The sequence below is a fragment of the Rattus norvegicus genome, chromosome 5 (genome assembly GCF_021556685.1).
Source record: "Rattus norvegicus strain SHRSP/BbbUtx chromosome 5, alternate assembly SHRSP_T2T, whole genome shotgun sequence".
Taxonomy (NCBI): Eukaryota; Metazoa; Chordata; class Mammalia; order Rodentia; family Muridae; genus Rattus; species Rattus norvegicus.
Window position 1 is genome coordinate 170,222,287 of NC_141538.1, and position 72,089 is coordinate 170,294,375.

At 49.0% G+C, this 72,089-nt stretch overlaps 3 long non-coding RNA genes across 3 annotated transcripts; 2 read left to right on the forward strand and 1 right to left on the reverse strand.

Moving 5' to 3' along the window:
- Positions 1 to 13,292: 13,292 nt before the first annotated feature.
- LOC148006188 (uncharacterized) lies at positions 13,293 to 17,079 on the reverse strand. The gene is made up of 4 exons (XR_015620557.1): positions 16,678 to 17,079; positions 15,724 to 15,854; positions 14,688 to 14,869; positions 13,293 to 14,596 (listed from the first exon to the last, which is right to left on the reverse strand). It is a non-coding gene; the product is annotated as an uncharacterized LOC148006188 (long non-coding RNA).
- A 24,012-nt stretch (positions 17,080 to 41,091) lies between these two features.
- Positions 41,092 to 42,390, forward strand: LOC120102801 (uncharacterized). The gene is made up of 2 exons (XR_015621475.1): positions 41,092 to 41,247; positions 42,010 to 42,390. It is a non-coding gene; the product is annotated as an uncharacterized LOC120102801 (long non-coding RNA).
- Positions 42,391 to 42,489: 99 nt separating this feature from the next.
- Positions 42,490 to 46,880, forward strand: LOC148006189 (uncharacterized). The gene is made up of 4 exons (XR_015621476.1): positions 42,490 to 42,773; positions 44,123 to 44,448; positions 44,893 to 45,042; positions 45,286 to 46,880. It is a non-coding gene; the product is annotated as an uncharacterized LOC148006189 (long non-coding RNA).
- The last annotated feature ends 25,209 nt before the right edge of the window (positions 46,881 to 72,089 follow it).

The window sequence follows — 72,089 nt, forward strand, 5'->3', positions numbered from 1 at the left end:
AGGGGGGCATTTCCGTATGAACACTGACCCTGCCCTGACTCAGGTACCGGAGGAATATCATCGATTAACACGGGTATTCTGTATCTCCGGGCAGACAGCTGCTGCAAAGAGATATCCGCTGCTAACATAAGGTATTCCGTGTACATGTGCTGATAGCTGGTAGGGAGGGGGATGTCTATAGACCATAAGATGGGGGATAGATTAGACTTCTCTCCATGGCCCCGCCCAAGATTGGCCAAACTAGAACTAAGTCTATATTCTTTTATGACTCTATCTCCTAGTTTAATGGATCTATATGCCCAAGAGCTAGAATGTCTGATGAGAGTGATGGCAGGTGCTGGTAAACTGTTTCTGCTACCGGCTGTGGGATAGAGATAAGCTCTCCTCGCCATCTTGGTGTGTTGGGGGCTGGTTCTTTCTAAGGCCTATCCTTGACTTGAGCATGGAGACATCTCTCTGTTACCCTGGAGTGGTCACCCTTTAGAGTCTCTCCTTCTGAGGACAGTTCCATTGGATTGGGGTCAGGCTCACTGTTCCATTGTATACTAACCACCTCCTGAAGGCTTTACCTGTGAAGAAAGGCCACACTGCAGACCTGCGACTCGGGATTCCATGTCCTGAGGACTAGACCCTTTCTGGGGTAGAACCACCATTGCAAGTCTAAACATGACCCTGGCTTCTAGAGTCAGGCCTCATTCCTCCTGACAAGTCTTAGCCATTGTCCAAGACTGTCAATGTCCCAGGAGCTGCAGGCGTTGAAACAGGAAGCCAGCCGCAGGTGCACTGACAGACCAGCTCAGGGTCAAGAGGATGGATGTCACTATGGCTTCAGTCCTCCACACCTGTCTCAGAAGAGGACAGAAAGTCCCTGCTTGGGACATCCAGCCTCCACAAGGTTGAACCAAACGCTTCCTGCATAACCTCTCAGAGGAAGAGACAGATCTGAGAGGAACATGACTGGAGCCTCCTGGGAAGGAACTGGGTAGAGGACTCCACTCAAGGCTAACATGGAGGGAGCTACACACGTACAGGGCTGTCTTCCTTTGTGCCCTCCTACTCAGCTGTGAATAAGGGTCCCATCTCCCTCCTTTACCGCCTCTGGCCAGCCAAGGCAGGGAGGGCATCTGGCCATGCCTAATTACCTCTCTTGAGCCCAGAAGGTGGCTCGTAGCCCCCAGCTCCATTCTGATGCAGACAGAGCAAACTAGGAAGCATCCATTGCATCGGGGAGAAAACTCGGGAGGTCAGGACACTGCAGTTAATGCTTTAGTGGGACAAGTACAGTATGGTGTGTTTGCCAAAGACCTTTTTTCCCCTCAATCCTGGAAGCATCCCTCTGGAACGCAGATTCACCCCATGAACTGGCTTTAGTACCACAGAGCGTCTAAACCTCTGCCAAAAATGGTCGGCATCGCCAACTCCTCCCCAAGGCGTCACTGAGCCGTTACCCCCAGCAACTAGTCTAACGCCATGCACGCCAGTTCCGTTTTCTACCTGAGTGCACTCAGGGCTTAAGACATTTCATCTGAAAGCAACCGTGCATCGTGTGGTCTACATCCGCCTGCCCTAAGAGCATGGTGTTTCCCCAAAGGTTGCTCCCTTGTGGTGCAACTCAAGCTGTCGTTTATCTTGACATTTTGGTTATGAGCTTCACTTTTAATGGCTGAGCTAGCTCTCCATCCATGCTTCATTCATTTTAAGGGAAAATAGTAGCCAGGGCATAGCTACTGCCATCCCTCCCTGATGGACAGTTGGTGGCTCCCTCCTTGATGGACAGCTGGTGGCTCCCTCGTAATGGACAGTTGGTGGCTCCCTCTGTGAGGGACAGCTGGTGGCTCCCTCCGTAATGGACAGTTGGTGGCTCCCTTCTTGATGGACAGCTGGTGGCTCCCTCGTAATGGACAGTTGGTGGCTCCCTCTGTGAGGGACAGTTGGTGGCTCCCTCTGTGATGGACAGTTGGCGGCTCCCTCCGTGATGGACAGTTGGTGGCTCCCTCCTTGATGGACAGCTGGTGGCTCCCTCGTAATGGACAGTTGGTGGCTCCCTCTGTGATGGACAGTTGGTGGCTCCCTCAGTGATGGACAGGTTGTGGTTCCTTCTATGATGGACAGCTGGTGGTTTCCTCCTTGATGGACAGTTGGTGGTGGTTCCCTCTGTGATGGACAGTTGGTGGCTCCCTCCCTCCTTGATGGACAGTTGTTGGCTCCCTCTGTGATGGACAGTTGTTGGCTCCCTCTGTGATGGACAGCTGGTGGCTCCCTCTGTGATGGACAGCTGGTGGTTCCCTCTGTGATGGACAGTTGGTGGCTCCCTCTGTGATGGACAGCTGGTGGCTCCCTCCGTGATGGACAGTTGGTGGTTACTTCTGTGATGGAAAGTTGGTGGCTCCCTCCGTGATGGACAGTTGGTGGCTCCCTCTGTGATGGACAGTTGGTGGTTCCCTCTGTGATGGACAGTTGGTGGCTCCCTCCGTGATGGACAGTTGGTGGCTCCCTCCGTGATGGACAGTTGGTGGCTCCTTCCGTGATGGACAGTTGGTGGCTCCTTCCGTGATGGACAGTTGGTGGCTCCCTCTGTGATGGACAGTTGGTGGCTCCCTCCATGATGGACAGTTGGTGGTTACTTCTGTGATGGACAGTTGGTGGCTCCCTCTGTGATGGACAGTTGGTGGCTCCCTCCATGATGGACAGTTGGTGGTTACTTCTGTGATGGACAGTTGGTGGCTCCCTCTGTGATGGACAGTTGGTGGTTCCCTCTGTGATGGACAGTTTGTGGTTCTCTCTATGATGGACAGTTGGTGGCTCCCTCTGTGATGGACAGTTGGTGGCTCCCTCTGTGATGGACAGTTGGTGGCTCCCTCTGTGATGGACAGTTGGTGGCTCCCTCTGTGATGGACAGTTGGTGGCTCCCTCTGTGATGGACAGTTGGTGGCTCCCTCCTTGATGGACAGCTGGTGGCTCCCTCCTTGATCCAAGTGTGACATCATTGCTCTGGAACACCAGACTTGTGCACAAGTTGCCATGCTCCTGGTGTTTGCTTGCTGTCAGTTTAACATGAACCTGACACAAGTGAGAACCATGTGACAGTCACGTGTTGAGTGACTAGGGATTCCCCTAACTGAGGAACTGTTCTGATTGTTTTAGCTGATGGGGATGCCCACCCTGAATGTGGGTGGCATTGTCTGGCAGCCCAGATTAAAGGGGGCATGGTATGGGGCTGAGAGGATGACTCCGTGGTCAAATGTAAAAAATATTTAATCTTTTTTTCTTTCCCTTTCTCTACTCCCAGAATGATGAGTCTGATACTAATTATCTATTAATAATTGCCTAGGACACAAGCTTTGACTCATTCCCTGACTTGCTTGTAACTTATTTAACCCATTTACACTGTTCTCTACCACGTGATCAGTTACCTGTCCAGTCCTGGCAGTGTCTCCGTCAGGACTCCCTCAGTGTCTTGCTCAAATGTGATCTGTGTCTCTCCCTGCAGCCCCCTTTTGTTCTGTTTCCCAAAATCCTCTCTCTTCCTGCCAGAGTCCCACACCCTACATCCTTCCTCAGTTCATTGGCTACCGGCTATTTTATTGACAGGTGTTGCTTATAAGAAATTCTCTCTATGCTTAAGAGCTCCCTTAACTGGGAGCTCTTCCAGAGGATCCAGGTTAGGTTCCCAGCATCCCACAGCAGGTCACAACCACCTATAACTCCATTTCCAGGAAATCACAAGCCCTATTCTGACCTCTGCAGGGACTGGGGTCACATGTGCTACACTTGCACACAGGCAAGCAAATCTCTCATACACATACAACAAATGAACCTTTACCAATTATCTTTGAGTGGCATGATGGGAAGGTAATTCCCCCTCTGCTCTCTAGCCTTCCCTCTCATAACAGAGTCAATTCATCTTCCTCTTTCTCCTCCTCCTCCTCCCCCTCCTCCTCCTTCTGCTGCTCCTGCGTCCTTCCCCTTCCCCATGTCAGAACCACTGTTACCACACTTCCACCATGGACTGAGGACCAGTGGTTCTCCAGGAACCTTCCAGGGTGTGGGGCAGAATTGGGGCTGCTGAGGCATCCAGGCTTGTGGACTGAAATTGTGCCAGATTTCTGGCCTCCGCAGTGAGAGATGGCTACTGCAGAACCACTCCTGTGACTGAGGCTCCCAACCTGGAAGAGCAAAAATAAGCACAGTGTTTTTAGCCTCTAAGGTGTGAGACAGCTGTTATTACTATTTAACATATGCTGATTAAATATTACACGTGTACACATGCACATGTACACACACATACACACATGTACACATGCACTGTACACACATGTACACACATGTGCACACACACAAACACATATATACATGCACGTGTACACACACATACACATATACACACATCTATACACACACTACACACATACACACACATATACATACACACACATACACATACCATGCACATACACATACGTACACATGCATGTGTACACACATATATGTACACACACGCACACGCACATATACACACATACACACACTATACACGCATACATACACTATACATGCATACACACATACACATACACGTACATACATGTACACACATGTACACACACGTACACACACATACACACACGTACACGTACACACACATACACATACCACACACGTACACATGCATGTGTACACACACATATGTACACACATGTACACGCACATATACACACATACACACACGCTATGCATGCATACACACATATACATACACGTACATGCATGTACACACATACACACAAACATACACATACACACAAATGTACATACTACACACGTGTACACACACATACACACACACACACACACACACACACACTCATCCATTGCTTCAGTTCCTCTAGAGAATCATGACTAATACAGACACCCTCCACCCCCTAAAAAGCTGTGTTTAAGATCAAGCACCAGGATAGCCCACATCGCTAGTGGTTCCACTTCAGGAGCTGAGGGAGAGAAACGTGTGCAAGCTCCACACGGCCTTCATCTGTGAGTGAATGACTCCAAGTCTCCAACCTTAGCCCAAACAGGAGAGAGCTGGACTCCCAGGCATCTCTTCATTGTTCCCGGTGGGGTCAGAGGGAGGGGGGTTGGACCAGGACTCATCTGAGGCACAGTGACAAAAGGTGACAAGATGAAAGAGAGGTCACCACACTCATCCTTTATGGTCCTGGCTTAGGAAGACTGGCCGGTTCCCGACATCTGCCTCTTCATCCACTAGCTTGCTTCATCCGTCTGAAATCAGCAAGTCCCCTCCATCACTCCCCCTCCTCAGCCCAGGCTGTCAGACTCGGGACACAGTGATGCACTCAACTCATGGGTCTACAAAGCACATGTATGTGTGTGTACATGTGTATGCATGTATGTAAGTTGGAGTGCACCCCTCTGGCCCTTCCTAGTGTTAATTTCTTTCCCTCAGTAACTCCCCTATTGCCCAGGAGACCAGTATAGGAGGTGAAGTTGGATTGGGGCCGGACAAATTCCTTCTCCACAATCCATTGGCTCCCTAATCCCTTCAGTAAACAGTTCTTTGCCAGACCTGGTTGCAGTAAATAAGGACACAAAGTGTTCGGCCACAGGACGAGCTGATTGAGTCACACAGACTGACTCTGGGCCGTGCGAGGGCACACAGAGTGCACAGCGAACAGAACGGCCACCACAGGAGGCAAGTCTGTTAGGTACAAGAGCATGGGGGACCTGGTTCTGCGGGCAATGGGCTTGGCTCACTCAGTGATTGCTGGGTTGTGTGGAGAAGGCTAACCCACTGAAGGACTAGGTGGGTGTAGAGGTTGGGTTGATGAAGGACAGCAGGAAGCCATTGGGTCAGGGATTTGCTTTGGAGACTCCTGGTGAGGCCTTTGAGCGCTTAGGCTGAATCTTCAGCCACTCCAGAGCATCCTGTGCTGCTCTGGAACTGAGAGCCCCCTGCCTCACACAGCAGGTGGGTGACCATGATGCAGGTGAAGCAGAGAGAGAGAGAGGAAGAGAGAGAGAGAGAGAGAGAGAGAGAGAGAGAGGTGTTTGTTCCTCCTTAAAGCCACCAGTCTACCCAGCCACCACCTGTGTACTCGATCCTTGTCTGAACTTCTGAATGTCCTGCTCTGATGGCTTTTTGACTTGTCAGACAGACTGCCCCGGAAAGCCCCTTGGTGACTCCCCCCCTCTCGGGAATGTCTGTCTCCTAAAATCTTCTCATACCCTTTAATCAGCCTGCCTCCAGTCCCACATCAGAATATCCACAGCTGCAGGATGGACCCACCCCGTTGTCCCCTCTCACAGAAGGCTTTAATAACTACTGGGCTGTGGATGTGGGCAGGTGGCCCCTGAGTCACACTACGGGGCATTGGCCAGAGAGGCAGGATGGGCTGTAGACAGGGGAACTCCCTCATACTTCAGCCAAGGTGCTGTCTCCAAGCAGTTTGGTCCTTTCAATACTGAATCAGGAAAAGGACAATGAGGTCCCTCATGAGAGACCTTACCAAGACAGATGACACTGAAAGGGGATATGGGGTGTCTCTGGGAGCCCCATCCTTAAGTATGACTAGCTCCAGCTTTTCCAACTTCCCAGCATGCCCCAGGATGGTATTGTTAAGGCAAGGGTGAGGGCCCTCTCCATGGAGGAGCAGAGACCTCCCCATCACCCCGTCCTATTAAATGCTGAAGGCCTTTGACCCGGTGTGGGGAGAGTGAGAGTGCTTGTGTGGGGGACACGAGTCCTGGGAGTCCATCTTTCCACAGGCCCTTTCTATTTAAATATTTTTATACAATATATTTTGGTCGTGTTTCCCTTCCTCTGACTCCTCCCAGATCCTCTCATTAAACACACACACACACACACACACACACACACACACACATGCATACACACACATACACACACATGCACACACATATGCACACACACATGCACACACACATATGCACACACACACACACACACACACACACACACACACACACAGCAAGAAACAAACACAGAAAGACAAAAATCAAAACAATCAGTAAGACAAAAAAAAGTCCATAAAACTAACAGCAATTTGTTTTGTGTTGGTCAACTATTCCCGGGCACGGGAGTGTGGTCCAGAGACCCAGTGGACTGGACAGTCCTATGCCAACTTGACACAAACTAAAGTCATCTAAACCTCAATTAAGAAAATGCCTTCTGTAAAATCGGGCAGCGGGCAAACCTGTAGGACATTTTTTTTTAAGTTGGTGATTGATGAACGCAGTCCATTATGGGTCATTTCATCCCTGGAAACGTGGTCCTGGGTTCTGTAAGAAAGCCTGAGCAAGCCATTAAACAGCACCCTTCCATGGCGTCTACATCAACTTCTGCCTCCAGGTTCCTGTCCTGCCTGAATTCCTTTCGTGACTTCCTTTGATAATGAACAGTGATGCAGAAATGTAAGACAGATAAAACCCTTCCTCCCCAAGTTGCTTTTGGTCATGGTGCTTCATCACAGAGGTAGAAATCCTGACGGTGACACTCAGAAGCACTCCTGGCAATGTAATGTTCTAAGCACTGTATGCGCTGTGCATCTTCCAGGGGGCGGGGCGGGGCGGGGCGGGGCGAGGTGGGGGCGGAGCGGGGCAGGGGTGGGGCAGGAGATTAAAGTCTTTGGCTACTATATAGCGACTCTTATTAGGGAGATAGACAGTAGCAGATAAGAAAGTGGACTCTGTGCTGAGCTTAGATGTTCCAATGAGGACGAGAACATGGACCGTGAGACCTACGAAGAGCTGAGGAAGAGCAGCGGGGCAGGCATTCTGGGAAGGTCGCTTCTGAACCAAGACCTGGAGGTGAGAAAGCCATTCCTCATGGGAGGGACTAGGCTAAGGTACAGGTGATGATCTACTTGTATTTTGCACTTGGACTTGAGGAGGACATGGTAGACAGAGGACATCTTCTGTGGAAGACTCTGGGAGTAGAGGGGATGTGGATGAAATGTCCCTCCCCCACCCTCCAGGAAGCCATGGGTGAGTCATCCCCAGGCCCAGGGCACTCAGAGCTGAGAGACTCTCACGTGTGATGGAAATGAAAACGTGGACCACAGAGAGGGGAGCAGAACCACTTACCTTAGGCACCTCTGTGTCTTATGATCACACTGTGATGGTTTGAATATGCTCGGCCCAGGGACTGGCACTATTTGGAGGTGTGGCCTTGAAGTGGGCGTGACCTTGTTGGAGTGGGCGTGGCCTGTTGGAGGAGGTGTGGCACTGTGGGCATGGGTTTTAAGACCCTCATCCTAGCTACCTGGTTGTCAATCTTCCTCTAGCAGCCTTCAGATGAAAATGTAGAATTCTCAGCTCCTCCTGCACTGTGCCTGTCTGGATGCTGCCATGCTCCTGCCTTGATAATAATGGACTGAACCTCTGAACCTGTGAGCCAGCCCCAGTGAAATGTTGTCCTTAGAAGAGTTGCCTTGGTTGTGGTGTCTGCTCGCAGAAGTAAAACTCTAAGACACACTGTTCAGATGAGGATACTGGGAAAGAATGAGAATTAAGTTCACAGGAATCCATGTGGCCGCCTCCTCTTCAGCCCAGGGCTTCTTCCCTTCCTGGCCATCATTGCTGTCAAGCTCCTGGTCCACACTCCCTACTCCTCAGATCGCTTTTATCCCTTTCTATTCTCAGGGAGAAAAGGATGGCTTTTGAAAGCCTCCTCAGTTACCAGATAACAGCATCTGCCAACTGCTTAGCAGAGTTCATTTCCCTCCAGAAGTTGGGAGACTTTCCTACAAAACCTGGACCTGACCTCTGTTCCTGACCAGGCTGTTCCCAGGCCTCTGCCAGCCCCCTCTCTCCCTCGACCTCTTCATGCCAGGCCCCTGACTCAACAGGCTGGCTCACAGCACATGACACCCAGGCATCTGCTCCCTGCCCTCCAGAACGTTCTGTCTTTCTAGGAGCAAGCTTTGCACCGGTTGTGTCTGATTCTCTGCCTACATGTCCAGGGAAGCTCTGCCAGACTGTCCCCTGCCCCCTGTCCCCAAGCCCATGGTGCCCTTGCTACTCCAGTATGCCAAGAGCCAGAGGGCCAGCTCTCTGGACCAAAGACCATGGTTCCCCATTGTTCAGCCACCTCCAGAGTAAAGCACTCGCTGCCCTGTCCCTCTCCTGTCCCTGTCCCCCTCCCCTTGTGTTATTTGGAAGTATTCATCACAGTCTGTTAGCAGCACACATGTTCGAACTTTTCCACTTTGTACTTAACAGTAACAGTGACCCTCCACACACACATGCTTCTTGTTCCCCCAAATATCATTAGAGTCTCCATATCCCCGATTGGCTGTCTGGTCCCAATACCCTCTGCATCCTGAGTTCTGCGCATCTTCAGCTAGAAGTGGTTGTGGTCTGGGATAACCCGTATCCCCCCCTGATTGTGGTTTGTGGTTGCTAACTACAGCCAGGCCTTCTCTGAGGCCAGCTCAGACCCTCATAGAGCTGCACAGGGCAAGCTCCCTACCCCGCTAGCCAGGCTGGGCTCAGGGCCAGATTGTACGGTTGCCTTTGGCAGGTATAGGAAGCAGAGTTGGCTCATTCTGAGGGGAACATCTGGGTGGGCATCTGGTTAGAAGAAAATACTGTGTTTGGCTCTCTACACCCAATGGTTCTGCAGCTGAGGATTCAGTCAACGTCAGGAGAGAAGTACAGTTAAAAAGTTACACGTGGGCACTGGGGGAATGGCATAGTCCATGAGAGCTTGCTATAGAAACACAAGGTCCTGAATTTGATCCCCAGAACTCACATCCAAGGCTGGACATGGTGACACCACCTGTAAACACAGAACTAGTGAGAGGGACACAAGAGGATCTTGGGCTTGCTTGCTGGCCAGTCCAGCCAATGGAAAAGCTCCTATTTCAGGATAGATACTGTGTCAGAGAAAAGGAGGCTAAAGAGTGATTAAGGAAGAAGACACACGACATGGACTTCTGGCCTCCAAATGGCCACCCATACATGCATATACATACCTACACACATGCATATGCACACACAAGCACACAGACAAGGAAAAATTGCATGTGGGCATGGTGACACATGTCCACGATCCCAGCACTCAAGAGGCCGAGGTGGTATAGTGACTAAAGCAAGTTTGAGGCTAGCCTGGGCTACACAGTGAGACCTCGAGAATAACTTAACAAGGGAGCACGAGAGATGGCTCCACAGGTAGAAGGACTGGCTGCTTTTGAACAGGACCTAGGTTTGGTTCCCAGCACCCACATAAAGGGCTATAACTTTGTGTTACTCCAGTTTTAGGGGATCTGCCTCCTCTGGCCTCCAAGGGCATGCTCACACACATCAAATAAACAAATCTTTACAAAACAAAAAAAAATGCATGTTGTTATGGTTTGTATATGTTTGGCCCAGGGAATGGCACTATTAGAGGGTGTGACCCTGTTAGAGCAGATGTGGCCTTGTTGGAGTAGGTGTGGCCTTGTTGGAGTAGGTGTGGCCTTGTTGGAGTGGGTGTGTCACTGTGGGTGTGGTCTTTAAGACCCTCACCTTAGCTGCCTGGAAGCCAGTACTCTGCTAGCAGCCTTCAGATGAAGATGTAGAACTCTCAGCTCCTCCTGCGCCATGCCTGCCTGGATGCTGCCATGCTCCTGCCTTGATGATAATGGACTGAACCTCCGAACCTGTAAGCCAGCCCCAATGAAATGTTGTCCTTATAAGAGTTGCCTTGGTCATGGTGTCTGCTCACAGCAGAGAAACCCTAACTAAGACACATGTGAATCTGTCTAGACTTTCCTTGTTGCTCATCCCTGAACAGTGCAGCAGTGTTTCCATGGTATTGGAGTCCTCGGTAACCTAGGGGTGAGTGAAGCCTTTGGAAAGCCCCATGCAACTGCTCTCCACAAACACTGAGCCACTTTCCCTAGGAGACTTGGGCAACCACAGGCTTTGGAATCTGCCAGGATCCTGAGTTACTGAGGGACGACTGCCCTCATGGTAATAAAAGTGCTCGTGTTAGAGCGTTTCCACGAGTCAGATTTTGCTATGCATCCTTCAGTGGAGGCATCTTCTTTGGCGTTCCAAAGATTGGGCACCATCTTCTCCTTTTAAAGAGTCAGAAGGTAGAGGCTGGACAGAAGGCTCTGGGTGAGAATGTGCTCTGCTCTGGCTGACATTCCACGGTTTAGTTCCTGAGACCCCCAACTCAGAAGGATCCGACACTCCTCACTCCGGAGGGCACCTGCGCTCAAGTTACACACCCCCACAAAGACACACGCGTAGGATAATTTAAAGTAAAATGCATCTTCTTTTAAAAAGAAGAGAGGAGGATGCTCTGTGGTACCAGACAGTGTCCCCAAGTGGGTGGCGGAAACAGAACTTAAGCACAGGCTTCAAGTCTCTGCCCTTTTTGCTTCCTGTCAGCCCATCTGTCCCTGCCTCCTGCCCCAAGGACGAGCCATCGGTGTCCCAGAATAACTTTTCTTATTATTTGTATTGACATCATTTTCTTCCCTCTAACCTTCTCATATATCTTCTTACTCCCTTTTAAATCCATAGCCTCTTTCTTCACTAATTGCTGTGATATACATGCATAATGGATGTGTGTGTGTGTGTGGGTGTGTGTGTGTGTAATTGGTTTATTTATTTACTTTACGTCTCCATCACAGCTTCACCTCCCTCTTCTCCTCCTTAGCTCCCCCCATGCCCCTCCCCCCTCGCTTCCCCTCTTACTTTCTTCTCAGAGAAGGGGAGACCTCCCACAGGTATCAGCCCACCTTGGCATATCAATTTGCAGTAGGACTAGGCACATCTTCTCCTGTGAGGTCAGACAAGGTAGCCCAGTTAAGGGAAACAGGTCCAAAGCCAGTCAACATAGACGGAGCCAGCCCCTGCCCCAATTGTTAGGGGTCCAGGGTGAAGACCAAGCTGTTACATATGTGCAGATGACCTAGGTCTATCCCATGTGTGCTCTCTGGTTGGTGGTTCAGTCTCTGTGAGCCCCTGTGGGCTCAGGTCAGTCTATCCCGTAGGTTTTCTTGTGATGTCCTCGACCCCTCCGGCTCCTCCTTTTCCTCCTCTTCTACCTGATTCCCTGAGCTCCACTTAACGTTTGTCTGTGGGCCTCTGCATCTGTTTCCATCCACTGCTGAGTGCAGCCTGTCAGAGGACAGTTCTGCTAGGCTCCTGTCAGCAAGTATAGCAGAATATCATGAATAGTGTCAGAGGTGGGCTCTCTTTCTGTCTGTCTCTCTCTGTCTGTCTCTCTCTTTCTCTCTCTGTCTCTCTTTCTGTCTGTCTCTGTCTCTGTCTGTTTCTATGTCTCTGTGTTCTCTCTGCCTCTGTCTCTCTGTCTCTCTGTCTCTCTGTGTGTCTCTGTCTCTCTCTGTGTCTCTCTCTGTCTCTGCCTCTCTCTCTCTCTCTCTCTCTTTCTCTCAGCATGGGTCTCAAGTTGGGCCAGTCATTGGTTGGCCAGTTCCTCAATGTCTATTCCATTTTTATCCCCTGCACATCGTGTAATCAGGAAAATTTGTGGGTCAAAGGTTTTGTGGCTGGGTTGGTGAGTCACCCTCCTAAGTTCCTGGGAGTTTCCTTTGTCCTAGATTTCTAGGTCATCCCAGAGATGCCCCTCTCCCTGCACACACACACACACACACACACACACACACACACACACACACACACACACACACACACCAATACCAGTTCTTTCTCCCTCCACCTCCCCACACTTGGTTCCTCCTGTTTCCCTCTCCAGCCCCTCCCCCACTCATCTTCCTTCATCCACCCAATGTTTATTTTATTTCCCTCTCTCAATGAGATGCAAGCGTCCTCCTTCAGGTCCTCCTTGTTACTTAGCTTCTTTGGCTCTGTGGATTGTGGCATGGTTGTCCTGTTTTTCTATGACTTATAAATGAGTACATATCATGTTTGTATTCCTGGATCTGGGTTTCCTCACTCAGGATGATCTTTTCTAGTGCCATCCATTTGCCTGCAAACTTCATGTTAGCCTTATTTTTAATGGCTGAGTAGTATTCCATTGTGTAAATGTATGGCGTTTTCTTTTTCCAGGTTGTTTCCAGTTTCTGGCTATTACAAATAAAGCCCCTGTGAACATAGTTAAGCAAGTGTCCTTGTGGTATGGTAGAGGATCTGTTCCGGTATTTGCCCAGGAGCGGGATAGCTGGGTCTTGATGTAGAACTGTTTCCAATTTTCTGAGAAGTTGCCAATTGATTTCCAAAGCGGTTTATAAGTTTGCACTCCCACCACCAATGTTGTGATTTTTATGGGAATTGCACTCAATCTGTAGATTACTTTTATTAAGATGGCCACTGTCGGGTTGGGGATTTAGCTCAGTGGTAGAGCGCTTGCCTACCGAGCGCAAGGCCCTGGGTTCGGTCCCCAGCTCCGAAAAAAAAAAAAAAAAAAAAAGATGGCCACTGTCACTGTGTAAATCTTTCTGACCCACGGTCATGAGAGATCCTTCCATCTTCTGAGATCTCCCTCAGTTTCTTTCTTCAGAGACTTGAAATTCTTGTCATACAGAACTTTCACCGGCTTGGTTAGAGATACACCAAGATATTTTATATTATTTGTGGCTACTGTGAAGGGTGTTGTTTCCCTAATTTCTTTCCCAGACCATTTGCCATTTGCTACTGGTTTATTTATTTTATTTTAGTTAATTTTGTGTCCAGCTACTTTGCCGAAGGTGTTTACCAGCGGAAGGAGTTCTTTGATAGAATTTTGGGGGTCATTTATGTATACTACCATATCATCTGCGAATGGGTATTGTTTCTCCTGGGTCTCCTTTTGCTGTCTTATTGCTCCAGCTCAAACTTCCAGCACTATATTAAATAGATATGGAGAGAGTGGGCAGCCTTGCCTTGTCTCAATTTTTAGTGAACTTGCTTTAAGTTTTTCTCCATTCAATTTGATATTAGCTTGAGGTATATCACCTTTCTGTGTTTAGATATGTATGGGCGTTGTAGCTCTCCAGGACTTTAATCACTTAAGGGGCCCAGAATAACTTCTAAATGGACACAATGTAACCAGCCTCTCTTCGTTTTCTTTCTGAGGTGGTTCAAGGTGTTATCATTTTGGGGGGGAGGGGCTGGATTTACTCCTACCCTAGCATCTTAGCCCTAGGGTGCCCACCAAGCCTGTTATGTCACCTTTAAAACAGGTTCAAACGTTGTTCTGACAAGAGGGTCCCTGACTAGAAGGTGAATGTGTGCCTTGTTCCTACCAAACCACGCCAGGCAGCCGGTCTCATGTCAGGACCTCTCTTAGGCTAGCTCACACTGGTCCTCTGCAGGGGAGAAGGCAGCCAGCCAGACTACCATCATGGCCCACCTGGTGGGGTGGGGGGAGGAGGAGGAGGCCAGGGGAGATGCTTGCTTCCGGTTTCACCTTTTCTAGATGTGACTCTGTCACGCGTCTCAGCAAACTGCTGACAGCAACGGTGGCTGGTCTTTTACTGACACTCCTGGCTGGGAGCTTCCGGTGTGTTCTGCTGGATGACGTCGTCTCCACTTGCATGCCAGCAGACAGCTCGCCACCGTCCCATCTGGCCTAATGGTTCTAATTTTGGTACGCTAGTTCTCCCTAAAAAACAGTTTGGATCACGGGAAATTACAGTAAGGCCTACAACTACACGTTCTGGTTTTAAAATAGTGCTTTTACTCAGAAACCTCACCTCTGAGATGTTTTCCCCCCACCGAGGAAATAACTGTGGAGAAACAAAAAGATGTATCCTCTGCACGAACGTCGCGCTGATATTTATAACCGCCGAAAACTTGGAAACCACCTCAGCACCGAAGGCTGGAGGCTCAGAAGAGAGAACTGTACTGTATCCACACAACGGGACACTACGTGGCTCTAAAAAGTATGTTATCGAAGAATATTCAAATAAATGGAAAAATATTCACAAGAGATATGCTAAACCCAAAAACGCAGACTTCAAAACAGTGTGTGGAAACTCTAATCTCTGTCTTTGTGGGGAATTAACAACTGTCAGAGAAGAAAGATGGAGTCCACCTCTTGGTCATTGCGGGAGGGGACATGGGGGAGGGACCGTGAGGGAGGAGGGGCAGTGGGGGGCAATGGGGAGGGCAGCAGGAGGGGGGATGGGAGGAGAGAGGGAGGGGGTAGAAGGAAGGGGTCTGTGGGGGGCAGGAGGGGGGCAGGAGGGAGGGCAGCAGGAGGGGATATGGGAGGAAGGAGGAAGAGTAGTGGGGAGGGCGGCAGGAGGGGCATAAGATGAGGGAGGGGTTTGGGGAGGGAGCGTTGAGTGAGTGGCAGTGAGGAAGGGCAGTGGGGGGGCAGGGAGGAAGGAAGGGGTATGGAGCAGCAGGAAGGAAAGGCAGTTGGGGGCAGTGGGTTGCAATAAGGTGTGGCTAGGACCTTGGGCTATAATGTGACTTTTAACACCACTGTCTTCATGGGGTTGGGACAAAGCTGCATCATTGATCTAACAAAGCACACCAAGTAGAAGTCCTGCAAGTCCCCCCCACCATCACAGGAAAGCCCCCACCACAGGAAAGCCCCCCACCACAGGAAAGCCCCCCACCACAGGAAAGCCCCCCACCACAGGAGAGCCCCCCACCACAGGAGAGCCCCCCACCACAGGAGAGCCCCCCACCACAGGAGAGCCCCCCACCACAGGAGAGCCCCCCACCACAGTGAAGCACCCCCCCAACCAGCTTAGCTAAGGAAACCATTTTGAAACTGACCTTTTCTGACAGGTGGGTGGGTAACTGAGAGACAGTCCTGGCCAGGATGGAGTTTCTTCTTCTGGGTCCCTATAGGACCTTTGCACTCTCTATCCCAGAAGTGTGGGACTAGTGACCGAGCATCCTGGGTCCTGTTGCCGAGGGTTGAAGCCGACTTCAGAAGACCTTAGACATGGGGAGGACTGTGGCAAAGCCCTCAGAGCAGGCTCCAAATGGGCTAACCTAAAAAAGGCCATGTCTGATCCATGACCAACATCAGACCCGTCTGGTGACTCGGGGCAAGCGCCTGTGCTCAGAGGTCTGTGGCTGGGAATGGAGGCCCAAGAAGCAGCCATGGGTCCCAAACACCTTTGAGGCAGATGGCTCTTTATTTAAACGTCATCTGATGCAGACAATCAATGGGGCGGATGGACAGAAGGTGCCCTGGCCACTGCAGGGTAGAAAAGGGAGCCAGGACACCCCTGTTTCCTCCCTCAATACCCAGAGGACGTAGGACCTTGGGAGACCTGTTGTATACTTGGCTTGGTCCTCATTACACCACCGTGACTCACACCTTAAATGTCAGCTTAGGAGCAGGGGCACCCAGGCAATCATGAAAGCTGTCAATGACATAAGAAGTCATATTTTGGAAGCCAGGTTCACCACTGACAGCTGTGTCCCAGGTCCTAGACAGCAGTTTCCAGTCCTGGCTGGGACACCCACAGAGGAAGGTGTTGGTTCCCTGTATCTGAAGAAACAAGCTCCTTTCCCCCACCAGGCCATTGCTGAAAACCTCTCTGCTGAGCTAGAAGGAAACACTTACCCAGGGCTGGAGTAAATGAATTGGATGATGTGGCCATGAGGCACCACTGTAGGCATAAACCTACTTTTAATAAGGGTTCAACCTCTCCTCTAGCCCACCGCCCAGCAGAGGTGGTGGAAGAGAAAAATTATTAGGGTATGGGGGAAGCAGACCTGTTCAGCAATAGTCCATTGGGAGAGAGCTCCATCTTCTTCAGCAGCGGTTCAGTTCCATAGCAAATATCAAAAACGACACAGCAGCTGCAGAACAGTCCTCTGGGCAGGCAGACGCCAGGCATGAACCAGCAGCTACAGTCCAGTCCTTTCAGCAAGCAGACACCAGGCAGCTGTCATTCAATCCTGAAGAAACCACCAGGCTCGGCCAGCAGCCTGAGGTGAAGCAACAGACGTGGCAAGCTGCCACAGGAACCTCTCAAGCAGTCCTTAGGCAAGCTTCTCTCAATGGTGCTGTTACCACAAGTTGAGGTCAACAACGCTATGTAAGGCGAACCAATACGTGCCTCTCGTTAGCAAAGAACAGCAAGGCGGAGCAAAGCAAACCAAGGCTCAGTGCTCGTCTCCCACCGTCTGTGGGGTCATATTTATACTCCTTTGTGACAGGTCCTTTCACGTGTCTGCTATATCCAAACACGCTTTCACCTGTGTCTGCTTCAGGAAAACATTCTTACACGTGTTTGCCTTAGCAAGACATCCTCTCACCTGTGTGCCCCAGCAAAACATCGTTTGGCATAACTGACTTTCCGAAGGAACAAGAATGTTGCACTTTATATCACCCTCTGGGAATCCTTGAGCAATGCCGGAGCTACCAAACACCTGAGAGTCCAAGGGTCTCCCAGGGATGACCTTTCTTAGCTGCTGCCTGAAGGAGAACAGACATCTCATCATCATCCATCGGGAGGACATCCATCTCGGCCCTGTCACCTACACCAGAAGAGATGGAAAGGATACCCCCGGGCAACCCTTCTCCCAAACTCTGCACTCCTGAGGTAAATCAGGAGCCAAAAGAATGTGCTCAGATTGAGAGCTGAGGGCCATAGAGAGGCAGGAGTCCCAGGTCAGGTTCATGGTTGGGGGTGGGAGGGAAGGGTTCGGTTGCCCCTAGATAAGTTGGGAGATGAGCCTATAGCAGAGCTGGATTGGACTGAGGGGCTGGCAGCCTGTAAAGTTGTGGGCTCCTGAGCATTGGTGCGGCAGTGGGTAGGCAAGGGGACTTGGGTCCAGGGATGCTTGAGGAAGATCAGGGAGGCCTACTGCTGAATGACCTGACTGTGTAGGACTGGTGGAAGAGAGGGCCGTGCCTGGCCTGGGCCATGTGGAAGAGACAGGGTCTCTTTCTGAAAGGTGAACTGAGGGCCTCAGTGTCTTAGCTGTCAGGCAGTAGATGTTTGTGAAATCCTACAGGTCTAAGTTCAAGGAAGCAACAGGTTTCCTCACTGAGGGCATCTTTCTGCCACATCCTGACAGGCAGAGCTCTGAATCCTCTACGGTAACTGCCCGTTAGCTTTGACAAAAACATCCGTCTGAAAGCAGCTTAAGGGAGGAGGTTTAAGTGGCTCGTGGACATATAGCACCAGGAGCTGAGACGGCTGGTCCCATTGTATCTGAAGTCAGGAAGCAGCAAACAAAGGAGTTCCTGCCCAGCTCTCTCTCTCTTTCATTCAGTCCAGGAGCCCAGCCCTGGGTACTGTGCTGCCCACATTCAGAAAGGTCTTCTTCAATTAAACTTTGCTGCAAACAGCATCCTAGACACACCCTGAAGGTTGCTTCCATGGTAACGGAAAAGCTGGTCTGGTTGACCCGGAAGAGTATCTCATCTCCTCCTTTCTACTTCCTTCCAGCTCCGTTCCCTTTGGATGGGAATCTCAACCTGTTAACTGAGGGGACGCACACATTCATACAGCAGCAGTTGGGTCAGAAAAGGTGGCAGAAGATGTCAGCCGTAGGGCACTGGGGGAAATGCGTGTTGGAGTGTGTCACAGGAGTGTGTGCAAAGCCCATGAAAATGTGGCTTCCATGCAGAAAATCTGTGCGGGTCTATTGAGTCAGCTGCCAAGTGTTCCCTACCCTGACACACACTTTAAAGCCACTGAACATTTGAAAGCCTACTGTGTTCTAGGCTTTGGGGCTACTGGTGTCTGTATTTCACAATCTCTTCCTCCAGCACAGAGCTGGGGACAGTTCAATAGGATAAAGATGATGGTTTTGGACTGAGGAGATGGCTCAGTTAGTGAAGTGCTCACTCCCCTATCTCTAGTACCCCCCCACACACAAATGCTATGCATGAAGATGGTCTTAGTTAGAGTTGCCATTACTGTGAAGAGATACCATGACCAGTGCAACTCTTATAAAGGCAAACATTTGTTTGGGGGTGGCTTAAAGGTTCAGAGGCTCAGTCCATTCTCATCATGGAGGGAACCATAGCAGCCTGAAGGCAGACACGGCACTAGAGGAGGAGCTGAGAGTTCTACATCTTGATCCTAAGGCAACACAAGCCCAGGGACAGCAAACCCGTGTTCTGCCGGCAGCCAGGAAGAGACTGGGATTCCACATGGGGCGGAGCTTAAGCATAGGAGACCTCAAAGTCCACCCACATAGTGACACACTTCCCCCAACAAGGCCACCACCACCTACCTCATAGAGCTATTCCCTGTGGGCCAAGCATTCAAACATGTGTGTGTGTGTGTGTGTGTGTGTGTGTGTGTGTGTGTGTGTGTGTGCGCGCGCGCGCGCGCGCGCAAAAACCTACTCAAACCACCACAGAGACATAACCCACAACTCCAAAACTGGGGAAGCAGAGGCGGGATTACTGGGCTCACTGGCCTAATTGCTAAGTTCCTGATTCAATGAAAGGCCCTGCCTCAAAAAATAAGGTGTAGAGCAATCGAGGAAGATGCCTTACACAACCCCTGACCTCCACATATTTGTGCTGGACACTGTATGCCAACCCCTGACCTCCATACGTGTCTGCTGGACACTGTGTTTGCTTTCGTGTATAACTTGCCGCCGCCTTTCCCATTAATTTGCGCACAGCTATTTGTGTGGTGCGTTTGTTTTGTCCGATTGTCCAAAGGAGGAAACAGAGGCAAGCACTGATGAAGTACCTGTTCCCAGGAAGGGAAATCAAAATCATGACAACCAGTGTTAGCGGTCTGTCTAAGCTCCACCCCCAGTTACCTGGCAACAGCCAGGTATGCTCCGCCCCCCAGTTACCTGGCAACAGCCAGGTATGCTTGACACTACAAATGGGGCTGCTTGCCTCCTCCTCACTCTCTTGTTCTCTCTTGCTCTTTCTCCTCACTTGCTCTTGCCTTCCTGCCCCCACTCTCTCCTCATTCCTTCCCCCTCCCTCTACGTGCTCATGGCTGACCTCTCCTCTTCCTCTTCTCTCTCTCTGTCTGTCTCTCTCTCTCTCTCTCTCTGTCTCTGTCTCTCTCTGTCTCTCTCTCTCTCTGTCTCTCCTCTCTCTCACTCTCTCTCTTTCTCTGCCTTTCTCTGCCCCTACTACTCTCATAATTCTCCTCTCCATGCCTTGACAGTCCTGTCCTGTGGCTGGTGGAGGGGGAGGGGAAGGAAGGCCTCAGCATGGGCCCGCAGATACACCCCCTCCCCCCTATACCTGACTACCCCTCCATATAACACACACACCCCCATTTATCTTTTTATAAACACATCAACCAGCCCACAGCCGGTCCGCCGCCAGCTCACCCCCCTCTGTTGAATGCGGTGACGGTGACGCCGTTTGAGAATGTCTTTATAGACCTATTTCGAATGTCCTTTAGTGGACATAGGCAGCTGCACAGACAGAACGGATGTCCCCAGCAACCACTGGTTCATTCCAGGGTTCATATGCACTCACCTTGATAATATGTAGTAAAAAAAAAAAAAAGGAAACTTCAAAAAATTAAAAACTATATTGGCTAAGGCTTAATCAAAGAACTCATTTAGGTGTCTTGGGGAAGGGAAGTCGCGCAAGTATGCAAATCCAGCGCTAATCTGCATTTTTTAATGCATTACAGTGAGCTTGCTTTCTATGCAAATAGAGCGCGAACAGAGCCAGCAACTTTTGTGGTTGGGTTTTTTCCTTTATAAATTGATTTTTTTTTTTTTTTTTTTTTTTTTTACCTCAAAAGACTTGGCATTCTCCTCGGATGGCTCGCACGGGTATCACCACGCCGTTTAATTTTGGTCTTTCTTTCCTTCTTCCCTCTTCTCTTCTTTTCTATTTCTGAATTGAGAATTCTCTTCAGACCAGCCAGGGAGAAGTGAGGACTTGCTGGAGATGGTTTCTCCCCACCCCCAGCCCAGGCATGACAAGATTGCCAGGGCTGGAAAATTACTGGCGTTGCTTCTAAGCAGTAAGGTTTACCGCCAGCCCCCTCCCTGCAGACTGGCTGAGGTGGCCCTTGCATTTCAAATGCAGATCTTGTCTCTTCTTTGAGAATAACTGAACGTTTAACTCCAAAGCCACTTCACAATTAGCCTTGTCCCCCACAGAGAAACTCAGCCCTTAGCAAACTCAAACCCACTGCCTGAACAAAAGCATTTCAGAAAACTTCCCTTTCCCTGGAGGGTTCTGAATGCCGACTGCAGGTTCCATTTAGGTGCAAACTCTTCCAGAGCCTGCCAGCTTCCTCCTTGGGGCCACTGCAGTGCTCCTGTTCCACAGCAGCAGGCAACCGTCACCAGAAATTCTGAGGGGTCCTGGCCAGCAGAGTGGTTACACCGTTAGTGGGGAAATTGGGGTCTTGGTCTCATGGATGAAAGAATTTAAAAAACAGATTCAGAGGGAACCTCGAGAAAAGTCTTACTATAGTTTAGAAGGAAAACCCCAAGGTGGCGGAAAGTAAATCGCAGCAGCTGCCTGGAGGAGGAAGACAGAGGAAGAGAAGGAGAAAAGGACGCACTGTCGGTGTCCACTTAGCATGGCTGTCAGTCCTGCGAAGGCAGGCAGCCTCAGAGAAGGGAGGGGATCTTTTGTCAGGAAAGTGTGCTTAGAATAGATAGGAGGAAGGGGAAGTTTGCACTTTTCTGAGTGATGCAGAAGAGCCGGCAGACTGGACTGCTGGTGGCCAAGGCTTTGTAGCAGACTGCGCCAGGCTAGGGATTCTGGGGAGAAAGGCACTCTATCCCATCAAGGAGGTAACTATTCCCCTTAATTTTTAGCATACCTCAAGATAGATCCACCCTCCTAGGGGAAGGTCCCTTAGCCAGGTGTTTGACTGGCCAAGCTGGATTACCTTTCAGTGTTTGCAGTAGCTTAAAATGCTAGACCTCTGCCCTGGCCAGAGAAATTGCCTTCCCTAATGGGCCTCCAGAGAGCACTGATCAAAGCTATAGTAACACCATTATCACACACGGGGCGCTTAAGGCATTATCTCATGCGACTCCCAGAACAGGGAACAGCAGCTGCCTATGGTGGTTAATACTGATTTATCAATTTGACAGCATCTAGAATCATCTAAAGAGACAAGCCTCTGGGAATGTCTGTGCATTTCTAGATTAGGTTATCTGAGGTGAGAAAACCCACGCTGAACTGAGCAGCAGCCCCCACCCCCTTGGACTGGCATCTGGTAAGGAATAAAAGAGAAAGAAGTCAGCTGAGCACCGTAGGCATCTCTGTGCTCCTTGACTGGATACAGGAGAACAGCTGCCCCACCCCCGCCTCTCACGCCATGGCTTCCCTTCCCAGGCCACATCGAACTGAACCTTCAAACCTTGAGCCAGAACAACCCACTTTGCTTTCATGGGCTGTTTCCTTCCAGTGAGGAGAGACATAACTAATGCACACTCCCTTTGCAACTCGCCTGCTGACTTTCCCTCCCTGTGCCCCAAATTCCACAGAGGAGCAGCACCTGAATGGTCACAATGCAGAGTCACTAAACACACATTCTTGACATTCACGCCGGCCCTCGGCATCTGTGACTTCCAGATGACAGCAGAATGTGTGCGACCCATAACTGATCCAGCCTGTATCTAATGCAGAGTGGATGCGACACTGGGATCTTTAACTTACAGAAAGAATGGCAGCTTCAAGCCCAAAGGGAACCAAAGAGAAAACGAGGCACACGCTCTGTATACTGAAAGCCCTGATAAAATAAGGTGGAAGTTGGTCTGGTAGGGCAGCACCCCAAGCAGCAGTGCTAGAAGAAGTGAAAGGCTGGGAAGCCTGATTGGGCCACCTGAGTCAGACTGGCTCACCTCACAATCCTGCTCCACACCTCACCTGTTTCTGCATAAGTTCCTTAAGTCTGGCTAGCAGATTGATGAGAGCCTTCCAGGCAAATGGGAGCTCTGTTCATATTCTCTCCCCTCCTCCTCCCCTGCCCCATCCCCCTCTTCTCTTCCCCTTCACCCTCCCTCTCTCTTCCCCCACCCCTTCTTCCTTTCCCCATTCTCCCCATTTCTTCTCTCTTTCCTTCGGCTCCCACCTATGAACCTGTAAACTTCTCTCTAAAACTTTGGTTGGAGAATTTTACATTTTGAACCCTCAAGCTAAGAACCCCAAAACCACTAGCCCGAGAGCCATTGTGGACCACAAAAACTCCTCTGACACTGAACTCTCTCATCTTGACGATTTCAGTTTTATTTCTAATCATGTAGGAGGGAGCGCCTGTGAGTACAGAGGCCTCAGAGGCCAGTGTTAACCATGGAGCCATCTTTCCCGTCCTCATTTTTATTTAAAAGTAGCTGCAGATCTCAAACAAACAAATGAGCATGGCTTTGTGAAGGTTAGTGTTCATTGCCAAGCTGGCAGAATCTGAAGTCACCTAAGAGACAGCCCCATGGGACATTAGCCTCCCAGCATACTTGGAAGGGTGGGTTGCACTAATTAGGTTCCGGTAGGAAGACTCACAATGAAAGTGGACTGCACCATTCCACTGAACCTGGACTGGATAAAAGGAGACAAGGTAACCACAGACACTCATCACTCTGCTTCCTGACTGCAGATACAATGTAACCAGCTGCCTCAAGCTCCTTCGGCCGTGTCCTACACTTGAACTGGGAACCAGAAAAAAACCCTTTCTCCTCTAAGTGGCTCTCGCCACATTGTATTTCACCACAGCAAGGGAAAAAAACAAAGACAGGTACCAATAAAACTTTATTTACAAAAGCTTACATCCTCTGGTGTGGCCAGATCCATGGGCAAGAAGACCCCTGACCTAGAGAGGTTCTGTATGTGAGCACTCAGCCGGTCACAGCAAGTTGTGAGTAAACTTTTTGATCCATCTGTCTTTATGCCTGTGAGTATAAACAGTTTCTCTAACCACACAGAGTAAGCCACTGTCAGTTAACATCTTAGTGCTGCATCAAGGGAGTTGGCCTCAAGTGATATATGACCTCCATGCACCAGCAAGTGTCCCGTCAGTGGCACCAGGACAGAGCTCTCTTCTTGTCCTAGGTCTCCTGACATTATACAGGGCAACCATGTATCCAGTTTGTCCAGCACAGCCTCAGGGAAGGCACATATTCCCAGAAGTCCTAGCATCCACTCTTCACTCTCTGAAGGTGACATTTCCATCCCACCCCAGACCAGTCCTCTCCTTAAAGTGACAGGACTTTACGTCCATGCACACTGCACAGAAAGGACCCCTTTGTCTTCAGGTACCCCTTGCAGGGCTTGGGGGAAGAAGAAAGCAGAGAACCTGAGCAAGGTCAGGGACCATGTTTGCAAAACTCTAGGCTTTCTGGAGAAAGGAACAGAGAGGCATCAAGATAGCCCAAGATCTGCCCAAGGACAATCAGGATTTCTGTCAGCACAGGGGACAGCAGTCTCCCAGTTGCAGGATAGAAGAAGCTCATTTACTAAGGCTATGAGCAACGTATACGTCCCGGAGAGCGGGTATCTTTGTGTGTGAGGTGAGAGTGTTTATCATGTAAATGTTTCCTGCATTTTCCCTTGATTCCCCTTTATTAATAAGAAAACTCATTATTTATACTTAATTTGCTGGTGGCTTAATGTCTAATTTCAAGCCCCTAATTAACTCTTTGCCACGTCTTGGGCAAGCAAAGCTTCTTTTCCAGGAAGGAGCAGGCAAAAGACATGCACCATGCGGTGTTCTAGTACGACACCACTGGCAGCCTCACACAACACAACTGGGGAGAAATCCCATGTGTCCACCAGAAGTTCCCTGCCACTCACTCACTGTTACTTTTTCCAGGAGGCTCCTGGGTGAGGTCATCTTGCCCACCACAGCAATATCCACTCAGCAACGGGAGAGTCAAATGGCTCACACATTTCAGATCCCTCAGGCTTATTCTTCTGAGCTTAATGATGTCAGTGATCATGGGAAACCTACCTACGTAGTCTCCATGTGTCGAGCCAGCTGAGGAGGAGTGTCACTGTGTCTGCCGAGTCCATCACTTCAGGGTTCAGCTCTCTGCTTGTTGCTAGTGTATACCCACGTACGCACTGACCACTGGCATCCCATAAACCCTAAACAGCCAAGCTTTATACTAATCTCGTGAGAAATTCAGTCAAGAAGAGGACTGCATTGAAGACAGGCACATGAGTGAAAAACAAGACCCTGTGGATTATGCGAGGGGGAGGATTTCTTGGTGTGTACACATAAATATTTTATTACTCAATTGAGCATTAGCCTGGTGAGTTTATGTTTTCTTATGCCCTGACTGACAGTTGATATTACCATACAGCCTGCGGCATAAACCCAGCCGAGAGTTTTCTTAGGGGTTCTGGGATAGTTTTTACACATACAGCTCAGCGGTAAGGGGAGCTATACACACAGACAGCAACGGACCCCATCACCCAATCCGGATTCACAGCTCTCCAATGGTGGTGCCCCACAATCCACTCCTCAAAGAGCAGGACGGCCGAGCCAACAGCTCAACAGCTCACTGTAGAACAAGCAACACACAGGGGAAAGGAGGCTTGGGGTGAGGGGAGGGAGAGGTTTCAAGGGGAAGGGAGGTTCCTCGAAGATAACCCTGATATAGTTCTGCCCTAGATGCCTCTGAGATGCTGGAGGTGTCAGAATATAGGTTAGTTCAAGGGGCTCCACCTGTGTGCTATGGGGAAGTCATCCTCCAGGGAGATAAAGACCTTCCAGTGTGGCTGCTGTGGGGTCACCCATACCCCTGTCCATCACTCCTTACTCATGCTCTGTCGTGAAGCCCATATACCCATTGGTTCTCTGGTGCTAGCTACTACCATTTGTGGTTGTAGCATGACAAGGAGCAAATAGCCGTTGATTCTTCTTTCCTTTGAAGGAACCTGTCTCACACACACCTAATGGACAAAGTTGTTGCTGTTCACCTCAAACTGTGGTTTGCTACGAGTTTTTGGAGTTAAGGGGAGAACACCCCAGAATTCAGTACATTTCATGGAAGAACAGGACAGGGTAGGATAGAGCAGCCATGTAAGAATTAGCCACCTGCCATCATGATGAGGGACTTTAGTCTGGGCACACATTTGCCTGGGACATTGGCCTCTTTTACATGGACACAGGCGTTAGTTCCTGAATGCTGTTTGTCTTTTCCTGTGGGTCACGAAAGCCACTGCAATGGTGTACATTTGTCAAGACACAGGTGCTGAACATCTTATTCTCTGGAGACATGCAGAGAATAGTCACTTCAAAATCAGAAACAAGACAAGGACATGAATCTATATTCAACTTCCTGCTGGAGGTCCTGACCAGCACGCTAGGACAACATAAATAAACGTTACACAGATTGAAAGGAAGAAACAGAAGCATCGTTACAACAGTTCTGACAGGCAACATTGAAGCCCCAGGAACACAGAGGTCAATTCAAGTATAAATAACAGAGAATTTCTTCACGCAAGATCTGACCCCTCAGACTCAGAAGTATGTCTGTAACCCAGCAACAACTATAGAAAAATACAGCCCTTAGAAAAAGCACGTGTACAATAAGGGAAAAGGCGCAAAGTACTGAGAATAAGTCCACAGAATACAGAGAGGTCCACAGAGACAGGGAGGGAAGGACACAGGCCTGGAGAACAGGGAGAGGGGGTGAGCATGGTGGAAAGACTGTCTGCCCTCCCCAAATCCAGACATAATAATAATCCACTACAAACCCAGAGGGCCTTTCATACCATGAACAGACCTAAGAGGGTTTTTAATAACATGTAACAAACCCAGAGGGCCTTTCATACCATGTAACAAACTCAAGAGGGCCTTTCATACCATGTAACAAACTCAAGAGGGCCTTTCACAACGTGTAACAAACCCAAAGGGCATTTCATAACATGTAACAGACCTAAGACAGGCTTTTAAAACATGTAACAGCCCTATCATAAAACTTACACAGATGAATAACAAGTTGGAAGCAGAGACAATGGCTTGGTTCTAAGTAGCACAAACTTAAAAACTGGAATCTGAACCCCCAAAATGCCAGGTGTGACTCTGTGTGTTTGTAAGGGGAGGTGGAAATAGGCCAGTCCTCCAGACTCACTGGCCAGCCAGCATGGTGTGTTTGGTCAGCCAAAGGCCGGTGAGAGACTGCCTCAAACACAAGATGAAGGGCAATGGAGGAAAAGTACCAGAGGCTGTCCTCTAGCATGCATATGATCACACACAGGCATGCCAAGGTAGCTCGAGAGACTTAGGACAACAGAGAATCAGGAAGAAATTAGAGTAGGGTAGTAGGATTTTCGCCCCTCAGATTGTACCTGTTGGTCTCCTTCCTTTTTGGTGTGTGTGTGTGTGTGTGTGTGTGTGTGTGTGTGTGTGTGTGTGTGTGTATTGCATGCCTACACATATGCCCATTCAGAAGTCAGAGATCTGTGGTGGGTGTCTTCTTTGGTCTCTTTCTAGCCTTTTTTAAAGACACTTATGTAGGAATGTTGGTGTGCGGTCACACTTTAGGAGTCACTTTTCTCTTTCCACCACGTGGGTCAGCAGGGATTAAACTCAGGCTTGGCAGCAGCCGCATGTTCTAGTTTCAACCTGATGCTGTGATAAAATACTCTGACCAAAAGCAACCCAAGAGGAAAGGGTTTGTCTGTCTTACAAGTACAGGTCACAGCCCATCACTGAGGAAAACTTAAACACCACACATACACACACACACACACACACAGAGAGAGAGAGAGAGAGAGAGAGAGAGAGAGAGAGAGAGAGAGAGAGAGAGAGAGAGAGCCATGAGGATGCTGGCTGGTTCAGGCTTAGCTAGTTTTTTGATTGGTTTGTTGGTTTGTTTAATAGGGTCTTTTACTACTGCTGTTGCTTGCTTTGGGTTTTTTGTTTGTTTGTTTGTTTATACGTCACAGGCCCACCTTCCCCCCAAAAATGTGTTGGCAGAGTGTGCTGAAAACTCTCACATCAATTAACAAACTAGCAATCAGGATAATCCTCCACAGTCTAGGCAACTTCTCACTAGAGGCTCTTCCTCTCAGGTGACTTATACTATGTTGATAAGACCAACCAAACTTGGGGCTGGGGATTTAGCTCAGTGGTGGAGCGCTTGCCTGGGAAGCGCAAGGCCCTGGGTTCGGTCCCCAGCTCCGGAAAAAAAAGAACCAAAAAAAAAAAAAAAAAAAAAAGACAAACCAAACTCACCCAACGACCATCTTGCCAGCCCCGTACTTTATTGTTTCTCTCAGGATCGTTCCTGAACTCTGTCTTCCTTTTAACCGGACTGGCCTGCCCTCAAGCCTTGGGAAGTCTCCTGCCTCTACACCCTAACTCTCGGGCTCTGGGTCATCATCATGCCTGGCTTTTGCACACGTGTTAGCTAGAAATCCAAACTCAGGTCTCCATGCTCACATAACTGCACTTCACATACAAAGGCCTGTTCTCCTCAGCACAGGACTTGAGCTTCTGAACCCAGAATCTGCTATGGGAGCGAGCTTTGTGAAGGGCCTGGATATTAGAGTTCTTGGCGAAGGCTGAAGGGTAGGTTCCCCCAAGAAACAATGCCTGAGGGTGTTGCGGGACCCCTGTGTGAGAACTGCCCTGAATGCTTTGCCTGGGGAGGGAGACAAATATCACCTCAGTGATGGCACCAGTGACCACACTAAGAAATGACTCTACCTGAGACCTGCTGAATGAAGCAGTGTTTAATTAGGGTTACTCACAGGAGTGTGAGTGAGCAAGGGGTCACTTCAAAGGTCCAGATGAAAACACCCACCTTTACCTCCACAATCTTCAATACTGAGTCTAGCCTCAGGGAGAGGCAGGTCCTGATGAGTCCTTCTCCCCTGACCTGCTGTGGGCTTCAGTGAACCACCTCTCATGCAGATAACCATAGGCACCGAGATTTCAAAACAGCCGTGCTTATGTTGGGCCTGCAAGACAGTGGTCTGCCGCAGGAGCTAGTTCTCCACAGTGCTAGCACTGAGGTAATGTGAAACTTTCATGAGATGGAACTTACTAGAAGGGCTGAGAGCCCTGCCCTCAGGAGAGAGTAACATACTCCTCACAGAACCACATGTAGTTTCCTTAAACAAAGGATTACAAGAAAGAACAAGACTGGATGGGAATACATCTGGTATCCTGGCCACCATGTGATCTTACATTCATTGGTGTGCTCCTACCATGATACTATCAGCTTGGTGAGGTGGAGTCAGGAAGCCCCGCCTGCCTGTGGGCTTTCTATGCCCAAAAGTATGAGCCACTTAAATTTCTTTTATTCTTTTTTTTTTTTTTGGTTCTTTTTTTTCGGAGCTGGGGACCGAACCCAGGGCCTTGCGCTTCCTAGGCAAGCGCTCTACCACTGAGCTAAATCCCTAACCCCTAAATTTCTTTTATTCTTGAAGAAGTACCCAGCCTGGAGTGTTTTGTTACAGCGACAGAATGCAGACTAATACAGCTTAGAAATGAACTGCTCTGTTGATGGCAGAACAGTCTGGCCCCTTGTCCAGGCCACGAGCTCCAGAAAGGGCAGGGATCCAGCCAAGAGAGACCAGTGGGCGTTCTGAGAAAGATTCACCAGAACCAAAGAGAGGCCCTGGACCAAGGCCATTGCTCAAGCTTACAACCTGGCAGGCCCTCCAGTTTCCCCGTGGGAGAAACAAGGGTGGTAGGAGGCCAGAAGGGTCTGCGCAGAAAACTCTCTCCAGGCGAAAGACATGCCAGGTCTTGGGCAGAAGCACTCCTTCTTTGCATGTACACAAATGTGTTTAAAGTGGATCGGAGTCTAAGAATAAAAAGCCAGTAGTGAAGTTATTTCAGACAAGCCATGGGGGGATGGGACACACGGCACCAGGGAAATGGAGATCCAGAAATAGGGTACAGCCAATGGATTGTTCATAGAAGAACAAAGACTAACTCCATTAGTACAAGAGAATCGTCATAAGAGAGCCTCCTAGAACAAGAGGCACACGGAGAAATCAAGGATGTGAGATGCTTGCCCCTCATTCTCAGCCTGCTTTAGCTGCATGGCAAAGTAGCAGAAGACAGTGGCTTATGCACACGGTGCACTTTCTCATCCTGCTAGAAGCTGCCTGGCTAAGTTCAGGACTCTAGCATGGCTGATTCTGGTGAGGGCGCCTTCCCGACTTGTGCACAGCTGTCTGTCTGAGCCCGTGTGTATGTGTCCTTCACTGTAATCATGAACGTAGGAAAAAGAGAAAGCTGTAGCAGAGAACTCTATGCTGTGCCTCCTCGTGTGTGTATGTGTGTGTGTGTGTTTGTGTGTGTGTGTGTGTGCCCTTCTCTGTGTGTATACATCTACGTATGAGTGTGGGTGTACATCTATGTGTGAGTGTGGGTGTACCTGTCTATGCGTGAATAGTAGGTTTGAACATATCTGTGTGTTTCTGTGTGTATACACATCTATGAATGTGTGTGTTTCTGTGTGTATGCACATCTATGTATGTGTGTGTTTCTGTGTGTATACACATCTATGTGTATGTGTTTCTGTGTGTGTATACACATCTCTGTGTATACGTGTGCGCATGTGGTGTATGTGCCTGTGTGAACACATCTATGTATGTGTGTGTATGTATGTATATACACATCTATGGGTGAGTGCATGTACATGTGTGGTGCGTATACATCTGTGAATATGTGTGCATATGTGTGAACACATCTGTGTATGAGTGTATGGGCATGTGTGTGAATACATCTATGTATACGCACACACACACACACACACACACACATATGATCAGCCAGTTTCCTCATTTTCACCATGGAAACATAGCTCTTGATGCAACTATAAGGCTGTTTCCAGAGAGGCTCAGCTGAGGGTGGAAGGCCCACCCAGAGTCTGAGATCCCAGAACGAATGAAGAGAGAAATCAAACGGATCCCCAGTATCATCTCTCTGCTCCCTGACTGCAGATACAATGTGACCAGCTGCCTCATGTACCTACCACTGTGGTGACCCACCACGGTAGACTGTTTCCTCCAACTGAGAGCCAAAGCACAGCCTTCCCTCCTGTGTGGCTCTTGCCAAGAATTTTGTCACAGTAACAGAAAGGTGACTGATACAATGTCTTAATCCTGTTGACCTCTGACCTCTGGGCTACTTGAATGACCTCCTTTTAACTCCTCTGCATCCTTAAAGATATTCTGTCTAAACACAGCCACATTCCAAGTTCCTGGGGTGCGAAGAGAGATGGACGCAGATGCTGGCTGCACCACATTACAGATTCAATTTCGCAGCCAGGGATGAGCCATCATCTTCTAATGTCCCGTGCATGACACACATAACAGAAGACAGATGTCCCCACGGTGGGTCAGCACCACAGCATCTTTAAGGGTCAGGGTGAAAGGGGAGCACAGCCATTTTTCTTCCTCTCCAGCCTACTAATCCCAGAGCCTGCAGACACACGAGTCTGATGGGGCTTGGAATGGTTGAAAAACGATTTTTCCTCAGAGCCAGAAGGAAAGAAAATGCCAGGGAGGTGTCGGGGGTGAAGGATTACAAATTTCAAGAAGGTCACACTTCACCTACTGTGAGTTATTGGGCTGCCTCTGCTGAGATTTTGCTCCACAATGAAGCCAAGAGCATCTTTTTCTAGAATGAAGACTTCATCATAAATTCTGATGTGCAGTCCCATCGTGCCGTTCCTGGTGCTCTGCTCCCATCTAGATCACCTATGTTGGCATATCCCATAGGTGACGTCCAGAAGGCAAGCCATTAGGAAAATCTGGGAAGAAGGCAGGTGGTACAATCTTCCAGCATCCCGAGATCTTCTGGGGAAGCAGGAAGGCTCTGCGACCTGAGAACCCACTGCAGCCCGGTGGCTTCTGCAAAAAGCTGGCTACCTCTCCATTGTGGGGCTCCAGAGCACATCAGCACAGAGAGTGTTCCTCTCTGAAGGTCTAGGTTATGGGCCAGAGGAAAATGCTTGTTTTCTTAAGTGAGTGACACCTCACCAGGGTCCCGGGTTTAAAGAGAAGGGCCTCTGGATTAGCTGTAGTCACTTCCTGATAGGAGTCTGTGTCACATCGGAACACCTCTCACTCTTAGCAGAGATGGAACCCATGGCCTTGAGCAGTGTGAAATCCTTCCTGGACACAGGCAAAGGCCATATGTCATCACTTAAAAGGGTTGTGGCCGGAGAGTTCCTCTCAGCTGAGTTCTGTCCACCTGACCACAAACTTACCTGTAGGGATCTTAGCCCCAAAGATAGAATACATTTGTTGCCCTCAGGCACAGAGCGCTTGCTTACTGGCCACACTTGAACAGATCTCTTTGTGAGAATTCCACATACCAAGTATGGTTCCCAGAACCCTGTATGTCATGGGACTCCTGTAACTCCATCACTATGTGGTCTAATGCCCTTTTCTACAATGCACAGGCACTGTGTGCACAGACATGTCTATGTGTGCATAAACATGCACACATACACACCCACTTTTAAAAATCACAGTAAATTGGGGTTAGAGACATAGGTCAGCCATCAAGAGCACTTGGGCCAGGTTCACTTCCTGCCACCCACAGCAGGGAACTCCAACTCTGTAATTCCAGCCCCAAGGGGCAATATGCATGGGGCACCTAAGTATTGAATCTGTTCCTAACTCAGTGACCAGGAGGTTGTCATTGTTTCTCTGAGGAATCAGATGAAGGTTAGAGGGCACCATGCCTCCAAGGAACTTTTCATTGGGGACAAATGTCATAGCAACCAGCACCAGACCCGTGAGAACGCACTTCTCCAGTTCAGCCAGCACGGCCGTTCCCTATCCCAATCCTTGAAAAAGACAGGCTGAGTCTGGCCTTTCTGCAAGAATCAAGATCAGACAGGAAGCTGCCTTCGAAAAGGGGAGGGACAACATCCCAGCCAGCTCCCGTGCCCTCGGTCGCAGCGAGCCCCACAGCCACGTACAGCATTGCTGGGCTGGAGGAGGCTGTGCCATCTATTCGACCCTCACCTGGTGGCAGTGGGTCAGCATGCCAAACTCCCTGCAAGAGAGAAGGGGGAAATCGGCGGGCAGCAAAGTCTAGGGGCTCCAAAGGACACAGGAGCATGAGGAACCCCCTGCAAAGCTGTTACTCTTAGCTCCAAGAGACTGTTGCCTGCCGGAGATGAACATGTGGTGGAGAGTTAGCTCATCCCCACTATTACAACCAGCCAAGGCCTGGGAGTGGATGGGTCACAGCACTTCTATCCAGTGCCCCCCACACACACACTTCTAGAAGCCTATGCAAGAGCAAGACCCTTGTTTGGGGAAAGACCTATAACCTGGTCGGAGGGTGACATAATCTTGCTGTTTTCATGGGTGGGAATGGCAGGCAGGTTTCTGAGGGCTTTCCTGTGCCCTGCACTGTGCCATACACTATGTCATGCACTGTGCCCTGCACTATGTCACACACTATGTCATGCATTGTGCCATGCACTATATCATGCACTGTGTCATGAACTATACCATGCACTGTGTCATGAGCTGTGTCATGCACTATATCATGCACTGTGTCATGAACTATACCATGCACTGTGTCATGAGCTGTGTCATGCACTATATCATGCACTGTGTCATGCACTTGGCCATGCACTATATCATGCACTGTGCCATGCACTAGGTCATGCACTGTGCCATGTACTATATCATGCACTGTGCCATGTAGTATGTCATGCACTGTGTCATGAACTATACCATGCACTGTGTCATGAGCTGTGCCATGCGCTGTGTCTTGCACTGCATGATAAACTGTGTCATGCACTATATCATGCACTGTGTCATGCACTATATCATGCACTGTGTCATGAACTATACCATGCACTGTGTCATGAACTATACCATGCACTGTGTCATGCACTTGGCCATGCACTGTGCCATGCATTATACAATGCACTGTGCCTGCATTATTCCATTTACTGTCTCAAGCTCTATGCTATGCACCAGGGCTGTCTCCAGGCTCTCCTGCCCATTCTGCAGACCATACTTCTTGCCTTCATCATCATGGAGTTAGGGTCACACTGTGAGGTTTGGGAGAACAAACCACAGAAGCGTCTTTCCACCATTCATCATGTTTCTCAACACTGTCAGCATGACCTCGATCCTGTGCTGTCCACTCTCCTTCCCTGTTGCTCCCAGAGTGTAGGACACAGCATAGAAACAGGATCTGACTGCTCTTTCTACAGCTTCCTCTGTCCCTTCACTCTTCATTCTAAACAAACCGACAGCTGTCCCATGGCGCAACCCAGTCCTGAGAGCAGAGAGACGACAGCAGACCCCAAGGCCTCTGTGTCAGACGAATTTTAATACATGTGGGCAATGTATCCTGACCCAGCAGGATCTCCACCTCCTAACTTTCTGAGGTTGGCTGACCTTGTATGTGTGTTCATGGTATGGATGCGCATGTGTCACACTCCAATGCACATGTGAGTCTCTAAGTGTAAGTCACATGTTTACACATCCATGTATATAATACATACACATACATGTACAATGTGTATTATCCATACACACACAAGACATTTGTCCAGATATGTGCAGCACATTGTCTCTCACACACCCTCACTTGTACACACAATCTTCCTCATAGCCTGCTGTTATGTAGCAGTTTCTCCAAATGGAGACAGTCCATCCCGGAGGGAGGCTACTTAGGTTCAGGAAGGCAACAATTCACAAGTCTCAGGAAGTCCATTAAGCTGACCAGATTCAGAAAAGCCCCTTTTTCTTGGGTGATATAAGCAGTAAGGACCGCTGAGGAGAGGAGACTCTCTATCCTGTTCATCTGCCTGTAGGTTGTGCAGAAAGAACACCATTGGTTTCTAGCTTTCCCGAGTGTCACTCATACTGGGGTGGGTTTTTGGTGATGCGGCGTCCCTGAATAATCTACTTCAGTAATCAGCAACAAAATCACTGGGTCACCAAGCTGGACTCTGATGGTGTCACTACTTAAGTCAGTTTTCAGTTTCCTGTCTGGGTGAGTAGACATTTGTTCACATGTCCCCAGGAACAATGTCACAAAACACCTGGACCTCATCTCCTCACACAGACACATCACTTCAAATCCTTCTTGAGTGATAGTAAAATTGTACACCCATCTCATGTCCAATTTTACTATCACTCAAACTCACATATGCACTGATGCACAATTAGACTGCAGCTTGCCCAGCACCACACCTACTCCACACTCACATGCATTCCACATACTCGTACATACAGCTATCCCCCACACATAAGTGCACATTCACAGTCTTTCAGTCTTCCTCTCATTCAGAAACATGAACGAGTCCCTTCGGTTCTCACGTACAGTGCTACACACACTCCAGCCTCTCTCACCCACACACACTGCAGATGCTCTAAGGCTCTCTCTAGTCTCTCACTCACACCCACAAATAGCCACAGGTACTTCACATACCCAACCACTTATGCCTTCCCGTATTCCTTCTTGTGCTTACATCTTCTCTCTCTCTCTCTCTCTCTCTCTCTCTCTCTCTCTCTCTCTCTCTCTCTCACACACACACACACACACACACACACACACGTTCTTTCTCTGTCTTTCCGTATCTGTCTCTCTCTGTCTCTCCTTTTCTCTCCCTGTCTATGTGTCTTTCTTTCTCTGTCTCTGTCTCTCTTTGTCTCTGTCTCTCTCTACCTCTTTCTCTGTGTCTGTGTGTCTCTCTCTTTCTATGTCTCTGTCTCTTTCTATCTCTCCCTGTCTCTGTCTCTCTGTCTCTCTCTGTCTCTCTGTCTCTCTCTGTCTCTGTCTCTGTCTCTCTCTGTCTCTGTCTCTCTCTCTCTCACACACACACACACACACACACTTTAGAGTAGAAAGGTGGTAGATGTGGGCTTAAGTCTGGGGTTCCTTCATACAGGGAAAGGATCCCAGACTAGATATGAGGCATAGAGGGCCTTTGTCTGTGGCCTGCATGTAACACAGTGGAATTAGGACTGGAAGCCAGAGTTGAAATGTTCTCCCATATTAGGACCTGACATTCTAGGAAGACAATACTGGGGACAGAAGAGACTTAAGTCCCACTGTGATCTGGGCGCCATCTACATATCTCCTTTACCTCTTTTCTACCCCCTTTCCAGTACTGATATCTGGGTACCACCTATTCATCTCCCCTGCCTTGCCCTCTCCTCCTCTCCCTACCATAATGCTGCTCCCTTCACCACTGCCCAGACAGGGACAAGGGCACCTTGAGCTGGCAAGACACTGAGGTGGTCTAAGGATGACACCCTGCTCACTGCTCCCTGGCCCACCAATCACGGATTGGCAACATGGAAACAGTTCTCCATACATAAATCAAGTACTCAAAGGCAGAGAGAAAGGCAAGGCGGGTTTATTAAAATGACTGCAGGTCCAAACTGACGCCCTCAGGGCCTCTTTTGTAACCCAGCTGCACAAATAGGACTCGTCCAGAGGAAGAGTATTAGTGAAGCTGATATCTCATCAGATCGCGTAACTTACAATGTAACACTTCCTCCGGTCAATTATGTTCCAATGACTGACATCCAATTGGGCATTGCCGTGCCGTTCTGGGGAAGTGCATTCTGAAGGTGTCACAGTCACATTTCCCAGAGGCAGGGGAGTATGTGAAGGCATAGAGGGCCAGACTAGCAGGACGTCCCTACCCTTACTGGCTGCCCTGACCTATTTGGGCTGCAGACAGTCTCATTGTGCTGAGAGCAACCAATCTCCAATGTGATAGCTCCACGAAGAAGCACAAGGAGGGAGAGCCCCAAGTCCATGAGAACTCCCCACTGTGGGCTGCCAGTGTCCCCTCTTGCCTATCAAGCTCCATGCAACTGTGCACCCCTGGACCTCCCAAGCCTTATGTTGACATCCTGTTCTTATCTGCCAGGGACTCAGCTCCTGGGACACGGTATTTTGAAAATGTGTGGGATTTATCAACTGATGGTGAAGTTCTGGGGGAAGGGTCTGTCATGGTTTGACTATGCTTGGCCCAGAGAATGGCACTGTTAGGAAGTGTGGTCTTGTTGGAGTGGGTGTATCACTGAGGGCAAGAGCTTTAAGACCCTCTCCCTAGCTGCCTGGAAGCCAGTATTCTGCTAGCAGCCTTCAGATGAAGATGTAGAACTCTCAGCTCCTCCTGCACCATGCCTGCCTGGATGCTGCCAAGCTCCCACCATGATGACAATGGACTGAACCTCTGAACCTATAAGCCAGCCTCAATTGAAAGTTGTTCTTTATTAGAGTTGCCTTGGTCATGGTGTCTGTTCACAGCAGTAAAACCCTAAGACAGTGTCCAAGAGACAACCCCAGGATGCAAAGGTACGATCTAAACACAGATGCTTCTAGATTGCCAAGTAAAGACAAACTGAGACATAAAGAATCAATTCCCTACTCACTAATCCTGTCCAGTGTTTCCAGGATGCATACACAGAAACCCAAGATCTGCCCTAAAAGATGACCTGTGGGTGTTGGGAGCACCACGCCTGCACACATGAGGAATAAGATTATTGCCTTTGGGCTGCACCAGAGGTGAGGGTCATAGCACACGACTGGCTGGAGTAATCCACAGACTTTATTTACCCAGAGTAGCGAACTTCTGGCACTGACGCCTTTATTGCATCACTTGACTTCGGCCAAGACTCTTCATTGCAACTGTGAGCCTGCTATTTCCTTTTATCGGGGCTGCTGAAATTCCTTTAGCAATCAGAAAACGGACTTTAGCTGTTTCCCGTCTAGAAACTAATTTTTGCAAAAAGCTTTATCCTTAGGATTGGCATCCGTGTCTGGCAGAAAGACCTTGTTCTGCGTGGAAAGTATTCTAGACTTGAAAGGTTCAACCAATAACCATGCAAAGTGCCAAGGGAAACATCCAAAGTTAAGGTACCACAATTGTCTACCTCTGAGGTGGTAGAAAGGGTGAATCTATCTCAATTTCCCCCTAGGTATTTTTGAGGTAACTGTGCTCATAGGAGGGTCATAGCAGGGTCCGTCATGGTTTCCGTCTACACACAACCTTTTTCTGTGTGTATCAGTGTCTCTCTTCCTCTGTAAACGTTTGTCTGTGTGTCCAATTATCTACTTTTTATAAGATGTTGAAGAAGACATTCTGAACTTCATTAAAGCATTGAGGAAGTTTTAAGAAATGCTGCATAGTGAGGGAGGGAGGGAAGGAGGGAAGGAGAGAGAGGGGGAGGGGGGAGAGTGAGAGAGAGAGAAACAGAGAGAGGAGAGAGACAGAGAGAGGAGAGAGAGAAATAGAGAAATAGAGATAGACAGACACACGGAGAGAGAAATAGAGAGAAATAGAGACACACACACACAGAGAGAGAGAGAGAGAGAGAGAGAGAGAGAGAGAGAGAGAGAGAGAATATAGAGAGAGTACAATAGCAACAATGTATATTTCATCACCCCTTCTAAGGCAGTGGAAGGAATATGGAGATTCAGAGGAAGCCTCAAGTCAAAGCTTCTCCCTACACAGATGTAGTAGGTTCATTCCACCCCTGAGCAAGTTGGAGACTGGCCACGATGGAGCCCTCGTGGGTAAGTCAGAGCTACTAGAGGAAGCTGAGGTCAGAGTCCTGGCCCATGTACCAGCCAGGGGCTTTTTTCTCTACAGGACAACAATCATTCATAAACATGTAGGAAGTATTCAGAGGGTCAGTCTTTGGGAGCTTTTGTGTACCTTGGCATTTGACAATGGTAGGTGGTGGCATCAGGCATGCGGGAGCACCAGCATCAGGCATGTGGGAGCACCAGCAGCTGGCACTCTGGTACCACAGTTTTCCTGCAGGCCGGAAGTGTCGACTCTATATGGGCCATAGATCTTATGTAGTCTGATCCTTAAACCTCAACTTCTCTCTAAGTAACTGATTCTAACCAGCCTAAAAATCTTCTCTCAGGCTCCTCCAGCCTTCTGTGCCTGTGCCTTGGCCTTGGCTCTCTCGGCCCTCTTTCCTTCTCTCCACTTCTGCCACCCTCTCAATCGACTCTGGCTGCCTCTCCTCAGCTGTCACGTGGCCGGCCGGCTGCCTTCCCATTTTTGTAGTTCAGCTCGCTGCCTGCTCAGATGCGGCTGCTATGCTGTCATTCCCCTGTCTCTGTTGTCACTGTTGCTCTCTGTCCTGCTAGAGTCTGGCAAAAGACAACAAAAATACCAAACGAGAAAAGCCTTTCACAGGTCCAATATCAATATCAAGTGAGCAAGAAGAGGAGACCACATCTCAGTGTACATGAGCTTGAACAGCCAGTCAATAGAGCCAGGGAAGGGAGGACTGTTTAGACCTTCTGGCACACCTCTCATGCAAATGAAGTTTTGTGTTTGCACCAATCCCAGCAGCCCCTTTTCTAGCTTACCAGAGGTCCTCCTCTGGTTTATGTACAGAAAGGTTGTCTATCATCTTGAGCTTGGCAAGGCTTGTGGTAGAAAAACACTAGGTCAAACTATTTTAAAAGAGCCCCGGCTGAGGCTTGCTGGGCCTTGGGAGCCAAAGCAGGTACAACAGTGTAGTCTTCTCCAGGCATTTACAGTGTTCAGAACAACCGGTGTTGGCATTGAGGTACAGCGGTTGGCTGTGTGACTGACAGTCTTTTATGCAAGGCAGACAGGGCAGCAAGGATAACCGGCACTTGTCTACTAGAGATTAGAGTTGCCCCTTGCCAATGTCTTTGTATGTATGAGATGAGGATCATCAGGAAGGGTGCTGGCGGTAAAATCCTCGAGGACCTACCCTTAAGACTGAGGACTTAGCAGATTTTGTCCATCCTTAATGCATGTCCAGTGACTGGGGGTCACTTAGCACTTCAAGATCCTTGGAGGGCACAGTTTGACCCCCAACAGTGGGCGTCTTTACAAAATGCAACTCGTTGGGACCATGCTTAAGTTAGGCTCCTGAGGAGCAGACACAGCACTGATCTCCTTCCTGGCTGCCTGGGCAGCCTTTCCTACCTGTGTGCATCCATTCTAGAGGCACAACCCGTCCCATTCCCATCCCGGGCTCTTTGCAGCTCAGAGTAGAGTCTTCATGGAGGTGTGGCTGAAGCTACCACAGCTATAAGCCATGCTGAGATCCAAGGTCATGACCACCGCTGAGGGAGGGAGGGCCTGGCTAAGCTGGCCTCCCTGTTGCACTGAAGCTGCAGCACTCTCCACAGGTCTGAGCCACCCCTGCCCACTGTCCACCACGGATGTCCTTTAATGGAAGCTAGCGGCCATGATGAAGCCCTGATTCCTGCCTGCCTGACTGTCCAGCTGCAGTGCTACTACCCTTAAGAGTTTTCCATTGCCCAAGGGCAATTTATCTGAACTAGAAAATGCCTCAGCCACTCGAAGGCTGTGAGCAGAGGCTTCCAGTGTTTACTTGACTTCCACTGTTCCCAGAGGATGTCATTGCCGTGGCTGAGGGTAGTGACCAAGCTTGCTTCTCTGGTGGACAATTTCCCCATAATCCAACCCCAGGAGCGACTCCAAATTGCTTTAAATTGAGGGAGAGAAATATCTCTCTGTTTCTGCCTTTGAGTCAGGGGAGGAAGAAGTTTGACTCTAAAGGACTTTCCTGTAAATGCCCTTGGGGAACTGTGCCGGAAAGGCTAGTATAGCAATCTTTTGTAAACACACACACACACACACACACACACACACACACACACACACACCAAAAACAAAAACAAAACAACAAAAAACAAAAACAATAAAACAGTCAGTGAACGTAGCTGAGGTGGTGCTGGAGGAGGACAGAGGTCATTCTATGAACTCCTTTTCAAATGTGTTATTTCAGTCAGGCTTGGCAGCACACACCTGCTGTCTCTGCTCTAGGGGAGATAGAGGTAAGCCAATCAGAAGTGCGAAGCCAGCCTGGGCTACGATACCAAGTTTGAGGCCAGCTTGGGCTTACATGAGACCCTGTCTGAAAACATACCAACAATAAAACGAAAGTGTTTTGTTTTTTATTTTTCCTTAACCGTGAAGCACAGTGATCCCACTCTGTGGTAATCTTGGGAGGGAAGAACTTGGGGCTATCTTAAAAATATGCTCCGCATGTTTGCCCTGACTGGTTTCCATGGGAACCTGAGGAGAATCTCCATGAGCCTCGGGAGTGTGTATTTTTATATTAACTGTGCATATCACAAACAAAGAAAAACAGGGAGGTGGGTGGAGAGTAGGTAGCTCAACAGCCCTTGCCTTTGGCTTCAGGACCGCACAACGTGTGCTCTGATTGGAGGGGGAGGCGCCAAGGCTCGCCTACGGGAGACGACGCCTGCTGGGTTCTCTCATTTAGAGTAGGGCTCTGAGTGAAGGGCACGGGGGTGGGGGAGGGCGCTTTGGGGACTCTTATTTTGTACAGTAAGCCAGATCCTGGTCCACCACTGTGCTTTCCTACTGGGATCTGCCAAAGGCCGTCAGTCCCGTAAGGAGAGATGGTCACAGGTAAGCTTTCCCACTCCTCTAGATGCCAACGTCACCCCAGGTCTTTCCTGGTTTGATGCCCCAGCTCTAGTTCCTGCAGAGCCCTGGGAGACGGACCTCCATGTTCTCCCAAGTACCAGCCTTGACTTCCCCAGCTATAGACTAATTTGGCATTGATTGTAAGCCAGCCAAACCCTTCCTGCCCTGGTGCTAGTGAACGGTCACCCAGTAGGACATCTTGGTCCCTGCAACCACTGTTGCCTCACCTGGTCCACAGACTCCTCGCAAGTTTAAATGTAGGCCAGTTTCCGGTGAGAAGGAACGAGAGAGCTCGCTCGGGTGAGGAGGGATGGGTGTGAGTGATGCAGATTCATTTACGTGTTTTGAAGCCTCCCCCGTGTTGCGGGGAGGAGGGAAACAGATCACCGCCATTACAATAAAAACAGCGACACCGGGAGTAAACAGGAGTGGGATGTTTTCAGGTCACATCCCCTCCCCACCCAAAATAGACCTATTTTAAAAATAATATGTGAGCCAAACAGCAACAGGAAGTCGATGAGGCTAAATGTGAACACCTGCTTTTTCCCCCACATGAGGAACTAAAATAAACCCACTGTAATGAAAACCAAGCGCGCGCACACACACACACACACACACACACACACACACACACACACACACACACACACACACACAATGATTACCTCATTAATTGAATCCCCACCTGATTAGCTCTGCCTGGGAAATGTCTCTCTCATGCCTTTGTTACTGATTGATTGACAGGGGGAGACATCCTGCTGACCTGTCAGCCTCAAAGCAGCGGGAAGTATCCCGAGCTCTTCTTTCGGAGGAAGCCTGACTCCACTCCCAGCTCGCCAGGAATCAAGTGGCTTCAGCCTCTAGCTCCCAACCCGCCTCACTCTGACCCTGGAGAAGGGAATGGCTGAGTGTGGGACCAGCAGTTGGACCCTGAGTGACTATCCGGTTGTTGGGATAGCAGAAGCCATGAGCAGGGCTTGCTGTCTAGCCTCACCTTGCTGTCTCCCAAGGGCAGCTAGGACCCTCTGTGTTTGCGTTCCCTTCCTCATCCATATCCGGCTCTTATTCAGTGGCTAATACAAAGCAAACACTTAATAAACGCGTGCTAAGTCAATGTTGACGGAGCGGAAAGGCGTCATCGGCTAAACATCGCGCTGGTTTCTACTGCTGCAGTGTGGGCGTGGGGTGGGGTTGGGGGTATAAAAGTCAACACGTGGCCATGTTAGTGCGGTCTGTGGACTCCAGGGAAAACCTCAGTTCCTTGCTTCTTCGAGAGGCCTCTCGCAGTGTTGGCTGGTGCACTCTGTCGTTGAAAGCATTGCCAGCCAGTCTCTTCCGCTTCACCCAAGTCTCTTCCGCTTCACCCAAGTCTCTTCCGCTTCACCCGAGTCTATTCCACTTCACCGAAGATTACTCTGGACCTACCTCAGAACACAGGCTCAGTCTAGCCACATGGTTCTGGGGACCGTCATTCTACAGAACAAGTAAAAATGAAGCAAAATCGAATGGTTGGCACTTTCTTCTCTCTCTTTCCTTCCTTCCTTCCTTCCTTCCTTCCTTCCTTCCTTCCTTCCTTCTTCCTTCCTTTCTTTGTTTTTAAAGAAGAAGGTTCGTGCTTTGTGGAAAGGAAGTCTTAATTGTTGTGTCCGTGGAGCTGAGAGGGGAGGGCAGGCCTCGTGGCTGATTGAGTATCTGTGGAGATCTGTAGTCTATGCTTTCTTACCAAGATGTGTGAAGACTAAAGCAGAAAGGATGGGAATATAGGATCACTTCCCTGTGCTTCCGCTGAAAACAATGACCAGCACGGAAATGCCACCCAGGAGCACAGGGGTGGGGGGTGGGGGGTTGGGTTGGGAGTGACTGGGGGGTGAGAGATACGGGGCTGGGGGTGGAAGGTGGGGGGTGGAGGGGTAGGGGGGCAGCGTCCACTCTGCAGGGGAGGGGGTCTCTTGAGAACCCCTGTGGAGGTTAATTGCAATCTTGCCTTGAAGAGAGGGAAAGAGGAAATGTATGTTCAAATAATTGAGCAAGGTGGTCAAGATTTGTGGAGGAAGATGGAGGCAGGGGCTGGCGGAGGAGGAGAGGGTCTGCAGGCAGGGATGGGAATTCTTTGCAGCCACTGCTGAAGTAAAGAGGCTGCAACACGCCCAAGCAAAAGAATCAAGTCGGTCTACTCCATAGAGACGTGGCTATTGGTAGTCCTCTGCGCTTCGCAGTATATACAGAAGCAGCAGAGGTACCCATCAATGGGTGAGTGGGTAAGGGAAATGTAGGATGACGTCACAGGTGAGGCAGGTACAAGATAGAACGAGGCCTGTCATTGGACGAGAAGGAAGGATGGGTGGGAGAAAAGTTTGAAGGAAGAGGAGGAGACAAGAATGGAAGAGGAGGAGGGGGAGAGTAGCCCTGGACAGCATGGAAGCTGATGTTAAGATTCACGCTGTACCTTTACAGGTTGTTATGAATGTTCTTAAAGGATGGATGTGTACAGGGCTTTGTATGTTTAGGTGGTCAATTATATCTTATAAATTGGATCAAAGTTATTGTGTTGCGTGTTCTTTCATGTAGCGATTTAAGTGAAAGAAAGTGTGCGGCTAGAGACACTGAGCGGCCGTGGACTTGGGATGTGTGTTTCTGTCATGGAAACCTTCCTTGGGAACTAGATAGGTAGAGAGATGGCTGCCAGACTCAGAGAGAGGCCTTCGGCAGTGTGATACGGGATGGAGCAAAAACGAGTGAGAGGCTTTGCTGACTGAGAATTAAGATATCTAGCAGATATCTTGGGGCACTGAGGTGCTGGATCTAGTGGGGGATAAAAGACTTTTATTTATTTATTTATTTTATATTTTTACAACAGAAACAAGGCTGAGCACAAATGTTCCCACTGAAGTCAGAGCCCTTCCGCCACGAATGTGAATCCCCATAGCCAGGCTCGAAGTCACCAGGCTTGCACTCAGATGAGCACACTGAGATGGACAGGAGGGGATAGACGTGTGATTGAGCTCAGGATATGCCTCATCAGGTAGAGTTCATGAGTCCCTGGGTTCAATCCCCAGGTGGTACATGCCTGTCATCCAGCACTCAGGAGATGGACGCAGGAGGATCTAAGGTCATCCATGGCTGTACAGTGAGTTTAAGGCCAGCCTGGTCTACATGATACCCTCTCTCAACGTGAAGAACTAGGTAATAAATACATTTTAAAGTAATTAATTTTGAAAAAAAAGTGCGTGAAGTTTTAAGGGCTGGAGGGAATGGCTCAGTGGTTAAGAGCACTGACTGCTCTTCCACAGGTCCTGAGTTCAATTCCCAGCAACCACATGGTGGCTCACAACCACCCATAATGGAATCTGATGCCCTCTTCTGGTGTGTCTGAAGAGAGCAACAGTGTACTCACATACGTAAAATAAATAAATCTTTTTTTAAAAGAAATTTTAAGGATGAAGAGAAGGGGTCCAATTGGGGGCGCCCTCCCACATTCCGTTACCAGCCTTCCCGTCGTCACCCTTTACATTCCCAGATGATGGCCACATAAAATTGTCTTCTTGGCTAGCTCCTTGGAAGTCACTGCCCCCTCAAAAGAATATAAATTGGTCAGGACAAATAACTCCTCCAGAATTTTCTCCACAGACCTCTTCCAAGACAGTTCAAACCACCTCATGAAGGTCAAAAATCCACTGCCCAATGGATGAAGGTGGGATTTCTGAGTTTCCTTTCACACCAGACTCCGTTGCCTCCCGATGTGGCGTGGACGTTCCCTGGTGGCCGCACACTGTGTGGGTATGTATCTCATCAGTGTGAGCCTCCCTGCTTCCTTCCTAGCTCATGGGAGGCATGCACTGAAAGAAAACATCTTTTATTGCCTCTTGTTCTAAAAGCACCATGGGGAGCATTTTCCGGGGGGCTTAAAACACAAACATTTTTACAGATTCTGTGCTGTTGGAATCTAGACTGTTTGGATTCGAGTAGATGGGAAAACTGATGTCTAAACGACATGCTTCAGTAATTGCTTACATCTTCCAGGCGGTGGGGATTTCAGCTCTCTTCCTGGTAAGACGCGACACCCTCAACAATTCAATCTCTTTCCGAAGATGTGCTGGCCACATGCCAGGAAAGTCGGTCCAGCACCAAGCTCAGCTGTTGTACTCCACAGCCTCGTGGGGAACTGGACAGTTGGCAGAGGCCATTAACACCAGCTGAGGTCCACTCCACTGTGGACCGGCCTGTCTGTGAAACTGGTGAATTTTGGTTTCAGGAGAGGTACATACACACACACACACACACACACACACACACACACACACACACGGCTGCACATGCACAAGTGTTCACAAGCGTAGGGCCATCTAAATGATCTGGGGCACAGGAAGCCAGGATCACTACCACTGTCTCCAAGTTTTCCCATCCTCAGCAGCAGCTGATGCTTTAACTGGAAGACAGGAAGTCATACATTGTTGTTCTCAAGTCAATGGAGCCCATGTCTGCTCTGGCTTCTTATAGTGCCCTACTAGGAAAGATAGTACCACCAACCTACTCAAAGTCAACCGTTTCGTCTCCTTTTGAAGCATTTGCTCGTGCTCTGCCAAGCTAGAGTGGGTGTGGGGTGTCTCTGCTTTCCTTAGGATGCTGCACACAGCCCAGTGCCAGCCCTCTAGACACAGACCATGAGCCCAGCCATGTGCTTCTGTGGCGTGGGGATCAGATAGGCACTGTGTGTGCTCTGGCCCCTCAGCGCTGGAAGGCTCCCTCTATCCACCTTCAGAAGGAAGACACTCATAGCCCTCCAGAATGCATGGCTAGAGAAACAAAGTTTGCTTCATCAGTCACCCACACCAGAATGCCTGCCGTGAGGAGGCCCGGAGGGAGTGAGGCTGAACTCCCAGGCAAGTTTGCATCTCGGTTCAGATGACTCTAGTAGAGCAACTGCCAATTCACTGTATGTACTTCAGGCACCTGTCAGTGCCCAAGAAGAAAGAATACTAACCTGTCTGTGAGCCTTGAAAAGAAGAACATAATGGAAAGGCAGAGAGACTAAACTATAGTCACTCTAGGATAAAAGTCTACCTGAAGAGGAGACACATAGACACACACACACACACACACACACACACACACACACACACACACACACGTGCGCGCGCACACACAGTAGGAGACTCCACACAGGTTCCTGGATGAAACAGAGTGAGAGAAAGTGCTTGAGCAAGAGAAGGCAGAGACTTGCAGATTATGAACTACAGATATCTGCCTCCCCTGATCAGGGCAGAGAAAACTCCTCTTACAGGATGTACTTCAGCAGAAAGAAAAGCGAGCTCAGAGGGAAGAAGCTTCTTGCCTAGGCCAACACAGAGCAAATAAAATAATAAGCATATTTTAATAGATCATTAACCAATTAGACATTTCTACTTAGAATGTTGAATTGAAAAGCCAGACAACAGCTGAGTTTCTACAGACAGAAGAAACAAAATAACAGTTAGTGCTGCGGATACAGTGTGGCCAGCTGCCGGCTGCTGCATCTTTGACCCTAAGCCAAAATAACCACTCCTTTCCCAGTTGCTTTTGTCCCATATCTTTGTCACACTGACTACAAAATAACTAAAATAATCAACAAAGCAAAACTGTCTCTTGTCTTTTGTTTTGTTTTGTTTGAGGAAAAAAAATTAACTAACTAGAAAGGAGAGGAGGGCAAAGTTCAGCCCCAGGTATTAAAGAAATTCCTAACTAGAATGGTTCAAAAGTATTTTGTAACAACAACAACAGCAACAAAAAGTTGCTTTTCCAATAAGCTTGAAAACCTGGAAGAAATAACATTTTGAGCAAAGCAAAATTTACAAAACATTCAGACACCAAGTTGGGGGTGGGTCGTTTTAAAGGAGAATTTTACAAAAGCTTCAACCAACAGAAAATTACTTTCTTATACAAATTGTTCCAGAGAATAGATGAAGAAAATAAAATACCTGACTCATCTCTGATGCCCACATCATTTGATATCAAAACTGGACAAGGACATTATGAGAAAAGAAAATTGCAGGCCAATCTTGTCGCACAGAACACAGATGTAAAACTGATGAGCAAAATATTTGAAAATCGCCCCTCTCGATGTCGCAGTGATAAGGGCACTGCACTCAAACGGGCTTATTTATCTTGGGACTGGAACTGAAACTCAGTCATCACGGTGAGGCAGATCTGCCCGCCACATGGGGCAGGGATAGGGCGGGTCAGGCTCATGCCTGAAAAAAAAAATGAGCATCGGATATGGATAATGCAAGCAGATTATGGAAGAGTAGCAAGCAGAAGCCCCCAGACAAACTCAGAACAGAAGAGAAAACAGAGATTTCGCCTAGAAAGGGCAACACCAGCAGGTAAGGAAGAAAAAAGGGTAAAGGGAGGAGGAGGGGAGAGATATGAGGAGGAGGGGGAGGAGAGAGATAAAAAATAAAGAGAACTGAGAGAGATAGAAGAGGAGGGGAGAGAGAAAGGGAGAAGGAAAGAAAGAAGGGGAGGAGGAAGAGGTTATCAAGAAGCAGGGGAAGGTAGGGTGGGGGCACCAGAGAAACATCTCCCTGGTGCTGGGCTTCTCCTAGACCCCCCCTTCACCCCTTCTTCCTCTCTGCAGGTGCAGCCTAGACCTACAAGGATCTAGAAGCTGAAAGTGGCCCATGGTTGCAGACACATGGACCATGCATAGAACGCTCCAAGAGCTTTCAAGGACTGCGTTTTAAAACTGAACAGTGATGTAGAACTAGCGTTTTCTAGATTAACCACCAACTCGAGAGGGGGAAATGGCTCACTTGATAATGTGTTTGCCTTGCGAGCAGGGAGACTTAAGTTCAATCCCCAAACCCCATGTGGAGAAGCTGGTTGTTGTGATGTTGCTTGTAGTCCCAGCCTGGGGGGAACAGGGGCTAGTGCACCCCAAGGCTGGCTGGCTGCTTGGAGAGATGTAAGTCAGGGAGAGACTTTCTCACAGAACAAGGCAGACAGAACTACTACGACTCAGTTCCTCTGGCCTCGACCCGTGTACACATGCCTCTGTACACACACTCAAGATACAGAAAACCAGAAGTGTCCTCTGTTAGGAAAAAACCATCTGCAAGCAGTATATTAAAAGGAAATATTTGACAAAATCATGAAAACGAATAGAAATTCAAGGATAAATCTGAGGGTTGATGAGCTAGAAAAGCTAGTTATAAAACCTTACTGTGGGCCATAAAGAAGGACTGGCTAAACAGAGTGGTGTGCTGTGCTCATGTGTGGAGGACCAACCCCCGCAACAGAGCAGTCAGGCTAGCCTCAGATTTATTCTCATTTCAGTAAAGTTCACAATCAGGAGGGTTGCCCTGCTTGAAACACTGGCTCTTACTAAAATTTATACGGGAGAATAAAAGTCAGGAAACAGCTAAGTTGAAACCAGGAGAAGAAAATAGCACACGACTGGTGTTAAGATGTAGGCTGTAGGTGGCAGGGTGAGGGGAGAGGGAGGGATGGGCAGAGGTGGTCACAGCGCCATGAACGCAAGGATGTTAACTCTGACCCTAACCCTCTAACCCTGACCCTAAGCCTAACTCTAACCCTCTAACCCTCTAACCCTGACCCTGATCCCTGACCCTCTAACACTGACCCTGACCCTAAGGTTAACTCTAACTCTCTAACCTTGACCCTGACCCCCTGAACTTGACACTTTAATGCTGACCCTGACCCTGAATCTAACCCTAACCCTGACCCTGACCCTGACTCTAACCCTCTAACTGTGACCCTGACCCTAAGTCTAAGCCTGACCCTAACCCTAATCCTGACTCTCTAACCCTGACCCTGACCCTGACTCTAATCCTAACTCTCTATCCCACAAAAAAGGCATGTGATGGTGCAGTCTTGTAATCCCAGCACTGGGGAGGTGGAGCCAGGAGGATTCTTGGGACTCGCTGTCCAGCTACTCTAGTTTAATGGGAAGATCCAAAGCCAGTGAGTGTTCTTACCTCAAAAAGGAAAGTGAACAGCACCTGAGAAGCAACTCCTGAGGGGTCCTCTGACCTCCTCAGACAGGCACACGCATGTGTACCTAAATACACACACACACACACACACACACAGGTCACCTCACAAGGTGGTCTTCTGACCTCCTCAGAAGACAAGCACACATATGTGTACCTAAACACACACACACACACACACACACACACACACACACACACACACTATGTAGCTCACAAGGTGGTTCTCTGTCCTCCACAGACAGGTAACACCTGAGTGTATGTACACATATGTGTACCTAAACACACACAGACACACATACACACTGTGTACCTGACAAGGTAGTCCTCTGACCTCCACAGACTGGCACACACATCTGAGTATATGAACACACATGCATACCTGACACACACACATGCACACCTGCACACACACATGTACCTGACAAGCATTTATACATTTGTGTAGAACAAAGTGAGAACCCCAGAAGCACGTACAGCTGATGCCAGACTCCATCGGAAGGTACCCTAGTATAGAAAGGGCTACTAGGTGTCACTCCAAAATCTGGTCACCCTGCCTTTAGAACAGCTAGGTTTTGTGTAAGTTCCTTGTCATGCAGAATTCCCAACACTCTTGTCCAGTCAAATAATAAAGGGGAAATGCCAACAACGGCTTTGGAGACACATGACTTGCCCTCTGTTCTCTCTGTGTCATGCTTCTGGGAACCTCAGTGGATGGTGGGGCTTCATTCTAAGCTTTGGTGGTTATGGTTGTACCCTAAGGGCTTCAGGGGTGTGGCTGGCCTGGGGAAAAGCTGTCCAGTCTGTCACATGAGAGACACCTGTTTCAGGCTTCTCTCCTGGGGATTTGGTTTTCCCACCACAGACTGAATGCGTTGGGAATCAGTGAGACCAATCTCTAAACTGAGGAGGAGCAACCGTCCAGCCGTCTGAAAGGAGAATACAGCCAGAAACTGACATTCACACAAACAACAGGGACATGAGGCAGCAGCTAAGCTTTGTCTGAGCTCCACCAGTAACATTAAATCTCTGTTAATGTTCTTAATTAACCCTTATCATAGGCATCATGTAAATGTTTAATTTCCCTTTAAGTAAGCTAAGATGGGCTGTGTCTTAGTTATGGTTTCTACTGATTTGACAAAACACCATGACTAAAAAGCAGTCTGGCAACCGGAAGAGAGAAGGACTTATTTCTCACATCACAGTCAGGACAAGAACCTCAAAGCAGGGACTGAAGCAGAGACCACGGAGGGGTGCTGCTTACTGGCTTGCTCCTTCTGGCTTTCTCAACCTGCTTTCTTATGGAACCCAGGGCCAGCAGTCCAGGGATAGCACCACCCACAATGGTGTCTATAATGACTGGGCCCTCCCACATCAATCACTAATTAAGAAAATGTACTATTAACTTGCCTACAGGCTAATCCTATGGAGGCATTTTTCTCAATTAAGAGTCACTCTTCCCACATGACCCTAGCCTGTGTCCAGTTTTAGCCAGCACAGGTGGGCAGAATAATTTGACTCCGTGATTGGCAGCTGTTGGAACTTTCTCCAGTAGCACAGCTGCCATGCTTAAAGGGCTATCAGCCAAGCAGCCAGCTGGAGCACCCTATGTAGCTAATAGCAGCTTTGAACACTCCATGGATACTTTGTGGAGGCTACACAGTAGCAGCTGCTAGCGGCTTGACTCCTAAAGTCAACTGATGATGACATAGGAAGCTAGACTTCCCCTGAGCAGAGCCATGGATACATGAGGTGTAGCCACTCCTGTACAGTAGCTAGGGGCTATGCATTCCAGATGGTATCACCTCAGATGGTGCATTCCTGATGGCCACTGTGCCTATGCCTCAGGTCTGAGATCAGTCCCAGTTGTAGAAGACAAGAAACTCACCTTTCATCTACCATTTTGTTCTACCTAGGTTAACCTCCCACCCAACTGAATGGGAGAGGATGGTGCCCAGCCACAACTGTCCTCCAATCTCACACCAAGGAACACCCAGAACAAGACTTCACTGGCTTTCAAGGTATTTACCCATCCAGTAATGCCCACAGTCAGCTTTATACTGCCTGTTTGATATTGTCCATGTGCCCGCCCATATTCCAGCTCTTGCCTCTCTCTGTCACATGCTCAAGAGCCTTCAAGTCCCACCTGCATGCCTCCTTGTCTACAATGTTGCTGCTGTGTGTACTCCTCTTCCTACTCCACCCACTCATGGCTCTGTCATGAACACCAACCTCAAAGACATGATCTGTGGTGCTATGGAGAGACCTGGGTTTATGATGCCATATAAGCCCTTGTCTGTGTTGAGTGGCAGACTAGGGGCAGGTAGAGAAGCTACCTGGTACGGGGAGTAGAGGCTGCCCCCTACAGGCACTGGGTGAAATTCACTGATTTCCCCTCTCTTGCCCTGCTGGGGCTACTAGATCCCATGACAAGTGACATGGAGACTGAAACCGTAGGGGAGGGAAACAGTTCCTGCAGCACCTGTGAAAGCTGGAATCTTTTACTGGGGAAGGTACGCTGACTGCATTGTTCCTCTGAGCCCAGGGCTCTTGAGCTACCCGTCCATCAGCACGACAGTTACCAGTTCTGAACCGCAGACATTGGCAATGAATGACTCCCCAAGCTACAGAGTCAGAATCGTTGAGCACGAGAGACAGGCATCTGCTTGCAATCCTACCCCTCTGAGACTCCTAAGAACAACTGCAGCTGACAGTCACAAAAGCAGAGACCAGACTCCTGCTTCTCCGGCTATCTAGGCATGCTTTAGAAATGTCAATTTCAACTGTCTCAACAGCTATGTGGGTTCTGTAGTGAGCCCTGATCCTATGTGGTGCTCTGGGAGCAAGGCTCAGCCTGGTCTCTATCTGCCCATTGTAGCTCCTGAAGGAGCATCAGGTCAGTATCAGGTTGGTACAGGTCTTTGTCTTAAGCCTGTCCTGCCCACTTCCTCACTGGTCCAAAGCTCTGCTCTGTGAAGGAGGATCATCTGTTGAAAGGCAAAGTCTCTCAGTGGATCATCACATGTGGCAGTGTCTGAGGTCTTGACGGCTCTTTGGGGAGACAATTTGTGTGTCATTGCACTTTTTATTGCTTTTTATTGGCTGGGGGACCGCCGGAAACAAAATGAGGACTGTTTATCATGCGGAGAGGAAGTCTGCCACAGAACATGCTGGAAAGCTGTCACTGGAGAGGAAAGCAGCTTGAGGAAAAACAGTGGGGCCAGGAAGTCACTGAAAGTCACTGTGGAAGGGCAGGTGGGTAGCTTCGTGGAAGGCAACACCGCACAACCTACACACACACACCCCCCGTGTCCCTCGTCTAGCCAGCTGCACATTTAAGGAGGAACCAAAACTACTTGCAGACTTCAGGCAGACTGTCGTCTATGGAATTAAGCAAAGATGTCCAGTCGACTGTAGCTGACACACAGCTACCTGTGGCGTGCCCAGAGTGGCAACGATGCAGCCAAGAGCAGTTCAGTGTCAGGCTCCACTCATAGAGAACATGGACAATGGTGTCTGGTCCACACCCTATGAGGGGAGACTCGATCCTGAGCTGGGGCACCCTGAAAGACTCCAGAGAAGGTAGGTTTCTCAGGACACAGATCTCTTAACACACAGCATGCGGCAGCGGGTACGTGAAGGACAGCGGTGAAGTGTTAACGATAACTGTGGTGAGCACACACGTGGAGTCCGGTGGAGTGAAGCGCTCACATTGTCCTGTGGCGTGACCATACCGTGATCCCTCTGTAAACGTGTAACCAAGTGGACCTTCGACGGCCTATGAACTCCACTCCCTGGGTGTCAGCAGACTCAGAACGTTTTTATCTCGCAAAACGGAAACTCCGGGAATGAGGAGATGCTCCGTTGGCCAAGTCTTTCCCTAACGAACGTGAGAAGCTGAATTCTAAAAGGCCAGTAGTGGTGACACGAGCCTGGGATGGAAGCATTGGGGAGGTGGAGACAGGGGGATCCCTGGGGCTTGCTCGCCAGCAAGTGTAGCTACCCAGTGAGCTCCGAATCAGGGAGAGACCCTGTCCCAAAGGTGGGCAGTAAGGATGCACCTGAGGATGACATGGCAGGGTTTCCTATGGCTTCTACATGCATGTGTGTCCATGGGCATCTGCATACACATGTACATACACCACACACACACACACACACACACACACACACACACTACACCACACATTTTTAAAAATTCCCCATCATCCTTTTACCCAGTTCATGGCAGTCTTCTGATCTATGCCTATGATCTGCCTCCCCAAGTTGAAGGAAATATATATGTATATATATATATATGTATATATACACACATATATACATATACATATTATAAAATATATTGCATTATATTATATATATCACACATTTATATATATACATATATACGTACACACACACACACATACATATATATATAATTACATTAAAACAGTCCTGAGGTTGGTTGCAGGACTGTCTTACAGATAGATCTCTAAGTTAACAGCATCCTGACCCTGGGTTCTTACTATAGCGGTCTGCATGTGTCCTGGAGAACTGACACACCAGTGTTAACTTAAAACGTGTGCTTAAGGGTCTCACTGGCTTTTACTCCCTATCCCCCTCCTGTGCCAGAATGCCACAGGATATTTAGCCATCTTGTCACCTTGGCTCTTCTGAGCTCCACAGATTCTAAGCCTTCCCTTTGCTCTCGTGACCTTGATGGCTTTGAAGCAAGACGCCGGGTTTCTGCAGAGGGTCCTCTCCTGCACCAGGCCGACAGTTTTCTCACAAATAGACTGGGGTCCTGGGTTGGGAAGGAAGACCATGAGGTGAAGCACTGCCTCCATCCCTCCCAGGGTCCCGCCTCTGCAGGGCTCCTGACTGCCGAAGCTGACCTTGAACACTTGCTGAGACAGCCAGTCGGGTGCCTTCGTTCTGTCTTTGGAAGGAGTCACAGTCCACACCTAGTGCTGTGGGGATTCTGACAGAGCCCTAATTCGTGTCTTTTACACAACGCAAATGCTGAAATGTCAAAAGCAAAAGGAATTGTTGGTCAGGGACCCAGGATCATAGAATATGCCCAGGATCCCAAGAGCAACCTCACTGAGTGGGCCCTGGTGTGAGGGCCAAGGCCAAGCAATTTCTGGTTTAGCTTCCCAAGGAGCTGTGTTCCTTGGACCACGCAGACTACTTTGCTCTGGCTGTGCCCTGGCCAACCTGGGGTGTCCCAGTGATGGGGCACTCACCAATCTCTGGAGAGGAGCCTGACATTCTGACCCCCAGCTGGCCATCTCACACAGCTCTGCAGTCACTTGCTTTCTTGATCCTTGGCTGCTGACCAAGCTACACTGTCTTAGCAGGCAGGAAAGGGGGAGATGCTGCCCTGATGTCCGCAGAGCAGTACAGAGTGTCCGGTCTCCTGAAGCTTTGGCAGAGTGCTGACCACAGCTGTGGAAGTCAGCACACACTTGCTGGCGGTGGCCTGACGCCTTTTTTTGCCAGTCTGAATTATCCCCAACAGAAATCTCCAGAAACTCACACTGAGATCTGATTAAATTATACCCACTTTGGTCATTTGATCTAGTCCACTTCCCTAGAGGAGACCAGCTGAGCCTCCTGTTTCCCAACATCGAGTGGGGGTAGGATGAAGGTTTCTCTCTGATCTGGGGAACAAGTCTTATTCTCAATGGTGGGTGGATATTTATTTCTGAGGAATCGTCCAGAAATAGAAGATGAAGAAGGCAGCAGAGACCCGGTCAGGTGGTGTCTTTCCCACACACAGCCCAGAGGTAGCTTTGATGGATTAGTCCCTCACACTCCCACAATTAACCTTTCCTAGTTTGAGGAAAAAGGCTTGCTGGTCGACCCAGAACACCTCTGCACCAGGTCTCCTAAGGTCTTTCTAGGCCCCTTCTTACTTTCCAAACCCTCACCTAAAGCCATCTTTACTTGATACCTATTACCCTCCGCCCCATCTCCAGCAGTCCCACAGAATTTGAAAGGCACCTCAGCCAGTGACACAAGACAGGTCGGAGACAGCTGTCTATTTAGGAAAGATTCACAGCCTAGCGCCCAGTGTCATGTAGCTACGTGGGGCTGCTCATAGAGGTTTGCACTGAGGAATCTCAGGGGAGTTCTACCTCGGAGGCAGACTAGTTTGTGCAAAAACCATCCTGGCCACAGTAAGAGGCCCAGGCCTCCTGGCAGCTCCAGATTCAGGTCCAGAGTCAGGGGACAGAGGCAAAATTCCTTGAGCTGATGGTCCTGATTTTCCTTCTATTGCTATGGTAAACACCATGACCAGAAGTACCTTAGAGAAGCAAAGGGTTTGTTCGGCTTACACTTCCCTTTCACAGATCACCAGGGCAGGAACTCAAGGCAGGACCTGGAGGTAAGAAACTGAAGCAGAGGCCATGGAGGAGTGCTGCTTATTGGCTTGCTCCCCATGGCTTGCTCACCCTGCTTTCTTATGGTACCAGGACCAACTCCACCCCCCCCCAGGGGCTGTACCCTCCACAATAACTGGATCCTTCCACACCAATTATTCATTAATAAAATTCCCCATAGGCTGGCCTACGGGTGGCTCTGATGGAGGAATCTTCTTAATTAAAGTTCCATTTTGTGCCAAGTTGACAAAAAACAAACAAACAAACAAACAAAAAAAAAACTAGCCAGCACACTGATATTAAAAATTTGGGGGTATTGTGGGCAGGGAGGCTGCAGTCAGCAGGCACTGCCTGCGGATGGTCACAGCAGAGTGTTCGTCTCTAAGTGGCTGTCAACGCTGTCCCCCAAGGGCTTGTCAGGAGGGATGGGGTGCTGTGCTGGGGGAAACAAACCTACACAATGTCTGTTTGCCTTGAAGATCTGTCTTCTAGGGATGAATGTATAACAAAGAGATGGGCTCCCATGGGAGATAGTAACTTTCAGCCCCATCCTATGACCAGCCCCATCCTACCATTCCAGACACTAGGATGCCCACTCAGGGTCAGGTACATCTTCCTCTCAGCAATTGTTTATAAGCTGCCTACGCAGGTGTCTTAGTTAGGGTTTTACTGATGTGAAAGTACACCATGACCAAGGCAAGTCTTATAAAGGATGACATATGTTTGGGGCTGGCTTACAGGTTCAGAGGTCCAGTCCATTATCAAGGTGGGAGGATGTGAGGGCGATCTGGCTGTGACATCTGTCACCCCATTGATCGCCAGGGTTGATTCAGCTGATCCGATTGGCTAGGCGGGTGTCCCCCACTCCCTCACCGCTCCATATGTGTCCTTCCCAAAGCTGCTTGCTCCGTCAAAGAGGACGGCCTTCCCCGAACAAAGGAGGACTGGTCTTTGGTCAAAAGTGTACGAGAGTAGTTACAGTCCCCTGCTAGAGCCTCCAAACAAGCGCTCAAGGTGGGAGCATGGCAGCATCCAGGCAGGCATGGTGCAGCAGAACTGAGAGTTCTGCATCGTCATCTGAAGGCTGCTAGGAGAAGACTGGCTTCCAGGACTAGGGTTTTAAAGCCCACACCCACAGTGACACATTTCCTCCAACAAGGCCGCACCCACTCCAGCAAGGCCACACCTCCTCCAACAAGACCACACCTCTGCCAACAAGGCCGCGCCCACTCCAACAAGGCCACACCTCCTCCAACAAGCCCACACCTCTGCCAACAAGGCCACGCCCACTCCAACAAGGCCACGCCTCCTCCAACAAGACCACACCTCTGCCAACAAGGCCACGCCCACTCCAACAAGGCCACACCTCCTAACAGTGCTACTCTCTGGGCCAAGAATATACAAATCATCACAGCTGCCTATGCCAGTCAACTTCAGGAACCACTTTAACTATAAAATAAAACTTTTTCTTCAAAGATGTCCTTACCAGCCAAGAGAACTCACAAGAGGGATGCCTTCCTTCCTCCAGAGTCCAGAAAGAGCATCTTCTGTGGAACCTGGAGTGGTTGAAGACCAGCAATGAGACAAGGCATGGTGTGTTAAGTCCATCTCTATCATCAGAGGAGTCAGGACTGCCCAGCTCTGCCTCAACCATCAGAATGAGCCCAGGGACCCCAATAGAGGAGTTAGAGGAAGGACTGGAGGAGCTGAAAGGGATTACAATCCCATAGGAAGAACAGTATTGACCAACCGGTTCACCCAGAACTCCCAAGGACTAAACCACCAACCAAAGAGGATGACACATGGAAAGACCCATGACTCCAGTTGCATATGTAGCAGAGAATGACCTTGTCTGATAACAATGGGAGGTGAGGCTCTTGGTCCTGTGGAGGTTTGATGCCCCAGTGTAGGGGGATGCTAGGGCAGTGAAGTGGGAGTAGGTGAGTGGGTGGAGGAGTACCCTCATAGAGGCAAAGGGGAAAGGGGGGATGGAATGGAGGTTTGTGTAGGGGTGACAGGGAAGGGGAATAGCATTTGAAATGTAGATGAATAAAATGGTTTATTAACAAAAAGAATGTCTGTGTTCCTGTTTCTTGTGCACCTTCTTTTTTTTTTTTTATTAACTTGAGTATTTCTTATATACATTTCAAGTGTTATTCCCTTTCCCGGTTACTGGGCAAACATCCCCCTCCCTCCTCCCCTTCCTTATGGGTGTTCCCCTCCCAACCCTCCCCCCCATTGCTCTTGTGCACCTTCTAATGCAGAGGTCTATAGGTCTCTGTCCATCTGCCTAGTTTCTGACTGTGATGACCGGCTGCAGGTGACAGAGACAATGAACAAGCAATCCTGGTTCTCTTTGACCCTCCCTTCCCAGGCTCCCCTGCAGAGCCCACCTGAACCCAGACTCTCAGTGTGTGGGTCACCACAGACCCCAGGACCCACTGAATCCAGAGGTCCTTTCCCCAGAGCTGTCCTCACAGAGGTGTCCCGTGAGAGTCACCTGTGTGGGTTAAACACTTTAATAGAAACTGAATAAGGTCAGGGCATGGCTTCCCAGAGGCACAGCCAGTGTTCATGGTGGGGGACTGATTCTGTGGCCATACAGAAGGCCCCTGTCATCACAGAAAGTCCCTCGGGGTAGCTGTGCCTCAGATCATTCAAGAGCCCCTTGGCGCTGGCTACAGAAGCCTGTGAGACTTAGTGGGTCACCCCCAGAGGAGTCAGAGATGTCTCTATCTCCTCAAAAAGTTCTCAAAGCTCCCAAGCAGGCAACATACTCAGCCAGTTTGTTCTGCCTCACCTGGGCACACCAGGGTTCCGTGCGGAAGTGTCCTTTCTAGCTCTTGCGCTGTCTTCTTTGACCCCGGGAAAAGGGGCCTACACCTGGAAAAGTTCTGTTCTAGATAAAAATGTCAGATTCCTCACAAGGGAGCCAACAAGGATCAATCAATCACTCAGGTCCTGGGAGAACAAAGCATTTTCTCACCAGCGTATCGGGTCCCACAGCCCTGGATGGTGGGAGGATGGGAGGAGGTAGGCAGGAACCAGGGAGCTGGGTCCATCTGCAGGATCCGCCTCCTGACTCCTCTTCTACCACCAACACCATGTAACTACTTAGATACCTCTCAACAGTTGCCAATGACAACCTGGCTCTTTACAGATGATACCTGAGTCTGGGGATGTAACTCCAGTCATAGCGTCCGTGCCTCACAAGCATGGAGCCATCGGCTGGAGCCCGGCAATGATGCACTTGGGAGGCAGAAAGAGGCATGAGGATCAGAAGTTCAAAGTCATCCTAGAATATGTCTGGGGTTTGAGGGCAGCCTGAACTAAAAAAAAAAAAAATTAGTCAGGGTTTCTATCACTGCACAAAACATCGTGACCAAGAAGCAAGTTGGGGAGGAAAGGGTTTATTCAACTTACACTTCCACACTGCTGTTCATCACCAAAGGAAGTCAGGACTGGAATTCAAGTAGGTCAGGAAGCAGGAGCTGATGCAGAGGCCATGGAGGGATGCTGCTTACTGGCTTGTTTCCCCTGGCTTGCTCAGCTTTCTCTTTTATAGAACCCAGGACCACCAGCTCAGGGACGGCACCACCCACAATGGGTCCTATCCCCTTGATCACTAATTGAGAAAATGCCTTACAGCTGGATCTCATGGAGGCATTTCCTCAAGGGAGACTCCTTTCTCTATGACAACTCCAGCTTGTGTCAAGCTGACACACAAAACCAGCCAATACACCATATAAAATACAGCTCACAAGACTGTGCCTACAGTGTCTCCCAGACACACTGAATGGTTCAGCCATTGTAGGGTCTGTTGTGAGCGTGTTCAGATGTCCACTTTGAACATGCCAAGATTGATAATGACTCTGATCTAAGGGCTATCGGGTTAGGGGGTAGATAACCCCAAAAGTCCAATGTTAATCATCCTTCTGATCAGTTAGTCTTCCAGACACCCAGTTCCTTCCCTTCCCTTTTCTTCCCCCCCTCTCATGGTCAAGCGATATAGAGATTCATATATCTGAGAAGATTAAGTTAGGAGGCCACTCCAGTCTCCAGTAGTCTTGGACCTTGGTGAGAAACTCACTAATTTTGGCCAAGATGTTAACATGGTCTTGGCAGGGACAGGGTGTTTGAGTTGTAAACGATACATAATGGGCATAGTGACTTACTTGTTCTTCCCTGAGGCCTCCCTTAGGCTGCTCCAGGCCCTAGAGCCTCAGAACCCATCAATTCAACACTGCCTAACACTCTGTGTGGGAGCCGCAGCCTGGGCGTCTGCTAATAATTGTGATTGATTTCCTGTGTTTGAGTCAATGTCACTTACAAAATCAGACTTTGACACACTGGGAACAGTGGCACCAAAACCTGTTGTGTGGGAAGTCAGTGTGGAGGGAGGGGGTGTGGGGGGAGGCCTGAGACCCTAGCATCAGGGCATCCCTGGTCCCCTTCCAGGGGGTTTAGGAGCCCCCACCCAAACCTTGTTGAACTTTAAACTGCAGGGAAAAGGCAATATTTAGAGATAAAACATAATTTCGACACAACCAGAAATATCCACATCTGATCGTTATCTGCCTCCATCGGTGTGGAAAAGAAGGTGGCCCAGTTGTCACGGCCCAGGCAGGTGAGCTCAAGCAATTAAAACACGATGTTTGGCAACTGATCAAACAGCCCAGAAATCAGACAAAATATCCTGGAAGCTCAGAACCACCATGGGGACAATTCAACTGTTCCAGCCTGGCCCTGGCTTGGGTTCATCTCTGTTGCTGCGGTAGAACATTCCCACCTAAAGCAACTGTTAGGGGAAGGGAGAGATGACTTGGCTTCCAGGTTACACTCCATTGTTGTAGGAAGCCGTGGCAGGAGCCTGAAGCAGAAGCCATGGAAGAACACTTCTTATTAAACTCGCTTTCTCGTTAAACCAGAACCGCCTGCCCAGGAAATGTGTCGCTCAGCATGTGCTGAGTCTTCATACATTGATCAACAATCAAGACAGTCCTCTATGGGCGCGCCCACAGCCCTCCACAGACACGCCCACAGCCCTCCACGGACACACCCACAGCCCTCCGCAGACACGCCCACAGCCCTCCACGGGCACGCCCACAGCCCTCCGCAGACACGCCCACAGCCCTCCACTGACTCCCACAATCCTCCACAGACTCACCCACAGGCTAACCTGATCTGGGAAAGCCCTGAATTGAGACACTCTTCTGGTGATTCCAGGCTGTGTCAAGGTGAGAGTTAAAGCTAAGTGTGACAGTGGATGTGTAGGGAGCTCCCAGAGCCTTGTAGAGTGTGCTGTCAGCTTGCCAGTGAACTTTCTTCCTAATGGCTTTGTAATGGCAGGGTGGGCATAGCTTAGCTCCCTAGAGAAGCTGGAAACCCAGGTCCTGGGGCTGGGGAGATGATTCAGTGGTTGAGAGTACTTGCAGCTCATGCAAAGGACCCATGTCTGGTATTCCCAGCCCACACATGATGGCTCACCATCACTTGTAACTCCAGTTCCAGGGGATTGATGCTTTCTTCTAAACCGCAAGAGCACCAGTCATGCCTATGGTGCACTACATACATGCAGGCAAAACACTGATACATATTAAACAAAAAAGAACCCCGCGTCCCAGGAGCCAGTACATAGGTGACAGGCAGGGAGTCAACTGTCAGACACTTCTGCTTCTCATTCCCCAGACCTTAACTAGACTCGCTCACCTGAAGTTCTTCAGAATTTATCCTGCCGTGATTTACATATTCATTTCTTATGTTAATTATCCAAAGGAGCAGCGGAGCCCCAAGCATACTGAGCCACAGACTGGCCCTGCCTTGGTAAGTGGTACAGCATATTGAGAGTATGCCTTATTCTGGCTGTCCCTGCCCATCAAATAGATGCACTGAGCACTTTCCAGATTGTCTATCTGTCTGTCTGTCTGCCTGCCTGCCTGCCTTTCTTTCTGATACAATGAAAAATTTAATGTCAGTTGATTTTTAAATTACAAATAAAATAAAGTCGTTCCAGATTTCAGTAAAAAGCCAAGCATAATTGTTAGTTGAATCAACGATTTGAAAAAGAAAGTAGGTAAGGATTAAGGAAAATTTCTTTGTTTGTACTCAGTAATTCATTTAAATGGTATTTTCTCTGTTTTTCTTGTTTACCACATAAGTGGTAAACCCTGGGAATACAGTGATAGACAAGCTCAGAGAACCAGGCAGCACAGAGAAAAAAAGGGGGGGGGACAGGAAAATCAAAATATTGTGACGTGTGACAGAGGTAGAAAATGTATGAGAGAGAATAAGAAAATAGACTAATGAACCACCTAAACTGGGACAAGGTGTTAACCTACATTAAACCTGGGAAGACTTGATGTTTGATTTGAAGTTTCTAGGCTGACTCACTCTTCGCTGTGTGTATGTAGTTTATGTGTGTGTGTGAGTGTGTGTGTGAGTGTGTGTGTGTGTGTGTGTGTGTGTGTGTGTGTGTGTCTTTTCCAGGGACAGGAGAAAGCTTCTTACTTTTCTAGCAGAAAAATAGAACTGTCAAAGGAATACAAAAGATTTTGCTGGAGGATTTGTGGACAATCTCTCTCTTTAAAAACACTAAAACCAAGTTGGGTAAAATAAAATCGTACAGACTTTAGTGGGCATCAGAGTTTCCTTGTGTACTGCAATGCTGAGATTGGCTATTCAAAGGATACGGATACTTGTTCCTGGATATTTTTAAGAATGGATTTTTTAAAATATATATATATGTGTGTGTGTGTGTGTGTGTGTGTGTGTGTGTGTGTCTTTCTTCACTTTATGTAATAAAAAATCGGAACTGGGGATTGGCATCTAAATTCTGTTTTCTGCATTGAAGAGGAACGTTTTGTTTAAGTCCGAGGGGATATATTTATTGAACACTCATTCCACGTCTGGAAGGAATGCTAATTTTTACACTTAATATACTTTTTCCAGCCTACGGATTTCAATGGCTGAAGTTCACATAAGGTTACTCCCAGGGGAGCGGCTTTCCCATCCAGGTTACTGGAGGTCTTTACTGGCAGAGGCTGAAAGCTGTTTCAAGGTCATTGCTATGAACACAGCTTGGCCAGTCGAGGTTCAGTTTTTCTATACTTCTTACTCCTGTTCGTACTGAGGGATTTCTTGCTGAGATCTTGGCTTGGCGGGGAGGCTCTGAGCGTCTTCTCCACAGGTGGTCCGTGTGTCTAAGCTGGCCTCAGTTAACTGCACTCCTCCATTCAGCTTTGCTCCAAACCACAGCTTCTACGGGATCTTCTGTCTGAATGCCGTGGCGGATGGGGATTTAGACATCAAATAACAAATCTCAGCTCAGTTTGCTTTATACTTAAGGGGAAAAAAACCCAGGGTTTTGTGCCGAGCCTTTGTCAGTGATGTTTCTATCGCTGCTGTGATTTATTGAAGTAAATTGAGGAGATTGATTGGTGGAAGTAGAGGAAAAAAGAGAAGTAAAATGTGATTTATACGTAGCAAGTTAACATACACAGCCTGAGCTGTCCCCTCTGCCTGCTTCCATGTCCCTTTCCTGCGCTTCCAATAGGGAGCATCCCTGGTCCAGCCCTGTCTGCAGATGAACACATAGGTCTACTTCTACCCTGCTCTCTTTAGGGGAAGCTCCCAGCTGTGATGATGGGAGCTTTCCCACATCTGAGAGGATCAGGGAACAGAGGGAAGGATGCTGGCCCTCAGCTGGCTTCCTCCTCTGTGGTATTTTTATTAAATCTGGCTCTCCAAGGGATGGTGCTGCCCACATTCTGGGCGGGTCTTCCCTCCTCCAATAAACATCTCTGAAAACACCCTTGTAGAAGCTTCCAGAGGTGTGTGTCCTAGGTGATTCCAAAAACAGTCAAATTGACAGTGGACATGAATGTTATGGCCTGTTGGTGCATTTAGATTACTGTATAATTTACCAAGACATCAGTGGATCATCAAAAAACAGCAACAACAACAACAACAACAAAAAACAAAACAAAAAAACCCACAAAAAACCAAGAACACATTTCTCACTGTTCTGGATGTGGAAATCTAGGATGAACTTTCCCGAGGTGCAGGGCATGGTGGGATACCCATGCAATCCTTCCTGAGGCAGGAGGACAGTGAGTTGGAGGTCATTTTAGGCTATGCAGGGTAATCTGGTTTCAATTCTTTTTAATTAAAAAATATAACCAACCAGGCAATTGGAGATTCATCACCCATTTGGGGCCCATTTCTTGTCTCGTAGGTGTTACCTTTTCACAGTATCCTTAATTACAGGAAAGAGTGAGGCCTCTTCCTGGCCTCGTCTGTAAGGATACTGATCCCATTAATAGGACTCCATTGCAACCCCTCTGAAATACCATTACTCTAGAGGACAAGGTCTCAACATACAGACTGAGGAGGGGAGAGATGAACATTCAGACCATCCCTAGGTTTGATTCTTTGGGTAAATACCAACCTGGTACCTCTGAGTCCTTTGCTCTGTCCTCTGGAGCACAGGCAGTGTTGTTGGCTGTTGGCAGAGAGAGAGAGAGAGAGAGAGAGAGAGAGAGAGAGAGAGAGAGAGAGAGAGAGAGAGAGAGACTCTAGCAGAAGCGTTCAGGTTCTGACGCAGATGCAACAAAGTATCAGCTGCCCCAGAGTGGCTGAGAGGATGGCAATGCTCTCAGTGTTCTCACTGCTTTGCAGAATAAGCTTGGATCAGATCTTGGCAGGAAAGCAGACGAGAGGGACAATTCCATTTATTAATCAATGTTTTGAGATATAATTTATATAAAATCCATTTAGATGAGCTTTGACAAGTACAATCGCCACCACAACCAAGAGACCCAACAATTCGTCACTCCACAAAGCCTGAAATTTTAGCAAAGAAACCGTCTTTCAGAGCAGTTACAGACTCACAAGAAAAATGGAGGTTTTAGCTATACCTTTGCCCTCCATATGCAACGCAGCCTCTCCCATAAGGAATATGCCCCACAGGCACAATCAATGGCCCAACAGTGACACACCAGGAGCACTCAGAGTCCACCGTCACACCAGAGTTCACTTGGCGTGCATTCCAAGGTTGCAGATGATGCCTGAGAACATGCGCTGAGTTCTAGAACCACACAGAATAGCGTCTTTCCCTAAACATCCTCTGGGCTATGTCTGTCTATCTGTCTGTCCTAGCCACCAGCAACCTCTAATTTTTCTGTCTCCACAGTTTCAACTTTTTCAGAGTGCCATACAGTTGACGCCATATTTGAGATTTCACACACCCAGCGGTGTCTTTGCTCTAGTAATGCTTGCTCAGGGTTCTTCATTTCTTCTCACGTCTTGAAATTTTGTTTCGTTTTCATCACTGAATAATGGTCCGTCGACTGGACGCTCTGCAGGTTATACGCTCATTCGCCCACAGATGGACCGGTCAGCGTGCCGTGGAAATGATGACTAACACGGAATTTTGTGTGGATATAAGTTATGACTCCCTTGTAAAGACTGATTGCTGCCTAGAGTTAAAGTGTGATTAGTTAGAAAACATCAAACTGTGGTCCAAAGAGGAAGCGCTTGTGCTGGTTTGAATGCAATGCGAAGGGGTGGAGCTTGTGCTGGTTTGAGTGTCTTGTCCTTCTCAGGTCATGATGCTGGAACACAAGATTCCCAGTTGGTGGTTGGGGAGGCTATGGGAGGAGGGCCAGCCTTGTTGGCGGAAGTATACCACTGGGCTTTGCCCATTCTGAGTTCTCTTTCTGCCTCCTGTACGTAGTTGAGGACACGAGCCCTCAGCTTCCTGCTCCTTTCGCCATGACGCAGATTGCCACAAGGAAGGACTCTTTATCTCTCTGGAAAATAAATTGCTTCCTCCAGTTGCTTTGGGTCTTGGTGTTTTATCGCAGCAATAGAAAAGTAACTAACAGAGAGCTATTCAGCCTCCTCCCCCCGGCAGTGAGCCGAGGTCCCAATGCTCTGCCTCCTCTCCAGCACGGCGCCATTCATGTTCTGGCTTTGTCTAGTGTAGCAGTGTTCAGTAGGAGTTGTTGTTACATCTACAGCTCCCTAATGACTTGTAACAGTGAGTGTTCTTTCCCCGTGTTGGTCCCCCTTCTGTATATATCCTCTGTCTTTGGTGAGGAGTCTCTCTGGGTCGTTAGCTCATTTTAAAAATTAGATTTCCCTATAATTATCTTTCTTTCTTATTAATTAAATTTGTTCCTTAATCCATATATATACATACATACATATATATATATATGAATTCTGATTATTCTCTCTCTCTCTACTCTGACAGTTATCAGTCCTCCTGTCTTTTCTACAGGCCCCTTCCCCATGTTTGTGTCCTTTTAGCAAGGGTTTTTTGCCGTTTTGTTTGGTTTTTGTAACCCACTAAATTTAACCAGGGCGTCCTCCCACAAGCCTCTCCTTGCTTGGAGCTGCAGAGCCAACCAGATGTGTCCCAAGAGTGCCACCACCTGCACCACATGGCCAGCTGCCCAGCATGCCTTGCAGTCATCCGTAGATCCAAGCTGTGACGGAAGCACACTGCTCACCCCTGGTGCAGAAGGACTAGCTGGTGCGGAATGCAAGGGCTTCACGTGACCTGCCTGGTGACCAACAGGACATGGTGCCAGCTGGGGAATAAGGAAAACAGCCCCATGCTGGTATCCTCAGAGACAAAGTCTACCTTGAAGAGGCACAGTAGAAGGCAAGGAGTCGGTTTCCCACAGTGAGTGGGAACACATGCACAGCATGCCTCCTCTGGAGTCCATAGGGTCATCATAGCCACCCCATTCTCAGACCAGGACACAGAGGCGCTGAAGGTTCAGGGGAACATGGATATAACAGCCAAGCTCTGGAGACAGAGGAACCAGGCTCCAACACCAGCATTGCAAGCCAAGTGACCAGGATAGGTCAGCTAAGCGCTGAGTCAGTTTCCATATTTGCAAACTATTCCCATAATCCATTTCATTGAGGTCTCCCTCTGTATCACCATTGGCGCATATCCTCGCCCCCTGTGACAGAGAAGCCACCCTGGCCTGCTTGGGTTCGAGACCCTTGGAAAATAATTAAACTAAAGCAAAAGCCTTGTGTGACCATTCAAAGCCAGAGAGCCTAAAAGGGCGGACTTTGATATCCCTGAACCCCTGCTTACTCTGCTGTGGCAGCAGCTTCAAGACATGAGCACCAGGGTTCCATGTAGAAGTCTCTAGCGACCATCCCTGGCAGGATTCTGGTGGAAACTCGACGCTATGGGTTCAGAAAGCTCCCCTACTACCGTGGCCATTGCCTGGTCCAAGAGGTCCCCTTTTTCTGGGGTCAGGATGATAAAGCAGAGGGGTCAAGCATTGAGCTTCTGTTTATCTGCTGGGAAGTCACCTGCTGAGTCCCTTGGGAGTTCCACTGTTCCACACCTGCCATCACATGGTGTGGGACAGGGGATATCTTCTCAGACCAGAGCACAAGCGTCATTCAGAGACAACATGAAGTGTGGCCTCAGTGGAGCCTCTACAGGCTAGCAAGGGAAGGTCTTGGTGATACACGAGTTCCTGCAGCTCTCCTCACACGGAATGTATTTTCTTTCGTGGGACTGTGGACCACCCGTGCACACCCTCTGTCCAGGTTGTCTCCTCCTCTGGGCCTGATAGCCATAGTATTATGTGCTGTCTGTGAGAGATCACCTCAAGAATTTGCCTGCTGTCAACTGAGTGAGTGGCAGGGTGGCCAGTCTACCCCCAAGTCCACCCTCTGAACTCTAACCTTCAGACTTCAAAGGTGGCTATGTTGTGGCGGGGCTCTCTGAGGGGTAACTAAATAGTTAACAGAGTAGAGTCGGATGAAGCCTCACTCAGCCTGGCTGCAGTCTTTATAGAGAGAAAAACCTGTACACAGAGGTGAATACCATAGGAATGAGAAGGAGAGATGAGGGACAGTTTCCACAAACCCAGGAATTCAAGGATGGCCATCAAATTGCCAGTGTGAGAGAGAAGCCTGGAACGACCTCGTCTCCCCCAGCCTTAACAGAACAAGCCCTACGGACACCGCTAGCTCAGCCTTCATGCTCCACGTGGTCAGGGACACACGGCTACTGTATGAACCACCATCTGTGGGCCAGAATGCAGGAACACTCTCCTGTTACCTGCATCATAGACCTGCAACGGCAGGACCCAGGAGCTCCCTAGCACAGTGTTCTGAGCACTGGAATTGTCATCTCACACTGGAGGGACCAAGTCAGAATGATGCTGAGATGAAGGCAAGGAGAGGCATGACAGAGGCTACACCTTGCTCCAGGGTCACGCTCCGTTCTGGACTTTGCCCTGTCCTTCCAAGAGAAGTATATCCCCATTAAGCTGTAGCGAGTAGATTGAGTGCAGAAAGCTACTACAGATGATGCCTCTGTGAAGGCTGATGATTCGGTAGTCAAACCCTTCATGGACAAGACCACCAGCCCATTTCTAACTCTTAAGGAGAAGTTGGGCTGTGAGGAGAAGCTGGGCCATGAGGAGAAGCTGGGCTGTGAGGAGAAGCTGGGCCATGAGGAGAAGCTGGACTATGAGGAGAGCTGGGTCATGAGAAGCTGGATTATGAGGAGAAGCTGGGCCATGAGTAGAAGCTGGGTGGGGTGTGAGGAGAAGATGGACCCTGAGGAGATTTGGATCATGAGGAGATCCGGGTCATGAGGAGAAGCTGGGCCATGAGGAGAAGCTGGGGTGTGAGAAGAAGCTGGGGTGTGAGGAGAAGCTGGACCACGAGGGCTTTTTCTGTGCCTTTCTGTCCTCCTGAGTCTTAAATGATTCCAGACCCCAGCAGAAACCATGCTTTCTTTCTGAGGGGACACAAAGGTCTCCTTCGAGATAGTTGTCTCCCTTTTCCTTTCAGCAAAGTCTCCCTTTTCCTTTCAGCAAAGTCACTGCAGCCAGATGGTCAGGGTGAAGAGACCATCCCTCCACTCCTCACTAGTGCTGATGTGTGACTGACATGGTCCTTCCCTTTACAGGAACTGGTGTAGGTGTCTTGCTGTGATCCAAGATGGCCAGTGGCTGAGGGCTCAGAGTAAGAATACTTCCCCTCACAGAACAAAATAGGGGAAGTTCTGAGCATGGAGACTCAAGTCCGCAGACCCAAAATGTCTCCCATCTGTATAGGGTGCCTGGCATACAGCTAGTAGGAGTGGTAAACAGGATACCCACCCACAACAACAAAACTTCAGACCATGTACTTCTGGCTTTATGCACGTGTTTTGATGTACTTTCCAGTGGATCTTCTGTAGTTTGGAATCAGAAGTGTCATTTTTCATAGGCTCAACTTCACAGAACGCAAATCCTGTGGCGATGGCTCGCACGGCTGCTCTCCGTGGTGCTGGCTTCACGGCTCAAGTTCACAAAAGAGAGCTTCTGAGGCAATGGCCCATGCGGCTGCTCTCCTGTGGTGCTGGCTTTACTGGTGTCTAGGAGAGTTCAGCAGAAGCCCCTAGGGAACTGAGTGAGTAAAAACCTCTACCTTTCCTCTGAGGTCCTATTTTCCAGTGTTTGGTTCCAAAGCTGATTCGTAAGGAACATTGAACAGAGAGCCCAGATCCAGAGACAAACAAGTCCCTAGTTAGTAGCCATCTCAGAACTGGTAGAAGCCTACCACGTATTTGCACTGTAATATCTCTCTCTCTCTCTCTCTCTCTCTCTCTCTCTCTCTCTCTCTCTCGTTCTCTCTCCCTCTCTCCCTCTCTCTCTGTTTCTCTTCCTCCCTCCCCTCCCCCCTCCCTCTCTCTCTCTCTCAAACACATCAAGTCTAGCTTGAAAGCGACAGTTCTCCTCCCTGATGAGGTGTATATAGGTTGACTTCTCTGCTCTGGGGAAATGGCAGGTGAGGGAAGGAGACACAGCCTCTGCCCAGCACAGTGCTGTGGAAGGGCTCAGCTCTCCATCAAAGCAAACCTGGTAGTTGTGTGCAAAGACCCCAGAGAGTATTTTTGTAGCAACATTGTCCACCTTCCTTGAGTCTACCTGTTAGATTCTTAAACAACAAAACCTTATCGTTTTGTAGCCTGGAGGCCAGGAGGCCAGGGTAGGGGTCAGTGGGGGCTGAGAAGGGTTTCTTCTGAGGCTGGAAAGGTGAGTCTGCCCCAGACATTTTCTGATGGTCTGGTTCTCCATGCGTCCATGTTCACTGGCTCTTCTCCCACTTCTGTGTCCAAGGACACCAGTCCTGTCAGATCAAAACCCACCATAATGATCTTACTTCAATTTCATTGCTGTCTTAGTCAGGGTTTCCATTCCTGCACATGGCCAAGAAGCAAGCTGGGGAGGAAAGGGTTTATTCAGCTTACACTTCCACATTGCTGTTCATCACCAAAGGAAGTCAGGGCTGGAACTCAAGCAGGTCAGGAAGCAGGAGCTGATGCAGAGGCCATGGAGGGATGTTACTTACTGGCTTGCTTCCCCTGGCTTGCTCAGCTTGCTTTCTTATAAAACCCAAGACCACCAGCCAGGGACGGCACCATCCATAATGGGCTGGGCCCTCCCACACTTGATCACTAATTGAGAAAATGCCTTACAGCTGGATCTCGTGAAGGCATTTCCTCAAGGGAGGCTCCTTTCTCTGTGATAACTCCAGCTTGTGTCAAGTTGACACAGGAAACCAGCCAGTACAATTGCTTCTGCAAAATCTCTAGGGGAGGTAAGACTGCTGACTCTTCACCAGGACTCTACCTGACCCAGGACACCTCCATTTTAGAAACAAATGGGCACCATTGCCAAAACATTCACAGGCCAAGAAAGAAAGGCACACAGTTGGCTGGCAGTGCGGCCTGATGGGAGCATGTGACTTAGAGGGTGTCAAAATGGGTTTCCCAAATTAAATGTACCCCAGCTCCTCCAAGAAACAGAACACACCATGGAGAATGTGCTGAACATTGTGTGGACAGCTGATGCAAAGATGGCAGGAGCCTTCTCTATACCCACCCTGGCCAGAACCTCATGGCTTAGTTCCACTTAGTCTGCCATGACACCCTCAACCACCCAGCGCCACCCAACACATTCAAAATGGCAGAAGAGGAAGCCCCTTAGTCTGATGCAAGCACGGGTCCTCTGTACATCTCTGTGCAACATCAGGAAGTGGAAGACCTTTGTGGTAGGTGAGGGAAATCACAGGACCCAGAGGAACACACACTGTAATATGCGTTTAGGTGACAGTGGACTCCAGACAGACTGAAAGAAGCATGCTTTTGCACTTCAGGGCAGGTCAGGGTCTCCTGTCATTGGCCTGAACAGTGCCCACCTGTGTCCCTGACATGGGTAGTCTCTGAGTAAATGTTAAGTCCAGTCGTGGGTAGATATGAATGAAACAGACCCCGGAGTTAAGTGTCTCTTTTAATATTTTGTAGCTTAAATGATTTCAATTTTACAAAGTATTAAGTCTTAACGAGTGAAATGTGAGAGACTTACTATGTAAATCAGTGAGTAACGATCTTGGAGAGGTTAGGCACGGACTTGGGTGGTCAGGCTTGGAGGGAAGCCCCTGTGCCTGCTGAGCCGAATCATCTACCCAGCAGCTTGTTTTTAAAACCCGAAATAAAAGTCTTCATCTACCAAAGGTCAGCTGCCTAGGGAGCCAGGCAGTTCTATAAAGAAACAACATCAACAGGTGGGTTGGGAGTTGAATGTGCTCCCCCTACACCCCAGCTACTTTACTGAAGTCCCGACCATTCATGGCACAGATGTGACCTTATTTAGTCCAGGGTCCTTTAGATGTAGTCGTGGTGGACAGGTTGGTCCCTAATCCCGAAGGATCAGAGTCCATGTAACAAGAGCAGCAGACAGAGAAGTGCAAATGGACAGGCTCACGGGGAACAGGAGGAAGATTGCATCAACAAACTGAGGAGGGAAGCCTGTGGGGGAGGGGCACCTGTGAGGGAGGGGCACCTGTGGGGGAGGGGCACCTGTGGGGGAGGGGCACCTGTGGGGGAGGGGCACCCGCGGAGAAAGGGCATTGATGAATATCTGATCATAGAGGTGAACGCGGGCAGCCCACATCATCCAAGATCCAGAAGAACCTCAAAGACGTCAGTGTCCCACCTCAGTGTGGTCAGAAGAAGGGAGGTGTGAAAGGAGAGAGAGAGAGATGACCTGTCAGCTGTTTGGAGAATTGAGGTGGGAGATTCAGAAAGGGATTCCAGGACACAGCTGCCTGGAACACCATTTCCAGCCTGTTGAATAGATGTTAGGAAAAAGATAACAGAGAGAGAAAATAACCAAGAGGGAAAACTGAGTATCACAGACCCAATCTGTTTCACACACCTTGTTCTCCTGATAATAATAAAAATTGTACAATTATTACAGAGATTTAAGGAAAGACCATGAAGACTCGCAGTGAAGACTCCATCCAGCCAGGTGCAGTCTGGCACAATGCTGGCTAGATATTCAAATGGTCACTCCTACAACCACACACCAAGAAAAAGCTGGGGTTGCTTTCTTCTCTGTTGGGGGGGGAGAGAATCAGTGTCCCCAGCGGC